The sequence below is a fragment of the Cricetulus griseus genome, chromosome 2 (genome assembly GCF_003668045.3).
Source record: "Cricetulus griseus strain 17A/GY chromosome 2, alternate assembly CriGri-PICRH-1.0, whole genome shotgun sequence".
Taxonomy (NCBI): domain Eukaryota; kingdom Metazoa; phylum Chordata; class Mammalia; order Rodentia; family Cricetidae; genus Cricetulus; species Cricetulus griseus.
Genome location: NC_048595.1, coordinates 133,138,026 through 133,210,114, shown reverse-complemented (window position 1 = coordinate 133,210,114; position 72,089 = coordinate 133,138,026). Strand labels below are relative to the sequence as shown.

The 72,089-nt window shown below is 39.0% G+C and overlaps 1 protein-coding gene across 2 annotated transcripts; it reads left to right on the top strand.

Annotated features, from left to right (window-relative positions):
* Positions 1-27,644: 27,644 nt before the first annotated feature.
* Atp6v0d2 (ATPase H+ transporting V0 subunit d2) lies at positions 27,645-69,108 on the top strand. 2 transcript variants are annotated; one of them, XM_027403577.2, is made up of 8 exons: positions 27,645-27,885; positions 39,423-39,594; positions 57,785-57,963; positions 59,853-59,932; positions 61,229-61,306; positions 65,758-65,934; positions 67,155-67,229; positions 68,789-69,108. In XM_027403577.2, exons 1-8 carry the CDS (start codon positions 27,756-27,758, stop codon positions 68,948-68,950), a joined length of 1,053 nt encoding a protein of 350 aa, XP_027259378.1. In that variant the 5' UTR covers positions 27,645-27,755; the 3' UTR covers positions 68,951-69,108. The 2 variants fall into 2 exon arrangements, with proteins under 2 accessions (XP_027259378.1, XP_035294885.1); XM_035438994.1 differs by lacking the exon at positions 61,229-61,306.
* The last annotated feature ends 2,981 nt before the right edge of the window (positions 69,109-72,089 follow it).

The window sequence follows — 72,089 nt, the reverse complement described above, 5'->3', positions numbered from 1 at the left end:
TTGGGAAATAGAAGCAGTCATTAAATAATCACAAAAAAAAAAACAAAAACAAAAACAAAAAAACCCTCAGGGCCAGATGGCTTTAGCACACAATTGTAGCAAACTTTTGAAGAAGAGCTAATACCAATACTCCTCAAATTATTCCACCAAATAAAAACAGAAGGAACATTGTGAAATTACTTCTATGAGGCCACTGTCACCCTGGTACCCAAATTACACAAAGACTCAACAAAGAAAGAGAATTACAGAGCATTTTTTATCATGAACATTGATGTAAAACACTAAATAAAATACTTGCAAACAAAATTCAAGAATGTATCAAAAAGCTCATACATCATGATCAAGTAGGCTTCATCCCAGAGATACAAGAATGATTCAACATACAAAAATATGTCCATGTAATCCACTATATAAACAAACTAAAAAAAAAAAAAAACACACGATCATCTCATTAGATGCTGAAAAAGCCTTTGACATAATCCAACACCCTTTCATGATAATGGAGAGATCAGGGATATAAGGAATATACCTAAACATAATAAAGGCAATTTATAATAAGCTACAGCCAACATCAAGTTAAATGGAGAGAAACTCAAAGAAATTCCACTAAAATCAGGAACAAAAGAAGACTATCCACTTTCTTCATATCTATTCAATGTAGTACTTGAAGTTCCAGCTAGAGCGGTAAGACAACTAAAGAAGATCAAGGGGATACAAAGTGGAAACGAAGAAGTCAAGCATTTGATATGTGCAGATGATATGATAGCATACATAAGGGACTCCAAAAATTCTAACAGGCAACTCCTAGAGCTCAGAAACACTTTCAGGGAAGTTACTGTATATAAAATTAACAAAAAAAATCAGTAGCCCTCCTATATACAAATGACAAATGTGTTCAGAAAGAAATAGGGGGGAAAAACACCTTTCACAATAGCAAAACATAATATAAAATATCTTGGGTTAGCTCAAATCAAGCAAATAGCATAAGAACAGACACATTAATTAGTGGAATTGAATTGAAGACCCAGACCCAAACACAAAATCCTATGGACACCTGGTTTTCAGTAAAGAAACCATAAATATACAATAAAAAAAGCATCTTTAACAAATGGTGCTGGCCCAACTGGATGTCAGTATGTAAAAGAATATATATATCACCCTTCAAAAAACTCAAGTCCAAGTGGATGAAAGACCTCAACATAAAACCAGATACACTGAACCTGATAGAAGACAAAGTGGGAAATAGCTTGAACACATTGGCACAGGAGACTGCTTCTAGAACAGAACAGCACAGGCAATAAGATCAACAATTGATAAATGGAACCTCATGAAAATGAAAATCTTCTGAAAGTCAAAGGATACCACCAATAACACAAAATGATAGCCCTCAGAATGATAAAAGATTTTCACCAATTATGCATCTGAGAGAGGACTAATATCCAAAATATATAAAGAACTCAAGAAACTAGACATCAAATTTGCAGGAAAATGGATGGATCTAGAAGAAACCATTCTGAGCGAGGTAACCCAATTGCAAAAAGACAAATATGGTATGTACTCACTCATAGGCGGATTTTAGATAGAGAGTAAGGATTACCAGCCTACAATCCACACTGCCAATGAAGCTAATAAACATGGAGGTCCCTAAGAGAGACATACATGGTCCCCTGGAGAAGGGGAGAGGTTCAAGATCTGCTGAGCAAATTGGGAGCACAGGAAGTGGGGGGAAGGAGCTAGAAGAATGAAGAGAGAGGAAGAAGGATGCCAAGGACATGAGGGAGCAGAAAATATGAGTCAGGGGAAAAATACATGATAACAAGAATGGAGATATAATAGAGGGAGACACTTTTGGATTACAGAAAATCAGGCACTAGGGAAATGTCTGGAGATCTACAAAGATGACACCAGCTAACTATCTCAGCAACAGAGGAGAGGCTACCTCAAATGCCCTCCCCTGATTATGAGATTGATGACGGACTTATATGCCCTCATCCAGCAGCTGGTGGAAGTAGAAGCAGACACCCATAACTAATCACCGATCTGAACTGGAACCATGGGTTTCTGTGAGGAAACCTCAGAAATCTACAGGACCTCCTGTAGAAACCCAGTATTTATCCCTAGCCATAGGTGTGGACTTTGGGAGCCCAGTCCATATAGAGGAATACTCCCTGAGCCAAGAAACATAGGGGTGGGCCTAGGCCCTACCCCAAAGGAAATGAAAGACTCTGATGACACCCTATGGAAGGCCTCACCATCCAGGGGGAGCAGAGAAGATATGTGACAGACAAGGTTTTAGTGGGGGTGGGCAGGTAGGGGAGGACAGGTAGGAGAAGGGAAATGGGATTGTCATGTAAAACAATCCTGTTCCTAATTCAAATAAAAAAAGTTGGAAAAAATAATCCAATTAAAAATTGGATCTAAGCAGTGAATTCTCATCAGAGGAAATGAAAATGACTGAGAAATAATTAAAGAAATTTCAACATCCTTAGCCATCAGGGAAATGCAAATCAAAACAATTCTGAGATACCATCTTACACCTATCAGAATGGTAACACAAAAACACAAGGAGCAACTCATGCTGAGGAGGATGTGGATCAAGGTAAATAACCCTCCATTGCCAGAGAGAATGCAAACTTGTACAAGCTCTTTGTTTTGTTTTGTTTTTTTATTTGAATTAGAAACAAAATTGTTTTACATGTCAATCCCAGTTCCTTCTCCTTCCCCTTCTCCCCTACCTATTTAGTTTACCCCCAACTAAAAATCTACCTATCACATACAATTTCTGCTCCCCAGGGAGGGTGAGGCCTTCCATAGTGGATCATCAGAGTCTATCATATCCTTTGGGATAGGGCCCTAGGCCCACCCCCATGTGTCTTTGCTCAGGGAGTATCCCTCTATGTGAAGTGGGCTCCCAAAGTCGACACCTATGCTAGGGATAACTATTGATCTACTACAGGAGGCCGCCTGAATTTCCAAAGTCTCCTCACTGAAACCCACATTCCTGGGGTCTGGATCAGTCTCATACTGGTTTCCCAACTATCAGTCTGGGGACCAACATCTCCCCAATGTTCAGGTCAGCTGTTTCTGTGGGTTTCACCAGCCTTGTCTTGACTGCTTTGCTCATCACTCCACCTTCTCTGCAACTGGATGGCAGTTTAGTTCAGTGATTAGTTGTGGGTGTCTGCTTTTACTTCCACCAGCTGCTGGATGAAGGCTATAGGATGGCATATAAGTCAGTCATCAGTCTCATTATCAGGGGAGGGCATTTAAAATAGTCACTCCTCTGTTGCTTAGATTGTTAGTTGGAGTCATCTTTGTAGATCTCCAGACATTTCCCTAGTGTCTGATTTCTCTCTAAACCTAAAATGTCTCCCTCTATTATGGTATCTCCCTTCTTGTTTTCTTCTATTCTTCCCCAGACTCAACCTTCCTCCTCCCTCATATCATCCTCACCCCTCCTCTTCTCTCCTCCTCATTCTCCTAGCTTGCTCACAATTTGCTCAGGAGATCTTATCCCTTTCCCCTTCTCCAGGGAACCATGTATGTCTCTCTTAGTATCCTTCTTGTTTATTAGCTTCTCTGGCAGTGTGGATTGTAGGCTGGTAATCCTTTATTCTATGTCTGAAATCCACATATGAGTAAGTACATACCATGTGCAACCTCTTGGAAAATCAATATTGTGGTTTCTCAGAAAATTGGGAATAGATCTACCTCAAGACGAAGCTATACTACTTGTGGACATATACCCAAAGGAGGTTCCATACCATCACAAGAACACTTGCTCAACTATGTTCATAGACACTTTATTCATAATAGCCAGAAACTGTAGTAAACAACCTAGATGCCCCTTAAAAGAAAAATGGGTAAAGAAATTGTGGTACTGTAAGAACTCTCCTCCCCATCCCCCAGAAGCTCAGGCCTCCAGAATCTTTTTCCAGGACTGTGGTCACCCCAATCACCATGAGGAGGAGGAAACTTGATGCAAACAGCAAGAGGCTTTAATGAAAGGTGGACATTTGTATAAACGGGCTCTCCCAGCATGCAGGCTAGAGAGCAGCCCCATCCCCCAGGCACAGGTATTTTTAAAGGCAAAAACCATAAGCTTAGGGAGGGGCCTTGACTCTGTCCGTTGAATATGTGACCAGAGTCATGGGTTCCTAGGAAGCCCTTTGTCTTGAGGGGAGGCCTGGGAATCAGATAGCCTCCTGACCCCACCAGTTGTAAAACCTGCAGACCTCAGGATGTGCTAACTAATGGTAGCTATCTCTTTGTTTCACAAGGACCCTTAATTGTTAATTATTGACACATTGGCCAGTGGGGCAATCTGTTTCCTTCATGAGTCCCTCGGGGAGGGTGGCCATCTGGGAATTCTTGGTACCCAGTTATCTTATGGTCTTGTAAGGGAGAAATTGCTGGTGGCTGGTAAATTCCAGGCACTAAGTCATAGTGGTATGTTTGTTCAGTTTCTGGGCTGTATTTCTTTGCTAATTTTTAAGTCTTTCATTACATGTACACATGAAATATTACTCAGCTGTTAAAAACAATGACATTGTGAAATTTTAGGCAAATGGATGGAACTAGAAAAAAAAATCATCCTAGGTGATGTAACCTAGGTGAGGTTACCCAGAAAGACAAACATGGTGTATATTCACTTACTTATAAGTGGATTGCAGCTATAAAGTAAAAGATAATCATGCTGTGGTCTACAGAGCTGGAAAGGCTAAAAAGGAGTGATTCAGGTGGGATACAATGATTACCCCTGGAAAGGAGTAATAGAATATTTTGTGGATGGACTGGTGGCAGGTAGGGGTGGGAGCAGAAGGTATCAAGTAGGGAAGGGAAGGAGAAAAATATTGGGAGAAATGACTGGAATGGAAGGGCATTTAGGGGTGAGGTGGAAACCTAGTGCGATGGAAACTCCATGGGATCTATGAAAGAAATTCTAGCTAAAGCTCTTAATAATGGGGGACACAGAGCCTGAACTAGCCATCTTCTGTAATCAGACAAGGCCTCAAGTGGAAGGACTGGAACACTAACCCAGCCACAAAACCTTCAACATACAGCTTTTCCTGCCCACAGAGTGTTCTGAGACCAGAGCCTAGCAGAATCCTCATCAGATACTTCATTAAGCTACTGATGGGAGTAGATGCAGAGTCACATAGCCAAAGATTAGGCAGAGTTTGGCATGTCCTGCAGAGGAGGGGAAGGATCAGATGAACCAGAGGAGACAGGGGCACCATGAGAATCGGGCCCACAGAATCAAACTGACTGAGACTCATGCAGGCTTGCAGAAATCAGTCTACTATTGTCTTTGTCCTTGGACCAGAAAAAAAAAATCAGACTATATAGAAAGGTGTCACACAATTCAACTTCAGAATGCTATTAACCTAGAATTTGAATAACAAAACAAGCAAAGATGCCATTCCCCCCCTTTATTTGTTTAGGTAAATCAGTTATTAAAATATTTATTCCAAAAGTACAGGTCATAAGATAAATGGACATATTTGATCACTACTTAAATATGAAAGTCTAGACAATGCCAAAGCTGGGGCTAACACACAATGTGCCCTCAGATTTTGGCTAGACATCTATTTGACCCTGGATAGACACATTTATCGAGATTAAGACTACTTAAATGAAGGTTAAATCAGATATCTCAAAGATAACATTAAAGACAAGCAACTGAATCTTTCTGGAAACAACATAAAATCTGTGCAGCAAGGTTTATGGGGATCTTATTAAAATGTAAGTAAATGAATATACATTAAAAATGCATTTTCAGAAAATAAAGTAACCAGAACACTGGAAAAAAAATACTCAGCCACACACAGATTATTATTCAAACGTGAGTTACAAATTACAGACATCCTGAGAGGACCTATGAGTCAGTGTCATAGTACATTTTAAAAAAGGGAAGGCAGGCAAAGGAAGAAAATGAACTTCTATTTTATTTTTACCTTCTCAGTTACAAAGCTATTTTGTCTATGCTTAATAAACAAAAATTAAACAGAAACTAATAGACTTGCATAAATGCATTCTTTAAATTAATAAAAAACTGAGTATGTTCAAATTTTTCAACCATTAGTACTATAAGACCACACAAATTATAGGATTGCACATTTAATCAAGTTCCTCCTTGGAACCAAGTATAACCTGGAGACATCATCAACACTGTAGCCATTGGAATTCCATCTATTCCATATCAGGTGCAGTATCCCACTGATGCAGTGTGACTGTGAGATGTCTGCTCCAGGCTCAGTGTTTAAACACTTGGCCCTAGGTGATAATGTGATGAACCATTACATGTGGAATCTTTAAGAGGTGAGGGCTGGTTGGTGTAAGTATGGCACTAGGAGCAGATCTTGGGAGGTAATGCCTGCTTCTGGTACTAGCCTGAACCCTCTACTTTCTATATAGCCAAGAAGCTGCATGACAATCTCCCACAGTCACAGGTTTTAGCTGCTCTACCTGCCATGCCATCCCTGCCACAAGGGACTGTTTCTCCTTAGACAGTGAGCCAAAATAATCCCTTTCTGCCAAGTTGCATTTTGTCACAGAATGAGAAAAGTAACTAACACCGCATAGTTTCTCTACCCAGGCTTGACGGCATCCAGCCTTTGCTTCGAAATTTGCCCGCATTTGTTTTTTATCAGCAGTCTCAGGAAAATGTTGCCCTTGGCCAGCCTGTTAACAAATCACAAAAAGGCTGAACTGAGATGAGGGAATTTGGACTGAACAGTGAGTCTAGACACACACAACTCTGAAACCTTAGCACCTCTAGTTCCTTAGGATAATAGGGATCCTCATACTGCTATTCAGACCAAATCAAGTAAAATACTGCAGAAGGGATTTGAAAGGATAAAATATTACACAGAGTTTCATTATTACTGTTTTGTTACTATGAGATCCTCAGTTTAATTCCCTCCCCATTCTTTTGTGGGCACATTAACTGACTTGATTTAGAGAAATAGAATAAAGAGATAATTGAAAGACTTGGGGATGCAGCTCAGTTGTAACATACATATAAAGTGTGCTTGGGTCGATAGATTTCATCATCTGCACCCAAAGCAAAACAAAACAACAAAGCAATGGGTAGCTATCCAATAGTTCTCAAAACACTTAGATTTATTCATGATAAATGTGTGTCCTAAAAACAAACCAAGTTCTCTACTTAAGGGCTTCAGTGATTACAGAGCAAGATTCTGCTTCAAAAAAATATTAAAATAATAAATGGGACCTCCTGAAACTGAGAAGCTTCTGCAAGGCAAAGGACACAGTCAGTAAGACAAAATGACTGCCCACAGAGTGGGAAAAGATCTTCACCAACCCCACATCTGACAGAGGGCTGATTTCCAAAATATACAAGGATCTCAAGAAGCTAGCCACCAAAACACCAAACAATGAAATTAAAAAGTGGTGTGCAGAACTAAATAGAGAATTTTCAACAGAGGAATATGAAATGGCTGAAAGACACTTAAGAAAGTGCTCAAAATCCTTGGCCATCAGAGAAATGCAACTCAAAACAACTCTGAGATACCACCTCACACCAGTCAGAATGGCTAAAATCAAAAATACCAATGACAACCTATGCTGGAGAGGATGTGGAGAAAAGGAACACTCCTCTCTATTGCTGGTGGGAGTGAGAACTTGTAAGACCATTCTGGAAATCATTATGGTGGTTGCTAAGAAAAATGGGAATTAGTCTACCTCAAGATCCAGCCATTCCTCTCTTGGGTATATACTCAAATAATGCACGTTCATACAACAAGGATATATGTTCAATCATGTTCATAGAAGCATTATTTGTAATAGCCAGAACCTGGAAGCAACCTAGATGCCCCTCAACTGAAGAATGGATAGAGAAAATGTGGTACATTTATACAATGGAGTACTACTCAGCAGAAAAAAGCAATGGAATTTTGAAATTTGCAGGCAAATGGGTGGAACTAGAAGAAACCATCCTGAGTGAGGTAACCCAGCACAAAAAGACAAACATGGTATGTACTCAAACATGGTATGTACTCACTGATATATGAATTTTAGACATAGAACAAAGGATTATCTGCTATAATCCTCTTCACCAAAGAAACTAGGAAACATGAAGGACTCTAAGGGATAAATGGACCCCAGGAATGGGAAGTGGCAGGAACTCCTGAGCTAATTGAGAGCATGAGAGTAGAGGAGAGGGAGCTGCCAGATTGAGAGCAGGAGAAGAGGAGAGGAGTGGAGGAAATGGAGGAGCAGAAATATTGAGTTGGGGTATGAATACAGGAGAGAGACCAGGATGAGAGATACCATATTAGAGGGAGCCATTATAGGTCTGAGAAGAGATCTGGCACTAGGGAGATTTCCAGAGACCTATAAGGATGACACAAACTGACAATCCAGGCAAAGGCGGAGAGGATAACCTAAAAGCCATTCCCCTAAAATGAGACTGATGACTACTTTTTATGCCATCCTAGAGCCCTCATCCAGTGGCTGATGGAAGCAGAGACAGACATCCACAGATATACTCTGAACTGAACTCTGGAACTTAGTTGAAGAGAGGGAGGAATGAAGATCGAAGAGGTCAGTACCTGGTTGGAGAAACCCACAGAAACAGCTGGCCTGAACAAGGGATAGCACATCGACCCCAGTTGCTGTCTGGGAGGCCAGTACAGGACTGATCCAGACCCCTGAACATGGATGTCAATGAGGAGGCCTCTGCACTCCAGGGGGCCCCTGGTAGTGGATTAGTATTTTTCCCTGGTGTAAGAAGGGACTTTGAGAGCCCATCCCACGTGAAGGGATGCACTCTTGCCCTGGACACATGGGGAAGGGCCCAGGCCCAGCCCAGGATGATGTAATGGACTTTGCAGAGCCCTGGTTTAGGGCTTTACCCTGCCTGGGGAGTAGAGGGTGGATGGGGTGGGGGTAGGTCGGGGGTTGGGGAGGAGGGATGGGGTTAGGGGGAGGGACAGGGAAAGTGATCAACATGTGAAACAAGCTTGTTACTAATTTGACCTAGGAACAAGCTTGTTCCTAATACAACTTAAAATAGCAAATAAAAGTCACTATAAAACAATCTAGATAGTGTCAAATATTCTAGATGCAAACCTGTGGTTTCAGTATTTAAAGTTATAATTTGCTAATATAGAATTATTGAAATATAAGTTCATTATTGGTAGAATTTGAGTTTTTTGCATGGGCAGTTTTATTGGGGGAAGGGAGTAAGGAAAGGGAAGAGGAAGAGGGGGGGAGAAGGAGGCAAAGGTCTGCCTGCCTCTTCAGAGGAACACTGGGTAAGAGAAGAATAGAATTTGAGTTTTAGGAAAGCTTAAATATCTCTTCCTTCAAATGGATATTTTTACTAAAGTCTTTGAACAGAAAGTAGTATTTTTCCCTCAAAAATAGTAAGTTTTATTAATAATTTCTACTGGTAATCCCAACACTATGGCAGGAGGAGCACTGAGGAGGAGTTTGAGACCAGTCCATGATATGTAGTATGACCCTGCCTCAAAATACTGATATGTCTCCTGGTGCTGATCTCTGGCTTGGATATTCCTTCCTTTTTTGATGCACATGCACAGTTGTTACACACTATGACTTACAACTTTATAACTAAATTTTATAAAATATGTTCAAAGAGACACAAAACTACTCCTGATTTTGTTGGCAGCAATCAAGGCAAACAGCCTTTTTCCTCATCTCAGACAGCTTGCAGATCTTCTACCCATCATCCTATGTCATGAACATTTCATTTTCCCCTTTCTTTCACAATTGACAAAGCAGACTTTAAATTGTGTTTCACCTTGTTCACAGCTGATATTATTCCAAGGATTGAAGGCCAAATGGCAAGGTAATTGTATCACATACACAATGCCTAAGTTGCTAAGGCAGATACCACTGTGTTTCAAATAGTCTTTCTTTATGCCAAGCTTATACTAGAAATTTTTACTTCTGCTCATTTGTTCTTTGTATTTCAGTACTCTGTGAAGAAAACTGATGCTTGGCTCTGCCAATTTACAGAAAATAGTTTTGTTCTACACAATCCATTGAATTTTCTGGCCAATTGCCTTATCAAAACAGACAGCAATTTAGTAATGTTACAAGTTACCTCTCCACTCTACAATTCCATCTCTTACTTACCTGCTCTCCCAGGGTGGTGCTGATAAAGATAGTCACGAGCACTGCAAATCTTCCCACTTTTCAGACCAAGTTTCCTATTATCTTTCATGTGGATGAAAGCACTTTGCCAATGCTAATTTATTGCTCTCCTCCTAAAACAGCAAACAAGCTCTTTGACTCATGGAATTAATCATCAAATATCAAAGAAACTAGCACTTCTGAGAAACACGCTGGTTTTGCTCAAATAAAAGGAGCTTTAGTCACGTGTGACTTCCTGTACCAAATAACTGAAAACAGGATTCTAGTAATTTGACAGTGGAGGAAAGAGTAGGCTTCAAGACAAGATTTAGAGTAGCAGAAATAAACAGTCTCACATTGATAAACAAAATAAGGCCATGTCTTATAACAAATTCCTGTGATTGCAACCAAGCTCCTGCATGTCTGCCACAAGAGAGCTTGACTACATAGGACCAGGACTGTGTATAGTACACAGCACATGCAAGCATCAGTAAACATTGAATAAGAGAATCATTGTCTGAATACATACTTTTCTGAGAGACTGGATGTACTTTGGAGATGTTAAATGAGAGTGGAATCCAGCAGGGGAGAATATATTACAGTATCTTTCCAGATCACCCATCTCTTCTCCTCCACCCCTTCTCCCATAAATCAGCCTCAAAGCCAGCTTCATAAATGGCACAATCATCCCAGAGTTTGGATAAAATTGAAAATATCAATTCAGCTGCTCCAAACAGGAACTTCTTCAACATGGATTTTTTAAAATGAAATATAGAAATATTGTAATAACCCTTCATGTTTAACAAAAGCAATTAAAATAAGTTTCCTACAATAAAATTAATAAAGTCATCTTTAAATTCTGTCATCCGGGGGTGATGTGTTTGATTGGCAGGGTACTTGCTTAGTATGTATGAGGCTTTGGGTTTGATACCCAAATACCACACACGGAGAAAAGATAAGTTCTATCATCCCTATTCTGTAAGAATTGTAAGTGGAATCACAACAGGAAGGATTGGTGTGTGCTAAGATGCAATTTAGCTATCAAACTGGTAAGTTTCCTGGGTTTGGGGGGCTCAACTCTATGTAGGTTAAAGATGTGCTTTAGTTTGTGAAGCACTTAATCTATTGAAATCCCTTTACAATGTGAGGGGGTGGCATTAAAAGGGTGGATATCCATATTGTGGAATACACTCCCTGTTTACTGATGATCAGAGAGGCCATTCTGCTAGCCCAGTCTTTACAAGATACCATGTCTCCTAACTCAATTCCAGTCCCATTAATCACCATCACACTTCTCTAAGCTTAGCTACTACTGATTTCTTGCTCTCCTTTCCTTTATCACTACATGAATTGTTCTGGACATGGAAAAATATCCAGAAAGCCTGTATCCACACTATCTCAACAGCATAAAGACTTTCCAGTAAGAGGAATAGGGCAATTCAACTCCATTCAAACAAAAGGTAAGAGTCAGTTCCAGTACTAAATGAACCAGTGAAAAAGTCCTGGAGACCACACGGGGAAGGTTGTATTCTCAATTATGTCATCATGCTAGCTAACGGATCTTACAGAAGCTCAGCTCCTCTCCTACCATGGACACTGCAAGGGAGGATCAATTTTTTTCACATGACTTTTTTAATTTACATACCAATCCCATTTTCCACTTCCCTCCTTCCACTTGCCCCATATTCCCCTTATCACACCCCCCATCCACTCCTCAAAGAGGGTAAGGCTTCCCATGGGAAGTCAAGGAAGTATGGCATATCTCTTTGAGTCAGGCCCAAGGCTCTCCCCCCTATATTTAGGCTGAGCAAGGTATCTCTCCAAAGAGAATTTGCTCCATATAGCCAGTTCACACACTAAGAATAAATCCTGGTCCCACTGCAAGTGGCCTGACAGACTGCCCAAGCCACATAACTATCACTCACATCCAGAGGGTTCAGTCCCATGAAGACTCCCAAGCTGTCAGTCCAGAGTCAGTGAGCTCCCACTAGCTCAAGTCAGCTGCTTCTGTGGGTATCCCCAAAATGGTCTTGACACGCTTGCTCATGTTACAGCTCCTCCCTCTCTTCAAATGGACTCTGCAAGCTTGGCTAAGTGCTTAGCTATAGATCTCCGAATCTGCCTCCATCAGTTGCTGCATGAAGATTCTATGATGATACTTCAGGTAGTCATCAATCTGATTACTAGAGAGTAAGGTCAGTTAAGGTACCCTCTCTACTAATGCTTATCGTCTTAGATGGGGACCTGTTTGTGGATTCCAGCAATTTCCTTAGTGCTAGGTTTCTCACTAGCCCCACAATGGCCCCCTCAATCAAGATATCTCTTTCCTTGCTCTCCCACTCTGTCTTTCCTCCATCCCCACCATACACTTCCCTCATGTTCTCCTCCCCCTCCCCTTCTCCCTTACTTTCCCCTTCTACCATCCCTCCTCCCTCATTATGCTCCCATTTTTCTCAGGAGATCTTGTCTATTACCCTTTCCCGGGGTGATCCATGTATGTTTCTCTTAGGGTTCTCCTTGTTACCTAGCTTCTCTGTGGTTGCATTCTATTACTGTGTTTGTCTTTCTGGGTCTGGGTTAGCTCATTCAGGATGGTTTTTTATAGTTCCATCATATGCCTCAAAACTTCATGATGTTATGATTTTTCACTGCTGAGCAGTAATCCATTGTGTAAATATACCACATTTTCTTTATCCATTCTACAGTTGAGGGGCATCTAGGTTGTTTCCAGGTTATGACTATTATGAATAATGCTGCTATGAACACAGATGAGCTAATGTGTTGTGGTACAAGAGTGTATCTTTTGGGTGTATGACCAAGAGTGGTATTGCTGGGTCTTGAGGTAGAATGATTTCCACTTTTCTTAGAAACTGACATATGGATTTCCAAAGTGGTTGTACAAGTTTACACTCTGACCAGAAATTGAGGAGTGTTCCCCTTACTCTTCATCCTCTTCAGCATAATCTATCATTGGTGGGTTTTATCTTAGCCATTCTGAATGGTATAAGATAGTATCTCAGTGTGGTGATATATTATTTATGATTCACTACATCTTGCCTGAGGATTCAGAAAGTTAAGTCAATGACAAGCCATGGAAGCCAGATACACACCTTCAATCCCAGTAACCAGAAGCTAAAAGGTGATGGTACATACATTTAATCTTAGGAACTGGATTAAGAGGTAAACAGACCTCTGTGAGTCCAAGGCCACCCAGATCTATACAAGATTGATCCAGTCCTAAAGTGAAAGAGCTCACACAAAGATGATCTCAGTTGGGTTTATTTAATCCCAGCATTAGGCGGTATATAAGACAGGAGCAAGGTCTCAATAGCAGGCATCCATTCTCCAGCCACATTAAAGATAGGAGGGATTTATTCTCCAGTCACATTGAGGATATGAAGACACTCAGTCTCAAGATTCTCCAGCCTTGCTGAGAAGCGGCAACAGGATCAGCCCTTTCAGCCTGAGACAGTGGTATGAGTGGCCTGCCACTTTGCTTTTCTGGTCTTCAGCTTGAATTTTAAACCCCAATAACAGTCTCTGGAACGTTCGTTTTTTTTGTATTACATCTCAGAATCATTTTGATTTGCAATTCCCTGATGATTAAGAATGTTGAACAATTCCATAAGTTTCTTTTGGTCATTTGAGATTCTTCAGTTGAGAATTCTCTGTACCCCGTTTTTTTTAATTGGATTATCTGAATATTGATATTGAGTTTATTGAGTTCTTTATATATTTTGGAGATCAGTCCTCTGTCAAATACAGGGTTGGTGAAGAACATTTCCCATTCTGTAAGTTGTGTTTTATCTAACTGACTGTGTCCTTTGCTTTAAAGAAGCTTCTCAGTTTCAGGAGGTCCCATTTATAAATTGTTGTCAATGTGTGCTACTCGTGCTATATTTATGAAGTGGTCTCCTGTGCCAGTAAGGATTCAAGCATTATGCTGCCCTGGCCCCATCACCTAGCAGAATGCACCCAGGCATTATGTAGGTCAACCCAGGGTTCCATGGCTACATAATCTTTTAAAGGACCCCTTTAAAAGAAAGACCCTGCCCACTTATGCTCTCTTTCCTGCTGTTCCTCTGGGACAGACAAGACTTTCCCTGTCTCCCTCTTTTCTTCTATCCTCTCTCTGTCTCTGAATCTCTATTTCTCTTTACCTTATTTTCTTACCTCAGCTTCAATAAAACTTTCAATATGAGTCACATCTACAGGTCACTGCTTCCCCATCCACCCACTGTCCATCAGAGGCTCTGGGTCCATGATCCTCCCAGGCTCAGCACAGGACCAGGGAACTGCCACTTTCAATCCCAACAGAGGACATTCTACCTACAGTCCCAACCCTCTCCATCTTATTCCTAACAGTATCCATGTGTTCAAGTCTACTTCCCAGTTGATCTTCTAAGAGGTTCAGTGTGGCTGGATTTATGTTGAAGTCTTTGATCCATTTGGACTTGAATTTTGTGTATGGGGATAGATATGGTTCTATTTGCATTCTTCTACATGTTGACATCCAGTTATGCCAGCACCATTTGTTGAAGATGATTTTTTTTCCATTATATAATTTTAGGTTCTTTGTAAAGTCAGGTGTTCCTAGGTGTGTGGATCTTGATATCTTCAAATCCATTCTGTTGGTCCATCTGTTTGTATTTATGCCAATACTAAGGTATTTCATTACTATAGCTCTATAGTAGAGCTTGAAGTCAGGGATGGTGATGCCTCCAGAAGATTCTTTATTGTACAGGATTGTTTGGGCTACCCTGGGTCTCCATTTATTTGTTTGTTTGTTTGTTTGTTTTGCCAAATGAAGATGAGTATTTTTCTTTCAAGACCTATGTAGAACTGTGTTGGGATTTTGATGGGAATTATGTTGAATCTGTAGATTGCTTTTGATAAAATTGCCATTTTTATTATGTTGATCCTCCCTATCCAAGAGCACGGGAGATTTTTCCATTTTCTGATATCTTCTTCAATTTCTTTCTTCAAAGCCTTAAAGTTCTTGTTATACAGATCTTTCACTTCTTTGGTTAGTGGCTACCCCAAGATATTTTATGTTATTTGTGGCTATTTGCAAAGATGATGTTTCTCTGATTTCTTTCTCAACCCTTTTATCATTTGTATATAGAAGGGCCACTGATTTGTTTTTGAGTTGATCTTGTAACATGCCACTTTGCTGAAGGTATTTATCAGCTGTAGGAGTTCCCTGGTAGAATTTTTGAGGTCACTTTTTGTATACTGTCATATTGTCTGCAAATAGTGAAACTTTGACTTTTTCCTGTCTAATTTGTGTTCACTTGATCTCCTTTTGGTGTTTTATTGCTCTAGCTAGAACTTCGAGTACTATAATAAATAGATATGGAGAGAGTGCACAGCCTTGACTTTTTCTTGATTTTAGTAGAATCATTCTGAGTTTCTTTCCATTTAATTTGATGTTGGCTGTTAGCTTCCTGTATATTGCTTTTACTGAGTTAGATATCTTCCTTGTATAGCTTCTTGAGTTCTGTGAATATTTTGGAAATAAGCTAATTTGGATATTCTTTCTCTGCCTTTTGGTTAGTTTAGATAAGGTATCTTGTTTATTTTCTTGTGCATCTTGCTTATTTTCTTGAGGACCCAGCTCTTTGTTTCATTAATTCCTTGTATTGTTTTCTTTGTTTCTATTTTATTGATTTCAACCCTGAATTTGATTTTTTACCTGGTGTGTACTCTTCCTGGATGATTCTGCTTCTTTTTGGTTAGAGCTATCCATGTGTGCTGTCAAGTCCCTTTGTGTGAGATTTCTCCAGTGTCTTTATGTAGGCACTTATTGCTATGAACTTTCCTCTTAGCACTGCTTTCATGGTTTCCCATAGGTTTGGGTATATTGTGCCTTTATTTTCGATGAATTCTAAGAAGTCTTTAATTTATTTCTTTCTTTTTTCCTGGACCCATGAGCGATTTAACTGAGCATTGTTCAATTTCCATGGGTTTATAAGCTTTCTGAAATTAGCGTTGTTGTTGAATTCTAACTTTAAGGCATGGTCATCTAATGAGATACAGAGGTTTATTCCAATTTTTTTGTATTGTTGAGGTTTGCTTTGTTTCCAAGTATGTGGTCAGTTTTAAGGAAGGTTCCATCCATGAGGTGCTGAGAAGAAGGTATATTCTTTTGTTTGTGGATAGAATTTTCTATAGATGTCTATTAAATCCATTCGTGTCATGACGTCTGTTCTCTTATTTCTTTGTTAAGTTTCTTTCTGGCAGACCTGTCCTGTCCATTGGTAAGTGTGGGATATTGAAATCTTGTACTGTTAGCGTGTAGGGTTTGATGTACAATTAAACTTTAGTCAGGTTTCTTTTACATATGTAGGTGCTCTTATATTTGGGGCATAAATGTTCATAATTGCGACTTCATCTTATTGATTTTTCCTGTGATGTGTATGAAGTGAACAACCTCCATCTCTTTTGAGTGATTTTAGTTTAAAGTCTATTTTGGTAGATACTAGCATAGCTACACCCACTTGTTTCTTAGATTCATTTGATTAGAAATTCTTTTCCCAACCTTTTACTCTGAGGTAATGTCTGTCTTTATGGTTGAGGTGTGTTTCTTGTATGCAGTAAAAGGATGGATCCTGTTTTTATATCCACAAGAAGTGAGATGGCTGGGCAGAAAGATGATATAAACAGGAGTCAGATATAAAGGAAAATGCTGAGAGATCACAGAGAAGGATCAAGGCACAGCCACACCTCACCTGCTAGCATCAGAGGAGACAAGAGAGTGAGTTTCTATTTCTTTGTGTTTATATCCTCTCTCAACACAGCCATCTCACTCCTGTCTGTGCCCAGCCATCTCACTTTTTGTTTGTCTTTATAAACCTCCAGAGCTCTATGGTTAGCTAGTGGCAAGCTCCATTATCTGATCTTCAGACAGGCTTTATTTGCACAAGCAAAATATCACTACAGAAAGCTTTGCTGGGTATAGAAGTCTGGGGTGGCATTCATGGTCTCTTAATGTCTGCAGTATATCTGTCCAGGACATTCTTGCTTTCAGAGTTTCTATAGAGAAATCAGGTGTAATTCTGGTAGGTCTGTCTTTATATGTTGGCCTTTTTCCTTTGCAGCTCTTAATATTCTTTCTTTATTCTGTATGTCTTGTGTTTTGTTTATTATATGATGAATTTTTTGGCCCAGTCTATTTGGTGTTCTGTAAGCATTTTGTACCTTCATATGCATGTCCTTCTTTAGGTTGATAAAGTTTTCATCTATTATTTGGTTGAATATATTTTCTATAACTTTGAGCTGGACTTCTCCTTCTTCTATCCCTATTATTCTTAGTTTTAGTCTCTTCATGGTGTCCCAGATCTCATGGATGTTTTGTGTTAAGAAAGTTTTGGATTTAACATTTTCTTCAACTGATGAATCTATTTCGTTTATCATATATTCAACTCCTGTGGTACTCTATTCTATCTCTTGTATTTTGTTGGTTATTATTGCATCTGTAGTTCCAGTTTGTTTACCCAGATTTTCGATTTACAGAATTCCCTATGTTCATTTTCTCTATTACCTCTAGTTCAGTTTACAAGTCATGAACAGTTTGAACCATTTGCTTTACCTATTTGATTGTTTATTTCTTGGTTTTCTTTAAGAGATTTACTGAAATCTTCCAGTTTCTTCTTTGTCGTTTCCCAATTTCTTTTATTATTATTTTTAATAGTATTGTTTTCTTTTTTATTTAAATTAGAAACAAGCTAGTTTTACATGTCATTCCCAGTCACCTCTCCCTCCCCTCCTCCCTTGCCCCCCACCAACCCTCCTCCTGCAACTGTGTTCCAGAGTTCAGCTAAGAGCTTAGCTGTAGGTGCCTGCTTCTGCTTCCATCAGCTACTGGATGAAGGCTCTAGGATGGCATATAAGGTAAGTCATCAATCTCATTATTGGTCTTTTCCACATTTCTTTAAAGGAATTTTTCATTTCCTCTTTAAGGGTCTCTATCCTCTTCATAAAGTTATATTTAAGGTCATTTTCTTCTGCTTCTTCTATGTTAGGATGTTCAGGTCTTCCTGTTGTAGGACCACTATGTTCTGGTGCTGCCATATTGCCCTTTAGGTTGTTGAATGTATTATTGCAATGATGCTTACGCATCTCTTCCTCTAACTGGTGCAGGCTCTTGGTCCAATCCTTGCAGTCAGTGTCTGTGTTTCAGAAATTCTCTCTTAGACTGATTGTTGCAGATGTTGTCTCTTGGTCCTCTCTGTGTAGTCACAGTCTGGGTCTCTGGGAGCCACTGAGATGAGGGGTTGGTTGGAGAGTAGAGTGGGACTTGAAGATTACAGGCTCTGATGGAGCCTACTTGAAGGATGCTTTCCCACTGCCCTACTCAGGATCAAAGCTTTCTTGATGATTCAGAAGATCTGTTTTTCAGTAAAGGGAAAAGACAAGACAGAGAATCTTGTTTGGTATTTAGGCAAGTCAAAAGGAATATTGAACCTTTCTTTGCCACTGTTTTAATATTTCCCAAGTCCCAGGCTCCATGTGGCCCTTTATCTGACAATGATCTGGGAGTCTAGCTTGGTTCCATAGTCAAACCTGCATCCTACAGGACACTTGGGCAACCAATGTCAGCTTAGGCTCTGATGTCCCTATAGTGTGTAGGCTTTGACCCTCCTGCTTGACTAAACCCTCCAACTTTATTTTTGTTGTGGTGTTTATTACATCAGCAGAAATCAAAAAGAACATATGCATTAACATAGTTAGATTCTTTGGCTGAAGTGGAAAGATCATGAGTTTGAAGACAGCCTGGGTAGCATACAGAAATCCAATTTCAAACAAAAAAATGTACAATTGTACAATTTTTGGCTATTTGATCTTCATTGGTGAATTATTCTGGATATTTGGGGCAGGGAATGTTGATGTTTCTTTCCCCATCTCATCACAATTGTTTGTTCTATGTCAATTTTCTTCCCCTTATAATTTGCTCCCCCTTTTTTTGTCTTCAATAGTTCTTATTTAATTTTTTTTTAAATTCAGTTTGAAACAAGGTCTCATTAATTAGCCAAGGCAGTTCAGAAACTCTGTAGACCATACTGGCCTGGAAGTTTTAGTAATCTTCCTGCCTCAGTCTCTTGAGGACTGGAAGTACAATATGCATGACCATGCCTAGCTAACGTATTTTGGGGACAGGGTCTTTGGTACTACAGGCTCCCCTGGTAGATCTTTCTGTAGCTAAACCTTGAACCTCTGATTTTCCTGCATTTCCTTCCTGAATTCTAGACTTATGAGGCATGTGGCACCACACCTGGTTTATGCAGTTTTAGAGGATCAGATCCAGCCTTCCTGTAAGCTAGGCAAACATTCTACCAACTAGGCTACAGTTCCAGGCCCTAATTCTTTATAAAAAAATAGTCCATTTTTGTCTGACATGCTCAAGCCTGCCCATTGTCATGTTCCTTTTTCAGCAGATGATACAGTCTATGGAATCAAAACTAATATTATTAGTCTTTTCTTTCCATTTGGTCTGTAGTTACTAAACACAGATACCTTAGCATTTATGTAGAAATCATTCCATTTTCCCCTCCATTGTTTCTACCTTTTGTGTAGTTCTCAGATGCTCAGATGCACTGTGTAATAATGTCTGAGTTCTTTTGACGAGAAAATTTTCTCATTTTGTGCTCACCTCATGCATGTGAGATTCACAAATTTCATTACAGAGGTAACAGATCATTAAACTGGTTCTCATTGCTTTTAATATTATGCAAGAGGGAAGTGGTGACCTCACTGTCCCCTATAAAATTCACTCAGCCAAATCTTTATACTCTATCCCTGCTACTTTGTATTGTATTGTCAACCACATGTCCAACCTGTTGGTTGCCTAAATGAAGTCCCCCATACACACCCTTCAATAATCTTCTCTCTATTGTTCCAAACAGAGAAATCAGCCCCCACCTACAAGAGTAACCCCATTTCAGAAAACAATAAACATTAATTCAAGTCAAATTGAGTAATACTCATTCTTTAGAACTTGCATAAACTTTATGAATCACTTTTAGGTAATGGAATAAGTCAGAAACTTGGAATATTATCACTTTTGTTTTCTTCACATTTCTGCCTGTTTAATTTTTTCTTATGTTTTTATTATGCTATCCTAAGTTCCCCATCATTTCCTGTATGCTCAAAGCTTCTAGTTCATGGATGTAGTCTTAGAGTACTCATAAACCAGGGAATTTTTTTTTCAGAAAAAAAATAACCCAGTCATTTCAAATATCTTAAAGCCACCTTAGAGTCATTTTAAGAGAATTTAGCTAAACAGATCTTAAATAAATAAAAAAATCATATCTCTTGAAAAATAGAGCCAGCAAATTCTAAGTTCCATGGGAAAGTGTTTTATTTGCCAAGAGACAGATATTTCTTATGCTTGAAGTATGTGAAAACACAATGAGCATGCTCAAAGGAACCATGGCTCCTCCCTACTCCTGTAGTTAGTATGACTTCATATCACATGACTCCTGCAGTCTCATCCTCTGCTAACACTGTAGGATTATTAGTAAAACCTTTCTGCCTATGAATCTTTTCTCTGAACACTTTTTCTAGTCTTATAAAATAATAACCCCTCATCTCACAAGAAGTCAGTTTAGTTGATATTTTCTTTATAATACTCCTGCCATAGTAATATCATTTACTTTTCCCATAGGTAAATTTTTCACTGCTAGTTCACCATACCACTTATTCCTCTAGCAAGGCAGGTGCTGGGATCAATGCCAACAAAACAACAGATGAGAAAAAAACATTTTTTAGGTTATTAAATTTTAAAGCACAAATGAATTAAAATATAATTTAAGATTAAAAATTAATTGAATATTTATGAACTAGCATGATACAAGAGTTGAAAGGAAAGTATGAGGAGGGTACTGGAGATCTAAAGGAGAAGGAGCCAGCAGCAAGAAGGTAATGGAACACATGTGCCATGAGGACAGAAGGGAAGACTTGAGGCAGCAAATCAGCCAGCAAGACCAAGAAGGAGCATGACAGGGGGTACCAACGAGTGAGGAAAAATGAAATCTAAAGATACATACATATGGAAATGTTATAATGAAGTCTCTTCCTTTGCGTGTTAACCTAAACTTCAAAATAATAAAATTAAATAAAGTAGCATGCATTTTTAACACTTTAAAAATAACTGTTACACATCAGAATTTTTAAATCATTTTCCAAAAATGCTACTTTTTTCAGATTTTCAAGGTGCTAATTGCCCACAGAAGGGGACTATATCGAATCAAGCATTTGGAAAATATTGTGTTGCAGTTGGGCAGTTTTAATTAGAGAACAATTCCTGAAAGCACTTTGTTAATGTGCACATTGACTGTCGCTCAGATCCTCAAAGCAAGATGAGGTAAGAGTAGATAAAACAGGTAAAAAGCTATGGGCTTTTGAGAAGGTAGGGAAATTGGGCTCAAACATACAAAGACAGATGTGGTTTGGAGAAGACAGTGAGAGACCAGAAGATCAGAACTCCCTGACTGTGAAACATGTAAGGAATCTCTTAAAAGACTTTGTTTAACAAGAGCCAAGTGTCTTGCTGACTGTGTCCTTTGCCTTACAGAAGCTTCTCAATTTCAGGAGGTCCCATTTATTAATTGTCAATTTCAGTGTCTGTGCTACAGGTGTAATGTTCAGGAAGCTGTCCCCTGTACCAATTCATTCAAGGGTACTTCCCACTTTCTCTTCTAAGAGGTTCAGTGTAGCTGGATTTATGTTGAGGTCTTTGATCCATTTGGACTTAAGTTTTGTGCATGGCAATAGACATGGATCTATCTACAGTCTTCTACATGAAAGGATCCAGTTATGCCAGCATCATTTGTTGAAGATGCTTTCTTTATTCCATTGTATATCTTTAGCTTCTTTGTAAAAAATCAGGTGTTCATAAGTATGTGCGTTAGTATCAGGGTTCTCAATTTGATTCCATTGGTTTGTTTACCTGTCTATTTTTGTGCCAATACCAAGCTGTTTTCAGGACTATAGGTCTATGATAGAACTTGAAGTCAGAGATGGTGATGCCTCCGGAAGTTCCTTCATTAATGGTACAGGGTTGTTTTGGCTATCCTGAGTAATTTGTTTCTCCATATAAAGATGGGTATTGTTCTTTCAAGGTCTGTGAAGAATTGTATCAGAATTTTGATGTGGATTGCATTGAATGTAGATTGCTTTTGGCAAGATTGACATTTTTACTATGTTGATCCTACCTATCCAGAAGCATGGGAGATCTTTCCATTTTCTGGTATCTTCTTTAATTTCTTTCTTTAAAGACTCAGAGTTCTTGCTATACAGGTCTTTCACTTTTTTGGTTAGCGTTACCCAAAGATATTTTATGTTGTTTGTGGATATTGTAAAAGCTGATGTTTCTCTGATTTCTTTCTCAGCCCTCTTATTGTCTGTATATAGTAGGGCTACTGATTTTTTTGTGTTAATGTTGTATCTGCCACTTTGCTGAATGTGTTTATCAGCTGTAGGAGCTCCCTGCTAGAGTTTTTCCGGATCACTTACGTAAAGTATCATATCATCTGCAAACAATGAAATTTTGACCTCTTCCTTTCCAATTTGTATCCATTGATCTCCTTTTGTTGTCTTATTGCTCTAGCTAGAACTTCAAGTACAATATTAAAGAGAGATGGAGAAAGTGGACAGCCTTATCTTGTTCCTGATTTTAAAGGAATCACATTGATTTTTCTCTCCATTTAGTTTGATGTTGGCTGTTGGTTTACTGTATATTGTTTTTATTATGTTCAGGTATGTTCCTTTTATCCCTGATCTCTCTAGGACCTTTATCATGAAGGGGTGTTGGATTTTGTCAAAGGCTTTTTCAGCATCTAGTGAGATGATCATGTGGTTTTTCTTTTTCAGTTTGTTTATACAAAGGGCAACCCACAGAATGGGAAAAGATATTCACCAACCATCATCTGACAGAGGGATGATCTCTGAAATTTACAAAGAACTCAAGAAGCTAGTTTCCACAACACCAAATAATCTAATTAAAAAGTGGGGTACAGAACTAAATGGAGAATTCTCAATAGAGGAATCTAAAATGGCTGAAAGACACATAAAAAAGTGCTTAACATCCTTAGCCATCAGGGAAATGCAAATCAAAACAACTCTGAGATACCATCTTTCTCCTGTCAGAATGGCTAAAATCAAAAACACCAATTATAATTTATGCTGGAGAGGATGTGAAAAAAGAGGAAGAACACTCCTCCACTGCTGGTGGGAATGCAAACTTGTACAACTACTTTGGAAATCAATATGGCAAATTCCTCAGGAAAATGGGAATCAGTCTACCACAAGATCCAGCAATTCTACTCTTAGGCATATATCCAAAAGAAGTGCATTTGTACAATAAGGACATCTGTTCAACTATGTTTATAGCAGCATTGTTTGTAATAGCCATAACCTGGAAGCAACCTAGATGCCCCTCAGCTGAAGAGTGGATACAGAAAATGTGGTATATTTACACAGTGGAGTACTACACAGCAGAAAAAAATAATGGCATCTTGAAATCTGCAGGCAAATGGAAGGAACTAGAAGAAACCATCCTGAGCGATGTAACCCAGTCACAAAAAGACAAATATGGTATGCACTCACTCATTTATGGATTTTACAATAGAGCAAAGGATTACCAACCTACAATCCACACCACTAGAGAAGTTAGGCAACAAGGAGGACTCTAAAAGAGACATAGATGGTCTGCCAGAGAAGGGGAAAGAGACAAGATCTCCTGAGCAAATTGGGAGCATGGGGGGAGTGGAGGAGATAGGAGAATGAGAAGGGGAGAAGAGGAGGGGTGAAGAGGACATGAGGGAGTAGGAAGTTTGTGTGGGGGGAAAATAGAGGAGAGCAAAATAAGATACTATCAGAGAGGGAGCCAGTATAGGTTTAAAGAGAAATCAGGCATTAGGGAAATGTCCAGAGATCTACAAGGATGACACAAACTTACTATCTAGAAAACAGTGGAGAGCCCTCCCCTGATAATTAGATTGATAACTAATTTATATGCCATCCTAGAGACTTCATCCAGCAGCCGATGGAAGTAGAAGCAGACAACCACAGCTAAACACTGATCTGAACTGGAATCCAGTTGCAGAGAGGAAGGAGTGATGAGCAAAGTGATCAAGACCAGACTGGGAAAACCCACAAAAACAGCTGACCTGAACAAGGGGGAGCTCATGGACACCAGACTAATAGTTGAGAAACCAGCACAGGACCTACCCTGGCCCTCTGAACATGGGTGTCAGTTAGGAGGCCTGAGCAGTCTATGTGACCTCTCGTAGTGGATCAGTATTTATCCCTAGTGTATGAACTTTGGGAGCCCATTCCACATAGAGGGATATTCTCTCAGCCTAGGCCCTGCTGCAAATCATATGACAGACTTTGATGATACACCATGGAGGGCCTCACCCTCCCTGAGTAGCAGAAAGGGGATGAGATGGGAGGTCAGTGAGGGGCATGGGAGGATGGGAGGGAGAGGGAACTAGGATTGATATGTAAAACAAGATTGTTTCTAATTTAAATATAAAAAATAAAATAAAAAGCAAAAAAACTGTTTTTGATGTCACAACTTTCAGAATAAAAGTGTACAGACTAGGTGAATCAAATGAAAAGATTCATTAGCTCAATGTTCTGATGACCTCTTGTGGTTCAAACACAAAGTAGCCACTGAACTACTTCTGACCTGTCAGGCAGAGAAACATACATTGGTGTCTCAGTAGCCGTATTCCATGTCCCCTAACTTACCATTAGGAGTTTATTTCTGGAGTGCTTGTTAGGATGCTTTTACCTCATATATTTCTGTATTGTTTCACTTTTTTCAAAACTGAACAAAGGAGAAAATAACAGCTAAGTGGGATGGCATAGACTTTAATCCCAGCACTCAAGGTGCTAGGCAGGACTATAAAATAAATAAATCCGAGTAAAACAAATTCAGTTAACTAATTTCTCTGCAACTCACAGAATAAAGACTCTGGGTTAAATTAAAACGAAATATCCTTTCGTATTTGAAGAAAACAGATGCTTCAGGATTGTGAGCGTTCACTTTGGTTTTGAAGTTGTACCCACATAAATGTGTATCTGTTAATTTGGATGATTTGTTTCCTTCAGTTCTCTCATCAGACTGAGATGCTTTGCCAGACACATGACAAGTCATGCGATGGTCTCCCTGAAGAGTATTGCCACATCGTGAGGGAAGATATGAGCTAAATCAGGCCAAGCTTTAATTAATATACAAACAAAACATAATATTTTGCTCAAGTACACCTGAATACCTCAGGTGTTTGCAAGCCTTGGCTACTTTGAATAGCACCAAATTGACACAGAAGTATAAATATTCTCTTGGAATACTGACATCAATATCTTTATCTACATATATCCAGTTGTGGGACTGAGAACATAAACACTGATTTCACTTATATGTAGAATCTGAAAAGCTGAATTAATAGAAATAAGGGTTAGAATTTCAGGAGATGGGGTTTGGAGGGATGTAGAGATACTGTTCCCTGGGGGCACATAAGTTCTGGGGTGCTTGTGCATAATGTGATGACGCTAGTTAACAATAGTTAACAATTGTATACTTGTCCTAAAACTGGAACAATGGCAGCATGTGTCTGAACTTCATTTGTTCTACAGAATGTGAATGTGTTGTTGTTTTCTGGTTCAGATAAAAGCATTAAATGCTGAAACTGGAGAGGAGCTCAGAAGTTAGGAGCATTTCCTGCTCTTCCAGAGGACTAGGGTTCAGTTCTCTGCATCCACATCAGATGGCTCAGAACTGCTTATAATTCTAGCTCTATGGGATCTGATGTCTCTCCTGGCCTATTCAGGCACCTGCACACACTTGGCAGACATTCATATGTATTTATGTGTATGTGTTTGTGTGTGTGTCGGTATATATATATATATATATATATATATATATATATATATATATTATGTTAATACAACATATATATGAAAAATATATACATATATTTAAATACATATAAATATACATAGTCATATATATGCATGTGTAAAACCTTTTTGAAGTTTTTAAATACTAAAAGAAAATGTCTATTTTTCTTGTTTTCATGGAATAGATACCCCTAACTGACTAGGCCAAAAAGAGATAGATGGGAGCTCACTGTTAGATAGAAAGTTTCCCTGTTGGTATAGTTTGCCCAGCATGTTCCAGGGTCTGATTCAGTATTCAGCACTGGAAAAAAAAAAGAATGCAAACAGAGGAATTACCATAGAGATAATAACCTCAAGGTTATAAATAATAGTGAAACATAATAAGATGATAAAAAAAAACTTTGTTGTTATACATTATTTGTAAGCTCCATCCATTTTTACTATATAAAAGGACAACATACAGTCATATTTACACTTATGAAAGTGATAGATAAGCTCATAAGATTCCTGATAAAATACACTCAGGATGTTTACAGATGGAGGAATTGTGGGAGGGCAATATAAAAAGAACCTTGGTTACCCATCAGTTGCAGACTTTCAGATGTGAGCGATACTTAAAGCTAAGTATAATTCTCTGTGGTTCTAAAAAACCATAACAGCATTTATATTGATTGGATCTTTTCTACTCCAAGTCATTGTGGACATACTGAGAAAGCCCAGAGAAGTTCTGATTCCTTAACTCTATGTATGTGAGCATTTGAGAAAATACACAGGCAATCCCACCTAAGAACTTCACACTGAAGACATTTGTTAGTTTGTGAGCTAAGTATATTGGAGAAACAAGTAGTCCTTATAGAGTATGGGACTCAGCAATTAAGTGTCAGCTTTGTTGATACCCAACGCATTGCCAGCTGTGCTTTCTGAGCTGTCTCATAGCTTTTGACATCTGATCTGTTATCTGTGACTTGGAGAGTCATCATGTGTCTCACAGTAGCCACAAGAAAAAAGAAAATGAAGAATGCATTATCTTCGGCCCAATTGTGTGGTTTATTGTTATGTAAATGTAAGGCTCTGATTCTTGACTGGTTAAGAAATGACAATTTCAAGGCATTGCTAATTATTTGTTTAACAAATACACTGTATTATAGAATTACCTCCTCTGCCTCTGTTATTTTTTTTAATGCTTTTTGCCTTTTTTATTTTTTGAGAGTTTCACTCTGTAACCATAGCTGTCCTCAAATTCATGGCAAATCTCCTGCTTCAGTCTCTCAAGTGCTACAACTAAAGGCACGAGCCATCACACCCAGCATTTTCCAGAATTTTAAAAAGGAAACTTGTTCGGATTAACAGTCCTCAAAAAAAATGAAGTGGATGCAACATAATTAAAGTACAGATGTGGAAAACACATTTACACAACATCCTGGTATTTGAAGTCTTTCAAATGACAAAATGGTCATGACCTTGCTGGTGGGAGGGAGAGATGACCTGGACCCCTCCTCTTACCTCCTTTCCTCCTGACACAGAATTTCTCCCTGATGTACTTAAACCATCTGGCTGACTCACTGTTGATGTATAAACAAGACCCAGGCACAGTGTTGAAAGCTGCTGAAACTGGAGCAAACTAGTCAGTAGCACCCTGACTATCAGGCAAGTGACTGCAACACCCACACTTTCCCAGACCAGGGCCAGCGTTCTGTGGCTGCCTCTTGAGTCTGAGCAATATGCGTGAGACTGCAGAACTGTACTTCAATGTGGACCATGGCTACCTGGAGGGCCTTGTGCGAGGATGCAAAGCCAGCCTCCTAACTCAGCAGGACTACGTCAACCTAGTGCAGTGTGAGACCTTGGAAGGTAAGCTGTTCACCTCGCCCCATTAAAAGAAAGGTAGAAACAGCAAGGATGTTGTTCTCTGGAAGGGAGGAAAAGGGCCTGCAGTCTCTTACTCAGAAGGCCAGAACAGGTTCTCAGTTCTGGAATTCAAGTGCCCTGAGGCCTGTACAGGGTTTAGGGACTTTGGATGTGAGGAGAAGAGATCTGTATCCATGGATACAGTTTAACAGTTTAACATTCCTTTCCATTATGAATGCAGAGGATAAGCCTTGGCATCACCTGCGACTCTGACAAGCACCCAGAAACCCACAGCTGTCCCCCTGATAAACTTCCAAATAGTCTCAAATATATTAATGTTTCTATAGTTTGAATTCAGATGCTACTCTAATTTCAGGGCTCCTTTGACCTTGATTTGTAATGTCTCTGTAAAGAACATATTTTTAATATATTCTGATAATGATACTTTACTGTTTTTCTTTTGTCATCCTATCTATTTTTATCCACATAATTATAAACACTCTTTGGGAAGGATTGTCACCAACATGAGTCTATGGAGAAAGAGACAGGTAATAGTTCTGGTTTAGAGAGAATTTTGTCTAGCTCCAGTTTTTCAGTATTGAACTGAGAATTGTTTGAGATTTGCCTTTAACAAAAGGGAAGTGGGAAAAAAAGAGCCAGGAGTGTGGTAGGTTAAAAGTCCTGGCTTTGACCTCTGCTATGTCTAAGTTGGTGACTTAGTTCTTAAAAGCCTTTGAGCTTCAAAAGTCCTCCCTTGTACGTGGAGAAAGAATTCCTACATAGTTACTAAGGAGGAAAAAAAATAGATACATACCCAGTAAATGATAATTTTCCTTAAATCACATTTTTCTCAAACCTTAACAAAGAATGCACATCTGTAACCGTTTTTATTATTAAAAACAGCTTTGCTTACTTGTTTTGAGAGACTTCCAGATTATTCTTGATTTACTTATATCTGGGTTTACTTATTCCTATAAGTAAGCAATAAGGGAAACATTCTTAGAAAAGGAATGAATTAGGTGGCATGAGTGTGGTAGGGGATGGAGGGATGGAGTGGAGGTGGATGACAAACCATATGAAAAAAAAATCACGTTCTGAAGGTGACTTTGCTAGCTTCTCTGTAAGGCTCAATGGAGCTGAGATGACAGTTGTATGTTTTGACTAGTTATAGCCAGAGTTAAGGGCTCAAGGTGGGGTCAGCCTTGCCCTGCCCTTTGGTTTACTTTATAAACAGATCTTTCAGATGATAAGTAATTCTATTGACTACAAACAATGATACATAATTCCAAATACAGCATATTCAGTTAGGAGTTTGGTGACTAGAGGATGTTAATTGCTTATAGAAATGTCTGCATAAATTAAGGTGGAAAAAATACCCTTAACATCGAACAGAATACTGGTTTCAGAAAGAAGTCAGCCATTTGGATAAATTCTATTTAGTTTTGAGTCAAGCCTCTACAAACAATGAAAACAAATGCTAATTTAAATGCAAGCCACAATTAAGCTACCTTTTGATACCAAACACTTTCTGCTCACATCAGAGAGAAATTAAGAAGTTGTATCAAAGTCAGAGAAAGAATTCTAAGATATAAAAAAAGGAGGACACAAATCAAGAGTTAAGTTACCACTAGGCCGGGTGTTGGTGGCACACGCCTTTAATCCCAGCACTCGAGAGGCAGAGGCAGGCGGATCTCTTGTGAGTTTGAAGCCAGCCTGGTCTCCAGAGCGAGTGCCAGGATAGGCTCCAAAGCTACACAGAGAAACCCTGTACTGAAAAACCAAAAAAAAAAAAAAAAAAAAAAAGTTACCACCAGGACGGGAAAGATGGCTCAGTGCTTCAGAGTAAGTATTGCTCTTGCAGAGGACCTGAACTCACTTCCCAGCACACGCACCGGGCAGACAGTTCACAGCCATCTAATAACACCAGCTGCCGGGGCATCTGATGCCTTGGCTTCCAAAGGCAACCCCATTCACATACACATGCATGCCCACCCCTCACACATACAAGAACACATAATTAAATGAAGTAAATCTGTTTTATTTTTGAAAGTTATAAGACTTCTTGGCTTTTTTGTTTGTTTTGTTTTTTTTTACCTTGGGGCTTTTTAACCAAAAGATCCTATTGAAAAGGGAAATGGAAGAGAAGAAAGAAATGTATATAGCATGTATCTGGCCAAGAATAGTCACCTAACTAAATTTACTCTTTATTTTCAAGGCAAGTTTTCAGACCCTTTTGGAGACCTCGGGAATAATGCTTCTTGGAAAACTGTACATGTGCCCACACACATAACTTCCCAAGCAACTCAAAGGTGTAGTGACCACCTGATGGGACCCTTATATCCTAATTAGGAAACCCTGCCCAACGAATCGTTGCTTTATCATCATTATGCCTCATCTTCTGCCTCTGTCTTCTCAATATGAATTTTTTTCAATTATTCAATTCCCAGATATCTATCTGTCTCCAGACTCAGAACTGAATAAAACTGTGCTGTTTTGATGCCACTCCTGTTTTGCTAATAGAAATAACACAGGCAGCCCTACTTAGTCCTTCTAGGATGATAGAAAGTAAACAGCCCTGGAAAGACATATATGTGTTGCTTCTGTGAATATGCAGGTACCTTTTGAGCCAAGTCCGGGTTAAGAATCCATCAAGGGCATTTGCAGAGATGGGAGTTAAGGACTTCTGTTTACTTTTGCAGAGTATGCACTATGTGGGCTGTGGATAAAGAAGAGAAGGTAAAACTGTGCTGTCACAGTACTGTCTTAAAGCAGGTGCATTTTGCCAAAGAAAAGCTAACTTAGCAAAGTTTGGATTTTCTTTCACTGTTTTAAAGCCTGTGGTCTTTAAACCTGCCTTGATATGACAGCAGAGACTGTTTTAGAACTACTTTCAAAGAACACATAGCATTTAAAGTAAATTTAGAAGACAGGAAATGAAATCACCCAGAAAAACTTTGGGAAGTCTTCATATTCAGGATTGTGCTGGCATGTGGGTGTTACAGGGCAAATGTGGTCACAAGCACTCATCCACTCCAAGGGTGACCCTGACTAACAAAAGCACAGACTAGTCATGGGAGCCACGACGAGTCAGTTGTTCCTGGGAACAAAAGAAGGAAGCTTTACTCTTTTTGAAAACAACACATTATTTTCATCAGAATCTCAATTACAAATAATTGTGGAAATATTTTTACCTCTTAGAAAAAAGACAAACTAGAGACAGCAATAGCTGGAGGTTGGTAATGAATGGGCCTTTCTGAAAACAGTAGAAGTATGCACTGGCTCTGGGGTGAGGACTGTACTCTAGACTGGATTTTCACATTGTTCTCCTTGCCACATGTTTTTGGAAAGGAATGCAAGGTGCCCACTTTATATTCCTGACAGTTAGGTCTCTTTAAAGGGATTTGATCTCTGGTCTTTCCCCATCTGTGCCTTCAAGTGAGAACTAATGCAGCCAGCATACATGAAAGGCTTTCTGGCTAAGGTCATAGAAGTAAACATGGATAAGATTTAGTACCTGCCTTAAAGGGCCTCTCATTCTAGAAAATGAAATGGCTAGGCAAGTAAGAAACCCTTAAAGAGGGCAGTTGAGCAGAACCCGTCAAAATTCCAAATGCACAAAAATGGTGCCTGGAAATTTCACCTCCCATCAAAAGGCTTGCACACATGTGAGAAGGCATATGTGCGAATGTTCTTCATTGTATTATTATTTAGAACAGCAAAAGATGCTTGCTGTATTAGTTACTTTTCCACTGCTGTGATAAAATGCCATGACCAAGACAACTTAATAGAAAGAACCGTTTAATTGACCCTCTGGTTCCAGAGAGATGAGTCCGTGATAGCAGAGTAGAGGCATGGCAGTCAGATGTGAAGCTTCGAAATTAACATTTTGAACACAAAACAGGAAGCAGAGAAAGAAAACCAGAAAGGGCATTGAGGCTTTGAAACATCAAAGTCCATCTCAGGAAGTACTTCCTACAGTAAGGTCACACCCCTTAGGTTCAAGTAACAATGCCACCCCCAGTTTGGTGACTAAGTATTCAAATGCCACAGCCCATAAGAAACATTCCCATCCAACCTCCCCAGGTGCCAATCAAATGTCCCTCTGTAGGAAACTAGTTAGTTAAGTTTGGGGACATTCTTATAATGGAATATTCTACAGCTTGAAAAATTAAAACCAAAATAAGAAACTCCTGGATAGTGGAAGTGGGAAAAATTACCAAGGCACCTGAAGTGACCTAAGCAAAGAGAGGACCATGTGTGGTATGATATGTCTTAGCTTCATAAAAGGTGATAGTTTTTTAAAAAAATGGTTTTATATGATTATCTAGATGCGAAGAATGTGTAATGATTTAAAAGAAACTAAATACGATTATAACAATTACCTGAAGACAAGAGTGAGTAGTGAGTGGTGTTGATATAGCAGATAAGAAATATTGAAATTTTTTCACTGTACATACACACATAAATATTCTTTTTACATTTAAAGTATAGGGGACCAGAAATGGCTCAGCAGTTACGAATGCTTGCTTGCTGCTCTTGCACAGGACTAGGTTTTAGTTCCCAGCACCCATATCAGCTCACAATTGTCTATAACTCCAGTGCAAGAGGAGTGGATACCCACTTCTGACCTCTGTGTACACACACACACACACACACACACACACAAGAATAAATTTTGTGAAAAAGTAAAAACACATATAGGAGGAAGAATGTTATTACAAAGACTTTTCTCTGAATCATTAGACACAATTTGTGCCTCTTGTCCTAGCATTTACTTTTCTTTTATATTTAGCATGAATATGCAACACTGGCTATTCCATAGTACACCAGTGACTTCCCCTAGACTAAATAGACATCAGCTGACCTCTGCCTGTCCATCTTTCAAGCCTTGCTCACAAGCTTTTGAGATTTTTAGACTTATCCCTTTAATCACAAATTCCCTTCACCTGATTTTCCTGGAGAATGCCTATTAGAAACTTCATTTCAAGCCATTACTTCCAGAAGCCCTTTGCTACTGTGACACTGAATTGGAAAGTTTCAGCTTGGTGGTCCATAACTTGCAGTGAACCTAATCCTGTACAGAAACGATGATATTTGCATGTTAATGCCAAAGGACATTAACCTCACTTACCTTTTCTACTATAGGCTAAAGTGGTAACTGGTGAAGAAATTAGACACTATCTGTTGTGGAATATTTGCTTAACTATGCAAAGATGTGCTTCATTTGTTTCACTATGTAAAGATGTGTTGCATTTGTTTATGTTGCAAAATATTTATTTGACTATGAAAAGATGTGTTGCATTTTTTTAACTATGTTGAGATGTGTTGCTGTTTTACCTTGCCTGCCTAGGGCACCTGATGTCCTTTTATTGTTTGCTGGTGGCATCTTTGCTAAACTGTGGAGACAAAATTTGAATTAAGTACTATGAAGAATAAAAATAATAGTAAGACTATTAAGTACCTATGTGACTATCTAGCTCAGGATATCATTGGTAAGGAAAAAAATCACTAAAACTTAAAAATACAAAAATAGCTTCAATTTACACATGAAAGTGAACCAAACTTGAAAAGCAGTATTTGAGGAATACTTGCTGAGTTGGCTTTGGAAGAATGCTTAAAAGAGGTAAACACTCTTGGTGGTTGGGGAAAACAGTAACATACAGAAAACAAAAGCCAAGTGACTCAGTCTGTCAGCAGCTTTGCAATAACTGGATATGAGACTGGAGTTTAGGTTGAGAAAAATGTTGAGGTACCTTGAAAGTGTGATTGTGAAGGTCAGGATGCTGACCATAATACTGGGTGAAAATAAGAGTCATGTCTGAGTCTAGCAACAGACTTGCTGGCATGGAAAACATGGACACACAACCTCTCCAGGCCTCAGTTTCTTCATCTATGAAATGGGGATCAATGAAAATTTAAGAGATGACACATATTAAAATCATCTTATTAGTGATAAAACACTCTTTATTTAATTTAATTTAAAATCTTGTTTTAAATTACTTTTAATACCAAATGGCTCTTATAAGCCACTTTGTAAGAGCAGGACAAGATTGAAACAGTTCTTAAGAAACAGTAAATTTTATGCCAGTAGTTCATTAACAGCAAGGAGCCTAGGAAAATCAATTAATAGATTAACAAAAAGATCTCAGTGTCAGATGATCATCCAAAATAAGAAAAGGTAGAAGTGGAAATTGCTGAAGAGATGTAGGAGATACCTATAATTCCAGCAGTTGGGAGACTGAGGCAGAAGGCTGTTGCGTTCAAATTTAGCCTTGCCTACATGTAAGACCCTAGACCCCAAGACCCTAGAAAGAGAAAAAGGAGGAAGCAAAAGAGGAAGAGTTTGAGAGAGGGAGAGAGGGAGGAGGAAAAGGAGAAGAGAGGACAGAGAAGGAAGAGAAGGGAGGGAAGGAGAGACTGAGGGAAGGAGAGAGGAAAAGAACACTTGATATTTTAAAGCATGACAAGAATTATGAAGTTTTAATACTATATGAATAATATTAAGTTGGCAAAATAGATGGAGAAGTGCCTGGTTTTATATTAAGTACTTTTCACATAATTGTGAAAAAAAATATCTGACATTCACAACTTAAGGAAAGACGGTCTTACTGTGTCTCGAAGTTTAAGGGACTACTAGTCTATCTTGGCACAGAAGACACAATGGGTCAGTCTATATGGCAGGAGCTTGAGTGGGTCTACTCCCATTTTTAGAGTTATAAGCAGAGAAATGGCTGTAATTTTCCAGGACTTCTCCCAATGGGCTTACTAGCTAGATTTACCCATTAGACTCTGTCACCCAAAAAAGTTCTACAATCTCCCAAACAGCTCCACCAACTGTGAACCAAGTATTCAAACCAAAGAGCCTGTAGGAGGTATTCCATATTGAAACCATAACAAATATGTATATTAAAATCTAAATAATTATTAAATTTAGTGATGGAGCTGAGTATATCAGTTGGGAAATTCCCCATTTAGAGAATAAAAGCCAAAGTTCTTAGAGAATCAAACTGTTTAGGAAGTAGATGAATGCACAGAAGAAAAAAATTAACATTTTGAGGTAGTTTCTATATACTGACTCTTCATATACTGAAGTTGCCTTTTTTAAGCTGTTGATTAAATCAGAGATATTGTTTGATTTGGCCCTTGCCATAGCCTGACTGTATAGACTCCATATTCTTCTCCCTTCTCTCTGTGTGTGTATATATGTGAGTCTGTGTGCATGTATGTATTTGCACACATATGCATGGTACGGGAGATGATACCTAGGGCCTTACTAATGCCATGTAAGTTTTCTATTATTTTCTGGATCATAAAATTGAGTTGAGAGAGATCAGAAAGCCTCCTCAAGCTTAGCACTAGCAAAGTTGGAAAATGAGAAGGGTCCAATGGCTGCGACAGTACCCTGGATGACAGGTGTGTCTGAAGGTACCTCCTTAGCATAACTTCTAAGAGAGGAGAGATGTTCCATTTTGTTTATTTGTTTTCTTAGAATTTCCCTAGGTAGTTCATTTTGGTAGTCCAAATTCTTGAGCTTTCCACATCTGCCTCCAGAGTACTAGGATTACGGACATATAAGCACACCCAACTTTCAAGTTTAAATATTAGAGGCAGGTCCAAATAGCAAGCTTCCACAAGATAAAATAATTTTCCAAAATATCTGACAATCAATGAACAAACAGAAGGTTTCTTATCACTGTGAAGAGACACCATGACCATGGCAACCCTTATAGAGAAAAACATTTAATTAGGGCTGGCTTACAGTTTCAGAGGTTTAATCCATTATCATCATAGTGGGACATGGAGATGGAGAAGGAGCTGAGCATTCTACATCTTGATCTGTAGGCAGAAGAAGGAGACTGTGTATCATATTGGACATAGATTGAGCATATGAGACCGCAAAGCCCACCCCACAATGACACACTTCCTCTAACAAGGTCACACTAATAATGCCACTCCTAATAATGTCACTCACTATGAGCCAAGCATTCAAAAACATGGGTCTATGGGGACCATACCTATATAAACCACAACAGACAGTAATAATGAAGATATTGACTTATTCACTAGACCCCTTGCTTTGGATCTTTTCCTTAATGGGGGTAGTTTCCAACCTCAAAAGAAGAGTTTTACAATCTGGCAAACATGTATTCAGGCATACATACATACATACATACCACTTTATGAAGTACTCTACCATTAATTAAAATGGCCTAATGGATTTCTTTTCTATTGCTGTTTAGAAACTATTACATTCATTTAGTACATTGGGATACCACACTCCTCAAAACATCATATTTCCTCATTAAATAAGGAAAAGACCACACTCCCTCTATTAATAAAATGGTAGTGTGATCTCCCCACATGTGCTCTATGAACAGCTCTCTTGTTTCTTAGTGGCTTGAAAGGTTTGTGTCCTGCTCTTTCCAAAAAATAATCCCTTAAATGATTCTATTAAAGCCTTTCAGTTCATACAGTAAAGAAGCCTGTTTATCCTGATGTACTTGATTGCAAAGCCTATTGCCGGCATACCTACTGAGATGAGCATTTAGGGAAGTGCAAGAGAAAAACTAGTGAACCCATTTTGAAAACTATACAACCCTGAGCACTGTGCAAATGTGTGGATGTGGACCATGCTGATGCTGGTGAAGGAAAGGAATCTCTTACTCCATTTTCCAGGACTCCAGCATTCCAAGATTCCTGCAGGATCTGAAGCAAAGGAGGTATTTCACTGCAACGTTTTATTGGCAGGGAAAAGGTTTGAAAGTTATTTAGCTTAGAAGAAACATATGTCACTAAGCAAAATATCATGGTTTTGAAAGAAATGCCATCATTTGTGTCACTTATGTTGGCAAATAATCTTTGGTAGTGAAAATACAAACTGCAAAGTTACATAAAATTCTGCACTGCCATAATGACAAACAAGGCATGGAATGAAGTGCAATCACCTAAAATTGATTAAACATGTAGTTGATTCAATAAAGAGCAACTTTGATGCAAAATCTATTCAAAAGAGTGAAGAATCCAATGCCCTATGTCTTAATCTCTCAAGAATCTCATACCTCTTCTCCAGCCATGAGAGGCAAGCATTCATAGCTCACAGTGACTCCCTGATAACCTTCTTTGTGACAACACATGATTATTTCTTGAGCTCCAATTCTGCTCTCCTACAATCTTTTCTTAAGTGATGCATTAAAAGTTCTATTTATGATGTGCATATTTTGTATAAATTTTGTTTTAACTACCTAAAAATGTAAATATTTTTATATTTTATATAAAATAAATATACATATCAGTGGGGTTGCTATTTATTGAATATATCTATCTTCTTGTGATGCATTAATCTTTTTTTTCAAGTTGCAGGATTTGGAGTCAACTAAAAGACATAGGAAATTGTATTTGAGGGAGTTTCCAGAGACTCTAAAGTGAGGAGGGAAGATATATGAGTGGATCATAGGCTACAGAAAAGACTATGGGAGGAATAGGTCATCTGAGTACCAATATCTCTCTGTTTCCTAACTGGAGATGCAGTTTAAGCAGAAGCTTCACCCTCCTGTCCCCATAGCTTCCCGACAATGAGGACTCTATTGCTTCTTTTTAAAAGATTCTTATGTTTTATTTATGTACATGAGTGTTTTGCTGGCATATATATCTGTGCATTGTACGCATGCCCATGCACACAGAGGTTATTGGAGTCCCTGAAACTAGAGTTTTGGGCAGTTGTAAGCCCTCATGTGCCCTCTGGGAACTGAATCCTGCCCATGCAAAAAACAACAAATGATCTTTTGTTTGTTTTGTTTTTTTGTTTTTCAAGACAAGGTTTCTCTGTGTGGCTTTGGAGCCTATCCTGGCACTCGCTCTGTAGACCACGCTGGCTCAAACTCAGAGATCTGCCTGCCTCTGCCTCCAGAATTCTGGAATTAAAGGCATGTGCCACCAACACCTGGCCTAAAACAACAAATGGTCTTAAATGATGAGCTCTCTGCATACAATAGTGAAGAAAGCAGTTTAGACATAGGCCCTGAAATTTCATCATGGCTTATTTATATCTGGTGGGTCAGGAAGCAAAGGTATTAGACCAGACCCAGAGACAGATGTCAGATGTCAACTTCAAGGCACATTCCCAGTAACCCTCTTCCATTAAATAGGCCTCAATTCTGGTCTCTCCAAACAATACCACCAGTTGGAGACCCAGGGTTCAGACAGGTTAGCTTTACAAGGAACACTGAAAACACAGCAAGTGCTATGCCAGAAGTATTAGCAAACTGTTTTCAAATTCAGATCAGTGAGCTTAAGTAATTTTGTCTCAGAAAAATCGAGACTTTTCAGAGTATGTGGTAATGATTGCATTGATCGATAGCAAATTACAGCTTTGAAATGACTTTGAAGTCAATTAAACATGGATTTGAATCCCAGTTTTCTTACATATACTAGAGAGTGGGGTGAGATCAACAGTAGCAAAGAGTATGGCACATGGCCTTTTGAGGAAGAATAGACAATAAAATGAGGCTGGAATTGAGTTCAATTCTCTGCAACACAAGCCATTGACACTTAAAGAATGAATGGTGCAGTCGTGATGCTTGATTCTTAGAGTAAAATGTCTTCTAGTTCCAAGACAACCTGCTTCTAACTCCCCCATTTTGGCCCTCTGGTCTTCAGCTTTTTCATCTGTAGCTAAAGGACACTAGCATTGAGCCCATCCTACCCTGTATCTATGTTAGCTATTACTAGTCTCTTCTTTTCCTCAAATTGGACAGAGATTTAGCATTCTCAAATTTCTCAAACTATTTACTAAAGATTAATATTGGCCAACGTAAAGACATCTGTAGTAGTGAAAATTCTATATGGGAAGAGAACTGACAGGTGGGTGTAAATTATAACAGGGACTTCACTCAAATGACTTATAACCCATAGGGTCTGAGTGGCCCTCTGTATGACAACCCTGTTGTTGCTTAGACCATGAAACTGGGTGCTATAGAAGTTCCAAGGTGGTGCTAAAGGTCGAAAAGATTCCTAGAGAGTTCGCTGGTCCTGAGCTGACAGGACCACAGCAGTGATGATCAACAGCACAACAGAATAGACACATCACCAGCATAAAATGAAGGTTGTTCATCAAAGGACACTTTTCCTCAGACCTCTGTGTATCTGGGCCTCCACAAGAAGGTGCAGCTTAGAGTGGAGGAGAGCCTTCTCTCCTTGGATAACTTGGAAATCATCAGCTGGGATGACCGTCTCTCAGTTAATTCCAGATCCTGTTAACCTGAGCTTTAAGGTTAATGGCTCTGGTCTAGGGTTTTTGTTTGCTTGCTTGTTTTTAGCTGTGTGAAATAATACTGTTTCTTGGGTAATTTGAAATTCTTATGGTGTGTTACAACATCAATATTTACACTGACTTTTTTCATTTCTTTAGAGATCAGCAGTCTAGTCCAATGATGTATACACCTATTCAAAAATCAAAGGAGATAGGGAATATGTCTTCACCTTAAAGTTACCACAAACACCTCTCCAAATTTAACTTGACTTTGGGGTTCTTTGCATTTTAGATCTGAAAATTCATCTCCAGACCACTGAGTACGGCAACTTCCTGGCTAATGAAACAAACCCTCTCACCGTTTCCAAAATTGACACAGAGATGAGAAAAAAGCTCTGCAGAGAGTTTGAATATTTCCGGAATCATTCCTTGGAGCCCCTGAGCACATTTTTCACCTACATGACGTAAGTGAAGCCCTGCTAAACCCCAGTGTGATGTATGATGACTCCTAACCATTTTAAGTGGAAGAGTGGGCCGAAGTGCTGGGTTAGACCTCATTGTCTGTAATTTTGAATGCATACAGATTTTAGCAACTGGTAAATTCACAACCTATTTTTGAAATAGAGAAGAATTCATGAATATAAAGCTGATTGTGGAGGTTGTGATAACCTCCATGTACATGTGTTTTTGTTTTAATGAATACTGAGTGGAGCTAATGCTTGAAGAAGTATACTGAGGTAACTCTTATGTGACTTTTTTATATCATTTACAGAATAGGGGAAGACTCACAAATTGCTGTAAAGGTCATGTCTACCTTTCCTAGTCCCTTTCTATAGTACAATTGCCTCCTGTCATAGTTACTCAATTTATTCTTGTCCCTTACCAGTGGTTTCAACCTTTCAATGTATGTGTTCCTCATTTTAAGGCAAATTCCAATGCTTACACAGTTATAAGTGGCACTTAAACTATACCATGAGCACATGAGCCATTTGAAAAGCTTTGTAACATTCTAGCTGTTACAAAACAATGACTTACAATAGATATGCTGTGTGTTATATAGATCAAATTTAATTATAAGGAACAAAGTTATAACTAGTAGAGCCAAGTTCTACCAAGTGCTCAGCACTCAAGCATGAAATGCATTCATAGAAAGATATTAACAATGATGCAAATGCTGGATTGTACAGGTCTAAAAGTAAATAAATGGAAGAAAAGAACGGGGCTATGTACAGAACACTGTGTTTAGCAATAGACAGAAACCAGGAAAGTGTCTATGAATCAAATAAGGTGGGCATTAGAATGCATGTAACAAGGGCCTGGGAGAAAACTGTGGAGTGTAGAGATAGGTTCTGAGCATCAGGAGAAAGGGTTCGAGCAAATAGGCAGATGGCAGAGGAGCCTTCTAAAGAGGCAGTTTCAGCCTCTGCCTTTAAGACTGTCAGTTAGTACGACAACAATGGTGTTATTGTGTTCCCATCCCTTCTTCTATCTCTCCATCATCTATTCTTACATTCCACAATTATCAGCTCTGACCTAGAGTTTGGTTAATAAAGAATGGGACTAAGAGTATCCAAAATATCTGCCAAACTGAACAAGGCTGAATGGATACTAGCTGCTGTGCCTGACTTTAGACTGGGGGAGATATGTATTTAAATCTTAAAAAATGGCAACTAGAAAATACTTCATAGAAAAAGGACCACATCCCAAACTTAATGTGGTGCAAATCAATATGAACATTCTGTCATTGGTGCTGGACAAGACCAGAAATAAAGGGAGGCTTGACTGTTTGAGATTTCCTACTATATCATGGGAAATCAGTTTTACTTCATGATCAATAAATATAGTCAAGAAAAAATGTGGCTGAGTTTGTTGTTCAGTAAGAATATACCTGCTAGCATGGAACAGTCTCTGAGTTCTATAACTCATGCTGCATGAAAGAAGGAGGATGACCAGAAGGAGGGAGAGAAGGAGAAAGAGAGAGAAGATGTAGGGGGAAGAAAAATCAAAGGGCATGATCATAACTTTCCAGGAGTTAGGAAAAACATAAAAATTGCCCTATTCTATGTATCCCTTTGATCCCCACCCACTTCCTCTCCCCAGTGGAACTACTTCTTAATTTCTTACTTTTTTCATGTAAGCATCTACAAGTATATGTGTCTAGCAATGCATGCCCTAAACAACACTCCATATTCCAGTTATATACAAACAGCACCTTTCTTCATGGGCCTCTCTCTCCCTCTCTGTCTATCTATCTATCTATCTATCTATCTATCTATCTATCTATCTATCTCTATCTCTATCTCTATCTCTATCTTTATCTCTCTCTCTATCTATATATATATGTATATATATATATATATATATATATATATTTCTTACTGATATCCCTGTGAACATTATTCCCCTTAAATAACCATATAATTCTGTGATATAAATGTGCTATTAGTCCATTTTCAGTCATCTCTCAACAGGTAGCTAAATTAATTTCATTTGTTTACATTGCAAAAAATAAATTGCAATTAGCTAACTTCTAAGAAGACATTTCTTTGCAGTGTATGTGATCAAACTCCAAGATGTTGTATTTGCAAGGAAAGGTAAGTGCTTTGTTAATGAGCCACATCCCCAGCCATCAAGGCACATTTGAATTGATTTCTAACTTCAGTTTGTTGCAGCAGAAGTGATAAGTCAAAGAAATGTGCTTTTCTTCATTTGTTTTGAGACAGGTTCCCTGTATCTAAATAAACAGCCTGAGACTCGCTGTGTATCCCAGGCTTGCCTTGAACTCATGATCTCCTTGTTCTGGTTAGAAATGTATATTTTAAAATTTGGTAAACTGCACACAACAAATGAAACACCAATTTGAACCTCCAAAATAGTACATAAGAAGGCTTGTGTTCTTATACAATTGCCAGCATTTTGTACTCTATTTTTAAATTTTTGCCAATCTGATAAATTAAAAGCTCTCAATCTCTCTCTCTTCAATTTCAGTTCCTTATGAGTAAAACTGATTATGCCATACTTATTTATTACTAGACTAATTTTTTACCTATTTTTATCAGAGTTTATAGAACTTTCTAACTGATATGCATACTTCATAAATTAATATGGTAGTCTTTTAGTAATAATATGTCAAAAAGCTATTTTTGTTTTGATGCAATTTAATTTTATGATATTTATCATCAATATTGTATGCTTTTGGTGCTGAAGACCACATTCAGGATCTCACACATACTAGGCAAAATGCTCTACCATTGACTATACCCCAGACACAGTAATATTTATGTGTGTGGGGGGTTTGTAGGACATTTTATGAGTTTGTTTGGTTGGTTGGTTAGTGGTTTGGTTTGGTTTTTTTTTTTTGAGACAAGGTCTTATGTAGCCCAGTCTTGTCTAGAACTCAGAATAGAGCAAAAGCCAAACTTGAACTCCTAATCCTCCTGCATCTACCTTCCAATTGCATGGATTACAGAATTTGGCAACATCCATTACCTTGTTTGGTTGTTTTTTTTTTTTTTTTTTTCCTCTTAATGGTAGGATTGCAGACACTCAGCCCTGCATTCTCATCTTGCTCTGTAGGACTCTTTCTAAAAAGTGAAAAGAAAGGGAATACTCTGTCCTGGAGATTCCAAGCATGTGCTTCCAACAATTTACTTCTGGTTTTCACACAGAGTCCCACTAATGGTCAGGCTTATCTGAGCTGTCTGGCTGATCCAGAATTTACAACCCACTTGACTCAACCTCCCAAGTATCTGGGATGTACAACCAGGTCTTATGACTTTGAAATTTTGGGAACTGAGCCAAAGCCACCAGCATGCTACCCAAGCACTCTACCACTGAGCTCCCTCCCAAACCCTTAATATTTTGAGACTAGGCCAAACCATGTAGCTCATCTGGCCCTATGCTAATCATACAGCCCGAGATGGTATGGACTCTTAATTCACCTGCCTCAGCTTCCTGAGTGTTAGCATTGCAGATATGTATCACTACATCTGGTTCCTACAGAGTCCTCTGTGTTTTATCCTGCCATATCATCTTGTGGTGTGACTTTTCAGTTCTGGCACTAGACTGCTGCTCTCTGCAAAGCTTAGAGATTTATTTCAATAACCAACTGTGTACAAATGGGGGGATGGTGTCCCACAGTTCTGAAATATATGCCCTCCAAAATGTTCTGTGAAGTCAAGTGCCTATCTAGCCCAAATGAACTTCCACAATCAGAATTTGATCATGCCCTAATAGGAAATATCCTGAGGCAACACTATAGCACTGTCAAAGTCAACCCTAAGAGAGACAGTCTAAATTTAAATTGATTATCTTAAGCTTTGCACATTTTATATGAGATAATTACTGTACATGAAAATTTTATTTTGAAAATGTGGAGCAGATATTTTTAAATCCTTCATAGCAAGAATATCTGAAGGTTTTTCATACCATAATTATGCACAGTTTATGAAACAAAGGAACAGATCCAACTTCATGTTAGTGAAGACTGCTTATTACAGATCAAGAGTGTTTTGGTTTTCTTCCTTGCTACTCAGTATTTTACAGAAGCATTTCAACTGCTCATCTCTTTTGGATGAGCAAATTTTAAGAAATAATCTTTCCAGCATTCAAAGTATTCCACTACCAAGAAGATAAAAAATGTAATACAATGACCAGGAAAATATACCCTTCAGGACCTGTGCTGCAGTCCTTATCTCCATTAAGAGTAGATCAAGGTTATTCTGAAAAATATTGTAGCTATTGTATTGAGCATGTACAGATTTTTGTTGCCACGCTGCTTTAAAATATAACAACTACTTATGCAGCATTTGTATCATATTGGTTGATAGAGGTAATGTAGAATTTACATTAAATATATGGGACAATGCATGCAAATTACATACAAATGCCATTTTACCTACTTGAATGTCTGGGAATGTTGGGGGAGGGATCTGCAGTAGTCCTCACCATAGCCACAGGGATGAATGTAATGAGAAATCCTGGGTTAAAGATGAAAGATACTGAGAATCTCAGGTTAATCTGAAGAAACCTTTAAAGATCCATTTATAAGGGATAGCCAAAGTTCTTTAGTGTCCCAGCGATGGCCTCTAGATCATCTGTAGGCTTTGCCCTGTGCTGTATGTTCAGGTTATAGACTTGGCCCTTTAAGTACTAAAATCAGGCAAGTCTTCAGCAGTTTAGACAAGAAATGAAAACCTTGACTCAGAGAACACCTATTCGAATGAAGCAAGCAGATGTGTCTGTCCTTGAATGGTGAAAAGCCAAGACAGGATTAGGTAGGATTGTCACAATCTAGGGCATTAAGTGATTCAGTGGTGCCTTCAGGCATGAAGCAATAGCTCTGACATTAAAGGATCTGCATCGAAGACTGAACATAACTAATATTTAAAATGTGCATATAGAAGAAATAGCTGAGACTGGAAAAAGAGTTTGTGCTTAGAAATAGGAACTCGTTTCATATGGTTCTGGAACTAGACGTGAAAAGAGGAAGAAGGGGAAGAGATGAGAAAAAGCCTGGCTAGGTGAAAAGAGGGCTTTCACAAGGATACCCTAGTTCCCATGCTTCCCTGTGCCAATCTGTACACCTCACTGAATGGTCACTGCCCTATATGACAAGGAGTATGGTCCTGCTCTGAGACCCTAAGATGGAATGATTGAATGCCTCCACCACAGCTGGCTGGGTAGCTGAGCAGTTTAATGTCTATGACTTATGCTCTTTTCTCATCTGGCCAGTAGAAGAGTACCAGTTCTTAGGACTGTTGTGCACACAGGGCTCATTCAGTAAGTGGCAGTGCTGCTATCATACTTATTTACTGGGACCCTGAAATATTATCTGCCTAAGTCTACAGAGCTGTTGTGTAAGCAGCCAAGTCCTGTACTCCATGTAGCCATGTTCAAAATGTGCTATATTCCTTCTTGTTTATTTATTTGCTTTTATGTGTTAATTCTTTCTGCTTCATAAAGTGAGTAGAATGATGTATTTAGGGAGACAATTGTGCTGTTATTATAAAAGATGTGTTCAGGAGATGAGACTTAAGGCATAGAAAATGTAGAGGAGCTTATTTTTTAAATTTGTACTAGAAATCTTGACATGTGAGATGGGAAAGAGGGGATAGTGGCTTGGTGGCTAGATACTTTTAGGAGTTAGAGGTCTCAGAATTTAGTATCTGGATTTGTGATGAGTGAGGGAAAGCAGATTGCAGTGTTTCCTGGGCAGTCTAGGCAAAAGGAAGAATGATTTACAAGGATTTTATTTTTATCTATAGATAAATTCAAATTCCAATGTGAATTAAAGTATATAATGAAAATAAGTTACTATTTATCTCATCACGACATTTTTTAATATTCTCTTTCTATTCATTTTGAAAGGAACAAAATCACTGCTAATTTGAAATATTAGCATCCCTACATTCACTGTCAGCTTTTTTCTAACATTATTTTTAAATGACTGTAGAGCTTTCCCCCTGGTTCAGACAATTTAGATATGTTAAGCTTTGTGTTTCTCTTTCCTTAAACTCAGCTTAGTACATACTATGTTCTTATTTCCACAGTCAAATTTTCCGATAATATTTTGAGATGGACTGACAATAGTGGCAATTAATCTTGACTACCTACTGGATTGGATTGAAAGATGCCAAGACATAAGTAAAGAACAGCTGTAGGTGTATCTGTGAGAGATTTTTTCCACCAGTGACTAGAACTTAAGGTTTCTCTCTTATCTAATCAATAGTTCAATCTATGGATGGGTTAATATTTTGAATAAACAATGGAACTGGGTCCTGTTTGAAGGAAGTAGGAGGTGTGTCTCTCAGGGAATGCCTTTCCTACCTCCTTCCTGTCCTCATGATGTCACAGTTGTCACCTGATCTGTTGTGCTGATCAAATGAGTATCATGCAAGTACAGGTAGACCAAGTTTTACTCCTGGCCAGCCTTTTTCAATTCACAAAGGGTGTGAGTGGTTCAAGGTGAGTGTGTGTGAGCAACTGCAGCTATCAAACTCCAGGGGCCAGTGTGAGTGCAAAGGCTCTGCTCTGCCACTGCCTTCCCACTGTGGTTAAGTAAAACCTCCAAGGTGGTGAGTCAGTCTTTCTTCTTGAATTGTTTACATCAGCTTCAGTCACAGTGATGCAGAGTCACTTACCTCGGCACAACTGTTCATTCCTGATTGTGAGTTTCCAGCCAGAAATGTCCTGCTACCCATCTTACACATGACTCTTCCTGAAAGGTTTTACTGTCTCCAGAAATTCCATGGGAAGCAGGGATGTAGCCAAAATAGTCTCAGCTGCAGTGGCTGATAAAGTCTTATCATCTAAACCTTCAGGCCTATAAGAGCTGAAAAACTATTCTGCAGAATTGAAATCTGGGCTTCCTGAACTGGCAATATTTGTTTGATCATCACAGTACTACCGCAAGTGAAGAATTGTGCAAGATTCTAAGATTAAAAATGAGTTTTGTTTTCTAACTGTGGAAGGATTATTTAAGGTGCAGATTCCAAGACTGTGCTTCCAAAATTAATGGTCTAGTGTGTCTTAGAACATGTCTACGAATCTGAATTTTATTTAATAAGCCTTGAAGGTGACCCTGATGCAGGGGAAATTCTCACAACCAGTCACTCCAACATGAATCTACACTAAGCTACTTTGGGACTCCCCCAAGAAAAAACGCTTTAGTCATTCAAAGCCTTGGTTTCCATATAAGAAAGAAATGTCATTTTATACAATACAGAGTTGTGAGTTTAATTCTAAAAAGGGACCAGCTTCATATTCTGTGATAGCAACTGCAAGTAAAATGCAGGGTCCTTGACTTAAAACTGTTTAATAAAAAATGGAATATGATTAAGCTAAATGTGGGCCCCTGGAATGTTACATAAATCATAGGTTTGTGAAAAATCACCTGTAAACATACACACTTACACAATAAGGAAACACAAAAGTGTTCAAACAGGCAAAAAAGTAGCAAATTTACTTGCAAATGCCAGCACAATGTTCACCTGTCAGAGTGAGGAAAGGAGGCACAAGGGAGGCCAGTGCCCAAGGCGAGCCTTGTATGAAGAGGTTGTATTTCTATGCAGAAGTGGCTAGACCCAGGTGAATTTAGCAACGAAAAAGAAACCAGTTTAGTACTGCTGATGCCAACTGAAATTAGCAAAATTAGCGTCTGAGGATTAAGGTTATTAAGTGAATGGGTGTGGAGGAGCTTAGGATGTCGTCCCTGCAACGTATCTTCAAGTAGGATACAAATCTGGGCCAAAGGCAAGCTCTTTCCTTTGGGCTTTGTCCATGTGCTGCCTACCATCAACTGTCCACAAGGGGGCGGGATAGATCCTGGTAACCTGGTTTCCAAACTATTTCTCCTTCCTTGCAATTGCTTAAAAAGATTTGAAGCTGTTTCATAACCTTGGTTCTCAGGATACAGATTGACATCCACCTTGGTAGTGATCCAGATATCTGTTGTCCTAGTTTTATTTTATCTTCCTTTTTTATTGCAAAGCATCATTATGTTTTTCAAAATTAGTTTTTAATTAGAATTTAATATTCACTATAAGGTAGTCTATTTACAATTTCTTTGCACTTATTAGGTTCACTTAATTCTCACAATAACCATACTGACTGTCACTAACATTATTGGGGTTTTAAAAATAGAGTAGCATATTAAGTATCCATGTCCCAAAGTTCCGTGGTAACCATGCATATGTTTTGATTATATCTTTCCTAGATATTCCATGTGAAAAGTTTCAGATATACATGTGTTTACATATAAGGAAAAATTTACAGCATTAGCTTTATTGTTTGTTTTAGACAACGGTACTGCACTATAGACATTGTCTATAAGATGTCTACTTCATATTTATTATGAATTCCCAAATAAATACATGTAGAATGTATTTTGTACCGTGAGTACAGTATATCCTGTTATGTTGGGTGTACCATGCTTCATTTGATCATTCCCTTTTCTGTATCTGTATTGATTGGTTGATTCATTGATTCATTGATCGATTGATTTTCAAAGGTCTCTCTGTAAATCTCGATGACCGTGAGTTCATAGTCCTCCAGCCTCAGGCCTCAGAGAACCGGCATTAAAGGCATGTGCCACAAACCCTGGCTTGTTTCACTTCTCTAATGTTTCAAATGACTCCGTAATCAATCTCCCTGCAGCTATGCCTGTCCTTTCATGTGACATAATTTCTTTAGTGTAGATTCCCAGAAGTTCAAGTGCTTTGTCAAAAGATATTCAGTTTTTATATTTTAATATTAGCAGATTGTGCGCTCAGATCCTCTCCTATCCACTCGGATTTGTTTCTTCTCTGTTTCAGAAGGAAAAAAAAACAGTAAGAGTCTATAAAACCTGCTCTGAGTGATAATTAAACATACTAAATGAGAAGCCATCATTTTTTACTGTGAGAAGCAGGCTACAGTAGATGCTCCCAGTGTGTTTAACTGATCTAACTGACCAAAACACCCTTCTAACTATTGGTAGTTTTCTCTGAGTTCCTGAAATGCTTCAGGTATGCTAGAAGAAGGGAAACAAATGAGCTATCTTTTTCATATTATGATCATTCTGTGGATCGAGAAGTTACAGAAGATGCAGGAAATGGGCAATTTTCACTCCTATAGAGGGAACTCCAGATAAGGTATCAGGAAGCCAGTTATTTCCTTTACTTCTGCTAGAAAATGTTCATTGCATCCCTGTTCTGCTCTAAGCCCAAAACACACACACACACACACACACACACACACACACACACACACACACAGGAAAACATACCTAGTAAAGTCCTTGTCTTCACAGATGGGTGAGAACTATGGATAACTGTACTTCAAATGAACACATAAATGACTTACACAAGAGCACACAGTTGGAACTGGCAAAAAATAGTAATGGACTCCAGATCATGTATCCCATTAAGTATGTGATGAATATTTGTGAATTAATTGCTGAGTATTCTTTACATTCTTTACTGCTTCTGCCAGTATACATGCACAGATACTAATAGACAGAGACAGAGAGAGATCCCTTCTAGCTGAAGACATTTTAAGGATTTAATTTTTATTTTATTTGGATGTGTGAGTATACCCAGTACACGCATGGTTGCAGGGGAGGCCAAAAGAGGGTGTCAGATCTCCACTGGAACTGGAGTTATAGGCAGTTGTGAGCCATGTGATGTGGGTGCTGGTAATTGAACCCCAGTCCTTTTCAAGAGCAGCAAGTGATCATAACCAGCCCTAAGCTGGAAACATTTAGAAAGCTAAAATGAAAATGTATCTGACTATTGCCTGAAAAGATGAGAGGGGTTTGAACTTTTAGCATCTTTATGCATCTAGAAAAGACCAAGAACACTGGTGTAGAAAAATGCAAATACATTTGAGGAATTTTCAGCAAATCTGGCCATCTTAAATACTAAAGAGGTTAACAGTTGTAGAGTTCAGGTGGGCAACACCCAGTGAGCAACATTCTCATGTTGATGTTCACTGTTATAGATAATCCTAAATGTAGAGTAATTTTGCTCATTTTTTTATTTTGCTTGAAGGAAAAATGAATGTGACAACAAAAATTAAGTTGTTCTGAGAAATTAATTTTCACTTCCTCTATTTTAGAAAAGAGAAGCTTCAGAAAATAAAAATATTACTGAAAATGCGGAAGGAGCAGATTGTGTGTGTTCTGAACCTCAGACGTGTATTTGCAAATCATACAAAATATCAGGACTTCCCCATGGAGCACATCTGGTTAGGTCTGGATTGAGCAATTCCATAACTTAATTAAACGTTTACCAAAACTTCACTTGAAAATTATTAAGTTGAGAGATGCAACACAGTCTTTACTCTGTGTGTCATAATGAATGACAGATCAGCCTGTATGAGTTAGCCAGTCCTGGGGAGTTTCACTGGGGGATGGAATAAATTATTTTTACAATATTCTAAATACACACACACACACACACACACACACACACACACACACACACACACACACACACTAAATTTCTGTCAGTAAAGTTATATATAATATTATATAGTCTATGGTTCCTTTCTCTGCTACCCATATATGCAAACATGACCGAGCGAACATATCTAAGAACTCTGATCACCTAAGACAATTGTCATTGAACACACAATGCTTATCCAGATAGAAGGAAGCTGGTGTGACCTCATAGGTAGGAAGAAACTGTAGCAATCAAGACTGTTGTAAAGATGTGACTCTCAGGTCCACAAGATGACTCAGTGAGTAAAGATACTTATCTACCAAGCCTGGCAGCCTGAGTTCCATCCCTAGAACCTACCCAGTGGAAGGAGAGAACTGACACCCTCATGGTGTTGTCTGACCTCCACACACACCATATCACCAACACCCCAACCCATAAAATAAATCAATGTAGAAAAGATGTGACTTCCAGGATCAGGATCAACCCTTGTCATAGTGACATCCCTTTACACCATATATCTAGTATAATCACCAAGTTACACTCTGTTCATTTGAGACCAAAAGAAGTTATTTAGGCTGAATCTTCAGTGCTTCCAATTAAAAGGTGTGTCAAGTCTTTTTATATTCAGGAGTAGCTGTCATTTAGGACAGCCACTGGAAAGTACTGTTTTCATTTTTGGTTTGAGGGTTTTATATTAGCATATCTTAATTACAAAATATAATGAGCTCTTGTAACAATTTCATTTATGCATACAATATACCTTAGTAACAATGTGTTGAAGTTAATGATTTCATTGCCAAAGGGAAAAATAACATTGAACTTTTACTTAAAGAAAATGACATCTAGAACAGTGACCACCCAAAGATGTGAAGAGTTCAAAGGTACATAATTGGACACACACACACACACACACACACACACACACACACACACAGAGAGAGACAGAGACAGAGAGACAGAGACAGAGACACAGAGACAGAGACACAGAGAGACAGAGACAGACACAGACAGACACAGACAAAGAGACAGAGAGAGACAAACAGAGAGAGACAGAGTCACAGACAGAAGCAGAGACACAGAGAGAGACAGAGAGAGAATCAGAATGGCAGCTGGTTTTTCAAAAATATTTATAAACAAAGCACCTGAGGTTAATCTCCCAAAGCATAACTAGTGCATATCCTTTTAAATTTTAATTTTCTTTATTATTAGAGTGTGCCTGTATTCACACAGGCACACTCATTCAGATGTCAAAAGAGAATTTTGAGGAATTGGCTCCTCCTTCCATGGCAGGTCCAAAGATTAAACTCATGTAAAAGCCCCTGAACTATCTCACCGTCATGGCTCATGATCTTTGGATGTCTCAGCCTTCTACATGACTGCTCAGTGTCTTATCCCTACCCCCTACCCTCCAAGAGAAATGGTGAATTTTGAAAGGTTTCTTTTATTTAGAAGTAAATGCAAAACCACATATGAAGAAACCTCAAGCTTAATAAAAAGATATAAACATTGTATATTATATATTAAAGATGTGGTTTTTCACTTTCTATTTCTATCTCTGCAGAGACCAATTTGTAGGAAAATGTCTTCACAGAGTGCACGGCCGTTTTTAATGTGAGCCACTCTCCTGTGTTTTCTTATTATGACTAATCCTGAAGCCAACCATTCAAAACTGAATAAATATTTCCATTCTTAAGCCGAGGAAATGGAGTGCTTGTGAACTGGCTTTTAAGTGGCAGAACTGGCCTTAGAATCATGTTTATCTATTCCCAAGCCCTGGCTCCCTCTAATGTGACAATCTTATTATGATTTACAAACCGCTTAGATATGCATGGTTTATTTTAGTTTGCCCTGTGGCCCTACCAAGTCTGCCCCTTCCTACCCTCTGGTGCCAATTTTGGTTAAAATAATGTTCTGTTCCCTCTGTTTTGACACTTGTTTACATGCCCCCTTCGGTCTTGCACCCTACCTCATTGTGCCATCAAAACCATGTTGTCTGCTGAGCACTCTCCCACCTTTTCCAGGCATTTGCAGTTAGCATCCTCACCCCACTCACTCCCATGACTGTTTTCCTTTTAGCACTCCTACCTTCTTAGCCTCTCACTAAGTCTCATATCTGCCCCAAGAACATTTTTCTGAGGTCTGCTCTCTCTCTCTCTCTCTCTCTCTCTCTCTCTCTCTCTCTCTTTCTCTCTCTCTCTCTCTCGCTCATATTTTCAAGATAGGTTTATCTATGTAGCTCTTGCTGTCCTGGAACTAGCTTTGTATACCAGGCTCACATTTGCAGAGATCTACCTACCTCAGCTTCCCAAATGCTGGGAAGGTGTGTGCCCCCACTGCTATTTTCTGCTATTTTCTTCTAAAATATGTACTTTGTTTTCCTTCATTGCTGGAGGTCACCTTCCAGAGCTTAGTGCACACTAGGCAAGCATTCCACCACTGAGCTATGTACTTATAACCTGAAAACATACACTTTATTTTAAATTATCTTATCTTTTGCTGAAGAAGCAATCATAGACCAATTTTAAAAGTGCCTGTATATGAGGAATGGAAATGTAAGTTTGACCTTGAAGAGTGAAAGCAGTGTTGCTGTTGATAAAGAATAGAGATTGCAAAGAGAAATGCATCAGAGGCATTTGGGTTGTGTGTCTCCGTGATTCATGTGACTGTGGTACCTGTGGAAAAAGGAGTGGTCATATGCACCAAAAGGAAGTAAGGGAGTTCAGATGACAGCTGGGACAGGAGATTGTCATGGCATCTTTAAAGGCTGGTTCAATCTCCAGAACAACAATATGTAAATTAAAAGCATGCATCTATTTTATTTTACATTATAAATCCATAATAAAACTATTTGTGTTTATAAGAAGCAAAAAACATAGTCTCAGATCCATAAACTTGAGTGTCAAGAGTGGTTTCTCTAGAACTGAGATTTGCTAATATTCTGCTTCTACAAAAGAAGAAAAACGTGGCCTTGGATGATATCATTGAGTGGCAGGCACTGAGTAGTTTCAGTAGACACACACAGATACTTCATTCTCTCAGCTGAGATGGTCGAACAGAAATAATATCTTCTTAGCAAGCCCAACTAGTGTCCAGATGTTGACTCTAGCAGTATTAGCTCAAAATAGGACAAAAGGTTTCCTCAGTGAAATAGCTGATTCTAAGGCTGGGACGGAAATGTGCAGAATTAGCCTCGACAGTGTACAGTGCCAGAAAGGGAGGAAGTGCTAAGAACCAAACCACAATGACACAGGCATGTGAAAGGAGAATCTGGCCAACTGAATGAGCTCACAGTGGCCCAACATGGAACAATCTAAAGGAAGCAACAAACTAAAGGAAGTAACATTGAACTATCATCCCAGCATAAAATAAATACCATGGGTCAATACTGGTGCAAACAAATGATTAAGTTAATTAATAAATAAAGGAGAAAGAATAAATCTCCCTTTTAGAAAAATTTCCTTAACTGTCGTAGAGGGTCTGAGCTAAAGGGAGAGAATCATCACCACTTGTCATGGTGCTGCATGGAGAAACACAGAAAGAACAGATGCAGCAACTTACTTTGGAGAAACCTGGCAAATGTTACCTCAGCCAGAAGATCAAGGTCAACCACAAAGAGGAGAAACTTAGTTAACATCTACCCTTGATAGGATGCAGTGGAAGTTACAGTTTATGGGTCTTCCTCTCATCACCCATTATCTGTGCTGCTGCTAAGACTAGTTCTAGCAGTGAGGCATCCCTGTACCATCTGATCGTACTCCTCAAACTATCAAGGTCAAGATCCTGACTGACTTGTGTCTCCCTTGGAAAGCATTCTCTTTCTTCTGTTTCATGCCCGCAGCATTGAGCAAATGGCAGCCATTTCACAGTTGCTGTTAATGCCACAAGTACTGAATTTTTTCCCAAAAAAGAAAGTTTCTCTAACACAGTAAATTATGACTCTTAGCTTACCTTCAGCAACTGTCCTACCAGCTCAAACATCTGGTCATTTTTGTACAAAAAAAAAAAAAAGAAATGTGTTTTAGGTGTTCTCAAGTTTCTTAAACAAGTTAAAGAAAGACCAAGAGGACAGAATAAATCTAAGAGCAAAGCAAAACGCTGTAAGTATTGTCTGGCTTGAGCTAGCTATTTTATCTGAACTGGATAAAGGAATTGAAGCCTTGGCTTTGAAAGTTACTGTTGATTTACTGCAGTTGGTGTTGTTTGGGCACTGTGCACAACCTGAGGAAGTGGTGTATACTTGGAAAGAGGTTTCACAGAGAGGCAGGTTGACATTACTGCCAGCAAATTCCTGTCAGATTGCAGCAGGGTGATCTGAAGGCACATACCCCCAGCCCTGGCCTTGGTGCCCTGATCTGTGAAGTCTTGGCAGTAAATTGTCAGGAGGCTTGAATGAGAACATTCAAAATGCTTGCTGCATAACCCAAACTTTAGAATACTTTACATATAATTTTTGATGTAGGGTCTCGCTATATGGCTCAGTTTGGCCTTGAACTTGTGGTCCTCCACCTCAATTTCCCAAGTGTTATCATAACAGGTGTGTTCCACCAGGCCCAGCCTAAAAACGTACTTTTAACAACTTAAAGTAGTCTTGAAGTGGAGTGCCTATACTATGATTTCCCCAGATGCCAATATCAGAAGCTTGGAAGGGACCGGTAAGAAAGGGGCTAAAAAAACATGGATGTTGGTGTAGATGGTGAGTAGTGGTGAGAATTACCCTGCTGGAGTAGGTACGGATCCTGAATCTGTGACCAAATTTATCTAAATCTATCTGTGAACAAAATTATCTAAAGCAAGAGTCTTACCTACTTAGATAACCAGATGACTTGAAGCTAGCCACCATATTCATGGCCATGGAGCTTTATGGATATTACAACAGGAAAAATTAATCTATCTTCTGAGCAGTGCCCCACCTCCAACCGCTGATGGTTTTGATGACCTATGTGTGGTGTATTTATGTGTGATGGGGACAAGGAGGGAAGGAGGGGACAGGAAAGAGATATCCCCTAGATATTCATTCCCAAACAATGCTCTGAGAACTGGTGTTATTGTTATTTTAGAAACAAGTCCACTCAAAGAACAAGTTGAAATAAAAGTCAACCCAATCTCTACTACCCTTGCTCTTTGTGATAAGAAGACAACTTCTGTATTAGCAAAAACATAAACACATGCAATAAACACAGTCCTCACCCTATGCAGGCCATTGCATGTAGGCAAGGCCTCCTCACTGCATTGGCTTAAGCTACAGAATGGCAGGAGTGCATATGCTGTTACATGACAGAGGTGCTGTGGGGAACAAGTGCCTGAAGCTTACCAAGGACTGTTAAGTGGTATCAAATCCTCTGTCAGGTAATTGCCTTTGAGCCTAAAGGGACAGTTAAACCAACAATACCATGCTAGTATCTTTTTCAACAGATAAAGTGGATTCTAAAATTTCATAATGTCTAAATTGGGTGCTGCTGTTGGGGAAGCAAGGAAATTTTCTAGTCAAGTGCTTTTTATGAATAATTGTCTGCTTCAGGAATGCAAGTTAGAATTCTCAATGGGGTAGACTGCAGACTTTCCACAGCAAGGCAGACTTGCTTTTCCACCATGAAATGAATTGCGGCTCAGTAAACCTGTAACCCATGCACCAGGCTCCTGAAATAGCATTCCCAAGTAGCCAAGTTCACTGCACCCCACTGAAAAGTGTCACATTTCAAGTCTATGTTGTGGCGCAGTCCCTCACCACTGTCAAACTGGAGGACCTTTGCGCATTTATCAGTGGACTGTCCCTTCCCTCCTCCAACCTGTCATTTCATTTTCTCCACTGCTTCTCCTCGCTTGGCACTACAAGTCTCCCTTCTCTTTCACCGGAAACAGACATTAGTCTTCTAAATTTCCAGGCTTCTGGCCCGTGCAAGGTCATTCTCTCCTTACATTAAGGTCAGCTTGTGGTATGAGCTCTCTCCCTTTGCCCTTCCCATTTCCTATTCATTTAAACATGCATTGATCAGCTCTGCCTTTCTCTCCCCCTTTCCTCTCCCACAAACATACTCCACTGATTGCTTTTACTAGCTTAGATGGTTTCTTAGTTGTTATAGACTAGGGATGTCTATGTCAGTGTCTACCTTAATGTACCAGTGGTCATTGACACTCTGTAACTGACACTGTAATATCTCCTTATAACTTTCTAGAACTTTTGGAGTTCATTCCCCAGGCTCTCCCCTCCCCTGGCTATTCTTCCTCATTCCCTTTAGCACAGGTTCCTCCTGTGGTTGCACACAATGAACCCTTTGCATACTGTCTGAGTTAGGGTTTCTGTTGCTGTGATAAAATACCATGAGGGTAGGAAAACATTTATTTGGCTTACATATGCTGAATTTCTGTCCATGAGGGAAGATAAGGCAGAAACTCGAATGCAGCAGGAACCTGGAGTCAGGAGCTGATGCAGAGGCTGTGGAGGAGTGTTGCTTACTGGTTTATTCAGCCTGCTTTCTTATAGAACCCAGGACCACCAGCCCAGCTGTGGCCCTCCCACACCAATCAGTAAGTCACAAAATGTCTTGTAGGCTTGCTTATAGCCCAGTCTTGTGGACACATTTTCTCAATTGAGAGTCCCTCCTCTCAGATGACTATAGCTTGTATAAAGTGGTTATAAAACTAGCCTGAACACATACTCTCTAGGGAGTTATCTTAATCTCTCCCAGGGCTTTGGCTTCTAGCTTTAAGCTGCCCTCTCCCTGCCTCTAGCTATCTTTAGGTTGCACTTTTGAGGCTTTCTAGCTCTTTCATGGTTATCTCTTGCATACCTTAAACTCATTTTGTCCAGAATATCTACATTTACTGCAAATGTCCTCTTCCTACCCTCTCTTCTCAACCTAGAACTCCCCAATCTACTCATGGTCCTGAACACTAAAAATAGCATAAAATCAAGGATTAAAAAGTAGTGACCTTAAAAAAAAAGTAGTGTCCTTGAAGCAGACTGCCTGAGCTTGGTTCTCACCTGTCCAGTTTGCTAGCTATAGCTGCTATAATAGGGCTACATTTATATCTATCTGGGCCACTGGTTCCTCAACTAGAAAATGGAGACAATAATAATACCAACATTACAATGATGTTATGGAGATCAACTAAAATGACTTTTGTAAAGCACCACACTCTGTAGGTATGGATTTGCCTCTTCTTCCACTTTAATATTAAACACATAGACCATAACATTTCCTATAGTTGAAAAGCTTTCAGCCTCCACTATTAACACCCAGGCTCCTCCCTTTTCTAGGATGACCTATCATGGGCAACCTTGGACCTAACCTGGTGATCCAGACTCTGTCTCTCTCTGTCTCTCTGTCTCTCTGTCTCTCTCTCTCTCTCTCTCTGTCTCTCTCTCTCTCTCTCTCTCTCTGTCTCTCTCTCTGTCTCTGTCTCTGTCTCTCTCTCTCTGTCTCTCTCTCTGTCTCTGTCTCTCTCTCTCTGTCTCTCTCTCTCTCTCTCTCTCTCTCTCTCTCTCTCTCTCTCTCTCTCTCTCTCTCTCTCTGTGTGTGTGTGTGTGTGTGTGTGTTATTGAAAATTTCTTCCACCTTGAATAATTATCTCCCAGGTCTCAGCCCTTTATGTCAAAAGTCCATTCATTCTTCAAATTTTAGCTTGAATGTCATTTTCCAGGGATTCTGACCTGTGGTCTTCTTCAGGGCCCAACTACAAATTACCATGCCAGATTGTTAATTGTTTTTCTAATAAGTGAGTGTTATTCCAGATGCAGCTATATGATAGACAATGTAATTCTACTGATGAATGGGGCATTGCAAAAGAAATCTGTGAAAGAAGTTCTAGCCAAGTGTCACCCATTGGGCCGTTTCACAGAGATGGAAGCAGTCAACATTGCAGAGACCACATCAGATCTCTTCAAGGCTGTGCTGGTTGAAACACCATTAGGTATGAATACTTATTTGTAAAATGACCTGTGCATGTTAGTACAGTAATTAGAAGATATACCTTCAGTATGAAACATGTTTACAAATGTTCTTTTATGCTATACAGATCATAGTTCTTGACAGGATATTAGAGCTGTGTGTGGTGGCACATACATGCACATATGTAAAAGGCTAAGGGGAAGTTGGCAAGCCTGAGGTCAGTCTGGTTACACAGAGAGATTCTGCTTCATAAAAACAAACAACACTGAAAGAATCATCTAGGCCTGGGGAGATAGCTCGGTTGGTAAAGCATTTGTCTTGTAAGTATAAGGACTTGAGTTTGAGCCACAGAAATTTTTGAAAAAAAAAAAAAAAGAGCTCAACCCCAGCACTGGGGAGGCAGAGATCCATAGGACTCTCTGGACCACTAACCTAGCACACACATGTAGGAGCACCCATGTACATAGGCATATGCACACAAATATATACATACCCACATACATAAAAATCATCTAACCTTGCTTTCTCATTTATCAGATGAAGACAAGTGAGTCAATCTGGTCTCAGTCATTTATAAGCCATTCAAATTAGGGCTGGGGCTGGGGCTCATATACCAACCACCAAATCCTTGTGCTTTCTACCAGTTTACAGCAATTAAATGATGAATTTGTACATTCTCAAACTTTGGATTCCCTTTCTATGTTCCTTATTCTTTCATATTAAACTATTATCTAATTCAGGTCATATCTAGGGGTCATTTTGTTTTAAGAAGTTTAGAAATGCCATTGCTATAACCTACTTGGAAACCTCCATAGGATGTAGATCAAATCTAGATCAATTATGAAATGACAATTTCATTGTAGCTTAGCGCTGAAAGCAAAGTTATTATTCAAAATGTTAATGGGAAACTTTTCAAGCATTATTACTGTTAGGAATTCTAGATGGTAGAAATTCATTGTTGATCATAGAAAAAATAGCTTTAATTTAAAATGGGCACAGGGGCTGAAGTGATGTGACCGTGGTTAAGAGCACTGGCTGCTATTCTGGAGGACCTAGGTTTAATTCCTAGAACCCACGTGGTGGTTCAAACTATCTGTAACTCCAGTTTGATGGGTCATGACAACCTCTTCTGTTCCCTGCAAGCACTGGGCATACTCATCATGCAGACATACATCAAGCAAAATAATCGCACATATAAAAATATAAAAAGCAAAATAAAGTAATTTGGGGAGCAACGTGACACATAGGTTATTTTGCATGCTAAGAACATGCTTTACTCATGAGGCCACACTCTGAGCCAAAAGAATTACCCTTCAAACAAATATTTTTTAAAAAGGCAAGGGCATGCTGAGTCACCTTTAAGTATCTGTGGCTTAGATATTGCAGCCTGGTTGAAACAAGGTGAGCCTGGAATCAGTGAGCTGTGAATCTGAAGCCAAGCTCTGCAAGGTCCAAGTCCAATGACCTGGGCACTTTAGTTCCTCACTTTAGTTCCAATTTCCTCACTTCATATCATATTATAATGCTTTTGCAAATGAATTTAAACATAATTTTAATAAAACAATGTGCCTAGTATAAATTAGGTTGCAGATGGTAAACACTGTTATAAGGTTGTAATAGCATATAAGGAAGGAATTGCAAAAAGTAAGCCTTACGTGACTGTTTCCAAGGTAGTGAAAATTAAATAAGCTAAAGTGTATTCGTTATTTGGTACAGCCAGCTGTGTCTAGGGTTCACACACAGTAAATGCTTAATGAATCATAAGTTCTATCTTCCTAATCAATGTTTGCTTTACCCAGTGTGATTGCTACTCTACAGAGTTCTCATTAGTGTTAAGCACAGGGTAGTAGTGCTATGCTTAATTCCTATAGTTTGTAGTCTGGCTTGTGATTCATACACTTTTGCTTTCAGCTCCATTCTTCCAAGACTGTATGTCTGAAAATACTCTCGATGAACTGAATATTGAATTACTGCGCAATAAACTATACAAGGTAATTGTTTTCCCAGATGTATGTTCTTGATTGCACAATATAACATAGTGTTTTTTTATTTAAATTTTTAAATTTTACATACCAACCCCAGTTCCACCTCCCCCCTTCTCTCACCCCCCACCTCCCCCATCCACTCCTCAGAGGGGGGAAGGCCTCCCTTGTGGAGTCAACATCAACAAAGTTATTTTTCCTATTGGCTTCTGCAATTGTTAAGTGATACGTTTTAGTTATATGCATGCATGTCAATTTCTCCTATCCTTTGCTCTATGTACAGTGCTTTAAATGCAAAAAGTGATGGTTAGATGATGGTAGATAGGCAGATAAATTGTGGGAAAACTATATCATAGGTAATCACACTAGACAGTAGGCATTCTGTTGTATAGTGTCCATCTCTGCTGTAGATTTTCTTATAGAACTTTGAATCTTATAATCTGTTCATGCAATTTTGAACCTATGCCAGGATTACCAACTGGTAGACACTATGTCATATGTACCACTGTGTGGTCATCAGATTGTCTTGATCGTGTGGCCACCATTAGAGTTAGAGTATGTACTATAAGACAAGAAAAATCTTCTAGTGGACACTCTCATAAAGTAAATTACTATATACCACTGTGGTATGTAAACAGTGCATTAAGCTCAAATTAATAGTCCTCTCAAGAGTATTTTATTATAGGCATTTTGTTTTATAAAGAGACACTTGTTAGGAGGCATTCCTGAGACATAACTAACAGAACATAGTGTTCCAAGCAGTTCATGGGCCTTAACTCACTCAATCTACAAGCAAAACTGTAGATTTGTGCAATTCTTTCTCCTCATATAAACCTGAAAGATGCAGAGAAATGAGGCTTCCATGGCAGTAATAACTTAGTACTGAGTTAGTTAAGTGTTAGAGCTGGAATACAAACCCAGGCAGTCTAATCTTACAACTTATGCTCTGCTTCTCCAATGTATTCACATAGACAAACCCAATGTGTCTTATGAGATTTAATATCAGAGTTACTAAATCATTTGAAGAGCTCAGCAAAGGACTTGGCACTCTTGTTAGAACAGCTGGAATTAGCTACGTAAATGCTTGCTAAGTAATTAGACACTGTGATGAGTGCAATTTTGTTCTTTTATGGAGCTCTTTTTAGTCTGGGTCACAGGTATATTAAATCTCCATTAAAGTTACTATGGAATATCCTCCCAATTCAGTTTCCATTAGAGCATTTTATAAGCTATGAAAAGATGACCTAGAAGTTTCTAGAAGGAAAATTACTCATTGCATTGTTTATAATCTTCTTTCTTTCTAAGTCTTACCTTGAGGCATTCTATAAATTCTGCAAGGATCATGGTGATGTCACAGCAGAAATTATGTGCCCCATTCTTGAGGTAAGAAGGACCCTTGGGCTCTGTCTTTGCCAAGTGAGCTTCCATACCTGTCCTTGCTTTGACCATGGTGTATTTCTTCATCTCAGAAGTTCTCTGAAAAATTGAATAAGCAATATCATTTGATGTCTTAAGGAAAGTCTTCTCTTGGAAGCAAGCATTGTAGCTCACTGGTTGAACGCTTATCTAACACATTTTGAACCTTGGTTCCACCTCCGGCAATGCAAAAATCAACCAGACAAAATGACTATGAATATGTGGTTATGATTTATGTTGGTGGATATGTAGAAATTAAATTATAATTCATTAAATATTTTTATATTACTATCAAGTTATAGGTTATAATTATTCTCATAATATCCACTCAAATTCTCTCTGAAGAGGGACCATTGAAAAACAGGAATCCCTTGTAGGTTGGAACTACAATCCATTATAACTCTATTCACAATGACATCATTCGCATTGAAACCTAAAACAAAGACTACATAAGAAATCCTCCACCATTCTACCTTTCAGCAGAAAGAATATAGTTCAAAATGCACAATGAGCAGGAGTTTGATTGTGTGGGACAGTACATCAGTGACTTCTCTGGAGTCACTTTTAAATTTTCTAGTTATCACCATAGATCCCACCCATGCTCAGAGGTCCTCTTGACAGAAGATTGACCCACAGAAGTATGGGATATTGGGGTTAACATCAAGAGAGGCTGGGATTCAACCCAGGGCACAGATTGCACTGTTTAACAGGCATCTCTCAGTGGCTTTCCAAGCCTCTTGAAAAATAAATAAATGTTGTGTCAAACTGCTTAGGGGTAATCAAAGAACAATATATTTAAACACTATTTTATTTTTTATTTTTCTTTGCTTGTTTTTTCGTGACAGGGTTTCTTTGTGTAACAGCCCTAACTGTCCTGGAACTAGCTCTGTAAACCAGGCAAGCCTGGAACTCACAGAAATTTGCCTGCTTCTGCCTCCCCCTCCCGAGTGCTGGGATTAAAGGCATGTGCCACCACCGTCAGGCTTATTTAAACATTTTAAATTAGAGTGGTGTTCACTATGTGGCTATACATCATACCAAGAGCCTTCAGACCAGAGGAATAAAGAACATTAAAGTAGAAAAAGAATTCAAAAGAAAGCATAACCAAGCAGGCCAGAAATAGAAGCACTTGTTATGATAAAGAGAGCTTTTGATGGGAACACCCCATCCCCCTCAGTTCAGATAGTGTTTCAGCATGCAGAGGTAGGGAATGGAACATGTGCTTACCAGCTAAGGAATAAACTATAAGGAATAAACTTTGTTATTATAAAGGCAAGGCATGGGAAATTAATGGATTATTTGAATAATCCATTTTAGGCAGTCAGAGTCATCTCTCCTTAACCTGGTCTGTGAAGTGCTTCCTGGTTTCTCCCCATCTACCTGTCTATCCAATTTTCCAGTGGCTTCTCTAGGTGTTTAAGTTGTAACCATCCTCCAAATGCTATGTGCTCCCTCCTGCAGCATGGCCTCTGGCATGGATTCTGATGTCTGTCATGCTGCCTACCCTGTCATATTTCCCTCCTTAAAATTCTAACATCTTACAACTAGAAAGAACACCAAAGAACACCTGGGACAACTACCTTCCTGTTGCCTATCTTACCCTAACTTTCATTTCAAGTATTTGTATTGCCATGAACAATCCCATTTGCAGTTCTTCTCATCCCTGGAAATTCTAAAGTGATTTACAGGACTGGTTATATGCAGGAACCAGAATGTAACCGTCTTTGCTTCCAAATAAGGCTAACCTGCCTCTGACCCACCCCTAATTTCCATGAGAGCAATCAAAAGGACCAGTGGGACTGCTCACTCTCCTGATGATAAGAAACACCTGTTCTAACAAAAAGCATTCCAGTAGAGCTGTTGCAAGCCTGGCTTTGTTATTAGCTAGTAAGTGTGGAAAATAATGAAGGACAGCTCAGAGCCTTTCTTTTCAGGTTTCTTGTGTTGGTGAATGGCTGTGGAATCTTTTTAAAAGGCAGAGTGTGGCTTGAGATTCTGCATTTTCAGTCAACTTTCACTGATGTCAAAGCTACTGAGCCAGGATTTCAAGTAACATCACAGTAGAAATCAGACAGGTTGTTCTGTTAGATTCAGTAGATAGAATAATCCTATACAATGGGCATTGACTCCAAAAATGAACAACAAATAAAAATGAGAGGGCTCTTCCAAGAGTTAAGAGTAAGGAATAGAAAAGTACAGGGGCCGACTTCAGAATGACTTGGTAAATAAGAAGTACTTGAAGGACCTGGGGAAGAGTTCCTGAGCCCAACAATACCCAGATAAGAAGAAGAGGGTCCCTTAGGGCTGTGGAAAGGGGCCTAGAAGGAATAAGAACCAGTAGACAGGGAGGAGTGTAGTGAAATGATTTCCTCTAGACATGACATGGCCATTACACATATGAACTCACAGCAGCTGTGTTTACCTAGACAAGACCTGCATGAGATCATCTCATTGTCAAATCCCAGGGTTGGGTAGAGAAGAGTACTTGAGCCCAAGCCCTTGCTGAGGAGCTAATGGTGGTTGATGTGGCTGCTGGAGAAGAGAGGGTTCCTTTTCCATAGGAGTGTGGTAGGTCCCCAGTGCCCCAGGGGGTAACTCCACACCCATTCATATATGGAAAGCACAAACTGGACCCTGTGGATTAAAAGGTGTGTGTGTGTGTGTGTGTGTGTGTGTGTGTGTGTCTGTGTGTGTATGTCTGTGTGTGTGTGTGTGTGTGTGTGTACATATATATATATATATATATATATATATATATATATTTCAGGATAACAATAAAGGAAGATGGAATAGTTAATGTGGATATAAGGAAAACTAAGAGAAAGGAGAAACATGGAGAACAAAGAAATAGGAAAGAGATCTCAAGAAAGACAGCATGATTACAGGAAACAGGATTGATGGGATAGGAGCTCAGCAGCATATAGTGTCCAGCACAGGTCATCAGTACACTGGCCTACTTAAGGATAATAAAGAATCAGGCCTTACAAGGAAGACAAATCACCCTCAGCCACATGATTCTTAGCTACAGAATCAGAGATGGTACGTTGTAGTGATATATCATTTGTGATTTATTAAAGCTTGCCCAAGGGTACAGAAAGCAAAGCTAGACACAAGTCATTCAGCCAGGCAATGGTGGCACACACCTTAAATCCCAGGACTCAAGAGACAAGTAGATGGATCTCTGTTAGTCCAAAGCCACACAGAGCTACATGAAATTTAACCAGTTCTAAAGAGAAACAGCTCACACAAATGCAATCTCAGCACTTGGGATCACATGCCTTTAATCCCAGGATTTTAGAGGTATAAAAGGAAGAGACAACAGTGTGGGATTGCAGTATGAGGCTTGGTAGAGACAGGATTGCAATCTGAGATTTGGTGAAGATATTTAGTCTTTAGCCACCTTGAGGAGGGGGCAGCTCTTTCAATCTGAGGTAGAGGTAAGAGCTAGTGGCTGGCTGCTTTACCTCTCTGACCATCAGCTCCAACCCCAATATCTATCTCTGGGTTTTTATTAATTTGCATTATAGTAGGTCATTAAAAATCCAAAACCATGAAAATAAAGAGTGTCTATAGTATAAAGTTTAATTCTATAAAATAAGTAGGGCTAGGGATATGGCTCAATGGTAGAGCTGGTATGACATGCATGAGGCCCTGGATTGTATAAAAGAATAAAATGCTGTGAAATGGGTACCTTTGATGATCCCCACCAAGGTATGCCACTAAGAGAACACACCATATGCAACAGGGTTAGTTAAAGAGATTTATTGGGAGAGGAAGGATGAGGAGAGTGAAAGAGCAAAAGACTGTCTCAGAGTGGGGACATGACAGAGGCAGGCAGACAGACAGACATAGAAAGTCAAGAGAGCAAAAATAGAGAACTGTGACTGACAGACACTTTTATGGGGTGTGTGGGTTGCATGGCTGAAGCAGTCTGGTTTCCTTGACAGGAACTAACAATGGATCCTCAGCATCACAAACAATAATAATAATAATAACAACAATAGCGACAGGAGCAATTAGAAGGGATTAGTAATATGTAATGATGCACATTTTTGTTGTCCAAACACCCTAGCAGATATTGTTACTTTCATTGCCTTATTCCCTCCATGGCTGCAATTGAGTGGCATTATTACCACTTTTTTCTTACTCTTGTGACCTACATGGGAGTAACTCACTGCAGGGAGCCTGGGAAGTAAAGCTTGGTAGGGTTTCAAGAGTCATAGGCCATCACAGGGCTGTGCAATCTTCCCCCAGCAAACAAATTACTCCCTTTCAATGGAAGACTAAAAGGACATTAGTAGCACACACCTACATTGTAATTAAACATGAAAAGTAGATCACTTCAGATATGCAATTCTTCATGTAGCATATGGTGTAAAAGATTATTAGATTGCTGCTTTCATGTCTTTCTCTTTCAGTTTGAGGCTGACAGACGTGCTTTAATCATCACCCTGAACTCATTTGGCACTGAACTGAGCAAAGAAGACAGGGAGACCCTCTTCCCCACCTGCGGCAAGCTCTATCCTGAGGGGCTGCACTTGTTGGCTCAAGCTGAAGACTTTGAGCAGATGAAGAGAGTAGCAGATAATTATGGAGTAAGTGATTTCACCAGCACCGTGAGTGCCTTACATTATTTCAGCAGGGGCCCTTTAGAAGCTCACACATCCATTTAGACACCTCATCCCAAGTGATAGCCAGATGGCAACAAGCAGTGCCTCTTGCTGTAATTATGCCTTCCAGAGAAACACTTTAAGTTTCCAGTCCAAGCTGGTGTCTTTTTAAGAGTCCTGCCAAGAAAGCCCTTGTTTAAATCTCCCAGGAGTGGTTATCTGAGCATGTCTTAAAGTACCTTACAAAGAAACTTGCCCCAAGAGGTTGGGGCAAGTTCCTGGAAGTGAGAGTTCATGTCAAAGTTCCTAAACAGCCTGACTTCAATGTATCTTGCAAGTACCTACTGGGGAAACAGAGTCATGACAGAACATCTATAGGGACCACAGGAAAATATGGGATATGTGTGGGTTTTCCCAACCCCTTTGCTGAATGGCAGAAACTGAGAGAGGAACAGAGCTGCTCACTTGCTTTTCCTCCTCCTGCCTTCACCATTCTAAGATGGGCTGAAGTTCCTCACACCCTGAACACACACACACACACACACACACACACACACACACACACACACACACACACACACACACACAACATATATATATATATATATATATATATATATATATATATTTCCTCAGTTTAAGAGTAACCCTGATGTTTCTGTATGGGTTTCTGAATCCTTCCAATAAAAAAGCCAGCAAACAGTATCTATAAACCTTCTTAGTATTTCATCTATAATTGTGAACAACTTTTTAGTATAATGTTAAAATTTGAGCTTCTCCACAGTTTCCACTCTTTCTGCACTTGCAATCCCATGAGATGTATATATAAGTTGTCATCTCAAGGAATTCAGAAACCTATACTGATCAAACTGCATGAGTTCACTAAGTCCAATGTTTATATGTGTGAAAATGGCAAGGTACATTGAGGAAAAATATATTTTTCCCTGTGAGAATTTCATTCACCTTTTTTAGTTGTTTGGATTTTGGGGACAATGGGAGCGGTCAGGAAGTGAAAGGTCTCATCAAAGGCATTCAGGCCTTCTGTACAAAGTTTCTTTAAAGCACACACACACACACACACACACACACACACACACACACACACACACACACACATACGCACAATCAGCTAAGAAAATGTATTTAAATGCATTTGTAAGAAATGAGATAACCTTTACATTTAAGCTCTTTCCTTTGTTTTTAAGGTATACAAGCCTTTATTTGAAGCTGTAGGTGGCAGTGGGGGGAAGACATTGGAAGATGTTTTCTATGAGCGAGAGGTATGGCAGAAGTGGAAATATTATGGTTAATATGCTTTTGTTGTTGTTATCATGGGTTTTAGATGTTTTCTCACTTGGAGTCTCTTTTTATATTTCATTGGTTAAATAGATGCTTTGCAGTGAACATTGTGTTTTGGCATTCCCTTAGAGGGGCAGATCCTAGCAGCTCATAGATAGTTTCACATAAATTTGCCTGTGCTGAGTGTGTTTAGTGAAAACTTTAGAAGTGGGTTTTCCATGGTTAACCACAAAAGGAAGGCAAGAATGCCCTCACAGATACCAACTCTTCTCAGTTTGCTTCCTCTCACTCCTTAATCCATATGATCTGCAGGAAGGGTTTATATGTGGTTAAAATGCAGGCACAACTATACCTATGTGGGAATTATTCATATGGAAACTCATAGCCTAGTTTATTCCCTTTCCCTAAAAAGGCAGATTACATAATCAACTGGAGTCAGGTCCTTAGCTACTGCATTATTTAATGAAGAAAATTTTCATTTTTTCCCAAATGAGTTTGTTTCCACAAATCTAGAGAATTTTTGTAGTATATTCACTTGATGGAAACCATTGGCCCACCCATGCCTACATGATTGACTTAATATAGAGCCAGACTTCAGGGTTGGAATATATGCAGCTTGGGAACTTTCCTGTACCTAGACATTGGGCATTTTCCAATGGTCCACTTTCATAGAAAGAAATAGAAACAAGGCAAATAATACAACATATTAGGGATCTTTAAAACTACACAGGCTACACCAACATCACAAAGAGGCAGTCAAGGAAGCTGCTTTTCCCAGGGAAAAAAAATGAGCATCTACTGTACATACCAGGAGCAGCCTCCAATTAGTACTGTGTTACTTAGGGTTTGCAGAACAGCAGGATGGACTCTGTACCTCTTCTGCTTTCTTCCCATCCTAATATCAAAATGGAGCAAAGTGAAAAAACTGTTCAATTTGCAACTTAATTCTAGTTTTAAGAAACTTAATTTTCTTTTGCTTACTTAATTTTGTAGAACAAACCAATGCAACTGCATAGACTGTAGTTACAGAGCACCTAAAATCGGCTCACAGTGTCAGTCTGAATTCCAGAACACTGTCACACTGCCCTGAGAGAAAGAGAGCCTTAAATATCTCTTCAAATGTTTTGAAGTTGTGGCCAGGAATGAATATTTTACCAAAACTAGGCTATACCACCAACTGAAAGCAAGATAAATAATACTATGAAGTTAAACATACATTCCCTGAACACACCTTTCTGCTAACAGTGCTAGAATGTGAAGCCTGTCTTCTGAGTCCATAAATTTACTTTTTAAGTTGATACCTTCTACATTTGTCCATGGGATACTTCCTTAACATGTTTTGAGTTACCTCTACTCCCACTATTGGTCTAATTTGCATATTATTTAAGAATAAATAAGCACCACATAAGAAGAATATATTTCTTGTTTATTAATAATAAATAATAAATAATAAATAAATAAAATAATCTTGTTTATTACCTCATAAAAGTAGTATGTTGTAGACAAGCTGATGATCCATGTCATCTTTTTCCTTCTTTAGGTGCAAATGAATGTGCTGGCATTCAACAGACAATTCCACTATGGTGTGTTTTATGCATATGTAAAGTTGAAGGAGCAAGAGATGAGAAATATCGTGTGGATAGCAGAATGCATCTCACAGAGACATCGAACTAAAATCAACAGTTATATTCCAATTTTATAAGCCAGTAATGAGGCCTCAAATGCAGAAAATTATACAGTTGAAAGGAAGTTATTGAGTAAAGAAAGGCATTGTGTCTTACATTATCTAGATTATACAAAAGTAAGTCGTATCTCCTTTCCAGGAATTGCATATCCCCTGGAAGCCCAATAAACTGAACTTAAAACAAAGCAGTCCATTCTTATTTTTGGCAAACCTTTATCATTTTTTCCAAGTTTATGTCTCATTGCTCACTGACCTTGCACATTCATTTTAACTGACCCTGTGGCATTTTTGTACTCTCATTTAGTTATGTTAAAATCATACCTAAACAAGTATTTCACTCTTCCTTTTCCATCCATCTCCCCAACCTCAAACACTGGGTATCTGCTCTACTTTTTAGCTGTATGTTTATTCCATGCATTCACAAAAAACATACAGCATATTTGGTGAGTAATGTTGTCTTCTTTTACCCCCAGGACACTTGGATTGGTAAGCCTGAGAAAGACAGATTCCCACGATGATGTCAGTGTTGCTAAATTTGTGTGAGATATGTATATGTATATATATATATATATATATATATATATATATATATATATATATATATGAGAGATGGATAGATGGAAAGGGAGAAAGAGATATACAAACTATATAGATTTTTTGTTTTTTGACTTTATAGATATTTATGCGTATGGTTCTATCACACTTTTTTCAAGAAGAAAATTCCACTTGTTCCACTGTTCCTTCAGAAGAAAAAAATCAGATTTAATATGGCTGCTTCGTAAAGCTTAGAACCAGTGGAAAGGGTTACTCAGAAAAAAGAAAATACAAAAATACCTCACCAATCTTTTCTTTAAGTAGAAAGAGTGTTCTTAAATATAGTCTGTATTTGCTGTTCTTCAAGAATTAGACATGCCAGTCAACAAGATGCTTCAGCAGGTAAGGGAGCTTTCTTTCAGTCCTAACTACTTGAGTTCAATCCCTGGGAACTCACACGGTAGAAGAAAGGAACTTAGTACTGCAGGATTGCCTTTAATCTTTACACACACACACACACACACACACACACACACACACACACACACACACACGAAACAATTGTAAAAATAAAACTTAAAGAAGAACACAGATAATTTGAACTTTATTTTTATAAGCATATTTAACAAAATATATAAACACATTGTCTAAAATAGTATGCATAACCTAAGGATCACAACATTTTGTTGTGGAACATTTACACTGTGTGAAGATGTGTCACTCTGATTGATTTAATAAAAGCTAAATGGCCAATAGCTAGGCAGGAGGGTACAGCAGGGACTTTTCGACAGAGAGCACTCTGGAAAGAAGAAAAGTGAGGCATCAGTGGGACACAGAGAGAGCATGGCATGCAAAAGGAAAGATTAAAGCCATCTGGCAATATGTAAATGAATACAAATGGATTAACTTAAATTATAAGGGCTGGTAGGACAAGCTGAGCTTTCATAATTAACAATAGGTCTTCATGTCATTTTTTTGTGAGCTGGAAACCAAAAGAAAAATGTGTCTACACATTTTTTCTGTAGAAAAAAATCATTTATATGTATAAGAAAAATAATGATTTGTTGAACTAAGAAGGAAGCTAAGTACCTACTTCCTGAATGTAGATGCAATATACCCAGATGCTTCATGCTCATGCCATCACATCTTCTCAACCATGGTGGACTGTAGTCTCAAACTGTGAGTCAAAATAAACCCTTCCCTCAGGAAACTGCTTCCTGAACATAACACCAGTAGTACAGACACTAAGATCAACAATGGGATCTCCTGAAACTGAGAAGCTTCTGTAAGGCAAAGGACACAGTCAGCAAGACAAAACGGCAGCCGACAGACTGGGAAAAGATATTCACCAACCCCACATCTGACACAAGGTTGATCTCCAAAATATACAAAGAACTCAAGAAGCTAGTCCCCCAAACACCAAACAACCCAATTAAAAAGTGGGGTACAGGACTAAATAGACAATTCTCAATAGAGAAATCTAAAATGGCTGAAAGACACATAACAAAGTGTTCAACATCCTTAGCCATCAGGGAAATGCAAATCAAAACAACTCTGAGATACCATCTTACTCCTGTCAGAATGGCCAAAATCAAAAACACCAATGACAGTTTATGTTGGAGAGGATGTGGAGAAAGGGGAACACTTCTCCACTGCTGGTGGGAGTGCCAACTTGTACAGCCACTTCGGAAATCCGTATGGTGACTCCTCAAGAAAATGGGAATGCGTCTACCACAAGATCCAGCAATTCCACTCTTAGGCATATACCCAAAAGAAGCACATTCATACAACAAAGACATCTGTTCAGTGATGTTCATAGCAGCACTATTTGTAATAGCCAGAAACTGGAAGCAGCCTAGAAGCTTCAGTTGATGCCTCAACTGAAGAATGGATAGAGAAATTGTGGTACATTTACACAATGGAGTACTACTCAGCAGAAAAAAACAATGGAATCTTTAAATTTGCAGGCAAATGGATGAAACTAGAAGAAACCATTCTGAGAGAGGTAACTCAATCACAAAAAGACAAACATGATATGTACTCACACATATGTGGATTTTAGGCATAGAGTAAGGGATTACCAACCTACAATCCACACTGCCAGAGAAACTAGTAAACAAGGAGGACCCTAAAAGAGACAAACTTTGTCCCCTGGAGAAGGGAAAAGGGTCACCATCCCCTGAGCAAATTGAGAACATGGGAAGAAGAGGGAGGGAACTACGAGAATGATAAGGGAAGAAAAGGAAGAATGCAGAGGTCATGAGGGAGCAGAAAGGCTGAGTCAGGTGTAGGTTAGAAGAAAGGATATGTGATAGGCAGGGTTTTAGTTGGGGGGTTGGTAGGGGAGAAAGGGAGGGAGAAGGGAACTGGGATTGTCATGTAATTCAATCTTGTTTGTAATTCAAATTTTAAAAAAAGTAAAAAAAGATTCTTACATTCCGCCGCCGCAGACTGACCTGGAACTAGGTGAGTGAGCTCCTGCCCGCTCCCGACCCCAGACCAGAACACCCCACCACCCCCATCCCACCACCCCCTCCTGAGCCTGCCGGCTTGGGCCAGACACGCCCAGAGAGGGAGGAGCCCCCTGCCCCACCAATCTGCTAGCACTCCATTCTTACATTCC

Coding starts and splice junctions, on each gene's coding strand:
- Atp6v0d2 (XM_027403577.2), top strand. CDS start 27,756: ATGCGTGAGACTGCAGAACTGTACTTCAATGTGGACCATGGCTACCTG. Junction 27,886..39,422: donor GCAGTGTGAGACCTTGGAAG/GTAAGCTGTTCA, acceptor TTTGCATTTTAG/ATCTGAAAATTCATCTCCAG. Junction 39,595..57,784: donor ACATTTTTCACCTACATGAC/GTAAGTGAAGCC, acceptor GTGTTATTCCAG/ATGCAGCTATATGATAGACA.